Raw genomic sequence first — 72,089 nt, 5'->3', positions numbered from 1 at the left:
AATTTTCTTTGATGATACTTTGCCTCCTATTTATGATGATTATAATGATAGTAGTCTTTTAGTGCCGCCTACTATGGAGGATAAAGGTTATTATGATTACACTATGCCTCCTATATTTGATGATGATAGCTACTTCGTTGAATTTGCTCCCACTACAATTAATAAAAATGACTATGCTTATGTGGAGAGTAATAATTTTATGCATGAGACTCATGATAAGAATGCTTTATGTGATAGTTATATTGTTGAGTTTGCTCATGATGCTACTGGATATTATTATGAGAGAGGAAATTATGGTTGTAGAAATTTTCATGTTACTAAAACACCTCTCTATATGCTGAAATTTTTGAAGTTGCGCTTGTCTAGTTTTCTTTTCCTATGCTTGTTGCATTATGCCTACATGACTTATTTATTTACAAGATTCCTATGCATAGGAAGCATGTTAGGCTTAAATGTGTTTTGAATTTGCTTCTTGATGCTCTCTTTTTCTTCAACGCTTATTTCTTGCGAGTGCATCATTAAAATCATTGAGCCCATCTTAATGGCTATAAAGAAAGCACTTCTTGGGAGATAACCCATGTGTTTATTTTACTACAACACTTTTGTTTTATATTTGAGTCTTGGAAGTTGTTACTACTGTAGCAACCTCTCCTTATCTTTATTTTATTGCATTGTTGTGCCAAGTAAAGTCTTTGATAGTAAGGTTCATACTAGATTTGGATTACTGCGCAGAAACAGATTTCTTGCTGTCACGAATTTGAGCAGTAGCCTATGTAGGTAACTCAGAAAAATCTGCCAGTGATCCTCAGATATGTACGCAACTTTCATTCAATTTGAGCATTTTCATTTGAGCAAGTCTGGTGCACCTAAAAAATTCGTTTTTACGGACAGTTCTGTTTTGACAGATTCTGCCTTTTATTTCGCATTGCCTCTTTTGCTGTGTTGGATGGATTTCTTTGTTCCATTAACTTCCAGTAGCTTTGTGCAATGTCCAGAAGTGTTAAGAATGATTGTGTCACCTCTGAACATGTGAGTTTGTTGATTATGCACTAACCCTCTAATGAGTTTGTTTCGAGTTTGGTGTGGAGGAAGTTTTCAAGGGTCAAGGGAGGAGGATGATATAATAGGATCCAGAAGAGTGAAAAGTCTAAGCTTGGGGATGCCCCGGTGGATCATCCCTGCATACTTCAAGAAGACTCAAGCGTCTAAGCTTTGGGATGCCCAAGGCATCCCCTTCTTCATCGACAAATTATCAGGTTCCTTCTCTTGAAACTATATTTTTATTCGGCCACATCTTATGTACTTTACTTGGAGCGTCTGTTTGTTTTTATTTTTGTTTTGTTTGAATAAATTCATGCTTGTGTGGGAGAGAGACACGCTCCGCTGGTTCATATGAACACATGTGTTCTTAGCTTCTAATGTTCATGGCGAAGGTTGAAACTGCTTCGTTAATTGTTATATGGTTGGAAACGGAAAATGCTTCATGTGGTAATTGGTATAATGTCTTGAATAATGTGATACTTGGCAATTGTTGTGCTCATGTTTAAGCTCTTGCATCATATACTTTGCACCTATTAATGAAGAAATACATAGAGCTTGCTAAAATTTGGTTTGCATGATTGGTCTCTCTAGAGTCTAGATATTTTCTAGTAAGGGTTTGAACAACAAGGAAGACAGTGTAGAGTCTTATAATGCTTGCAATATGTTCTTATGTGAGTTTTGCTATACCGGTTCATACTTGTGTTTGCTTCAAACAACCTTTCTAGCCTAAGCCTTGTATTGAGAGGGAATACTTCTCGTGCATCCAAAATCCTTGAGCCAAACACTATGCCATTTGTGTCCACCATACCTACCTACTACATGGTATTTCTCCGCCATTCCAAAGTAAATTGCTTGAGTGCTATCTTTAAACCCTTCAAAAGTTATTACCTCTTATTTGTGTCAATGTTTTATAGCTCATGAGGAAGTATGTGGTGTTTATCTTTCAATCTTGTTGGGCAACTTTCACCAATGGACTAGTGGCTTCATCCGCTTATCCAATAATTTTGCAAAAAGTGCTGGCAATGGGGTTCCCAGCCCCAAATTAATTAACCTTAATAGACACTCCTCCATGGTATGTGATTGTTGGACAGCACCCGAGGATTCGGTTAGCCATGGCTTGAGAAAGCAAAGGTGGGGAGGAGTGTCATCTAAATAAAACTAAAATAAAAGGCACTCCTTCATGGTATGAGATTGTTGGCAGGCACCCGAGGATTCGGTTAGCCATGGTTTGTGAAAGTAAGGTTGGAAGGAGTGCCACCCAAAAATAAAAATCTTTCATGGGAGCCGCTCTTTGAAAGTCTGTCTGGCAAGGGGGTTACAGTGCCCACTACCATTCGTTGACAACAACAAACACCTCTCAAAACTTTACTTTTATGCTCTCTATGTTTTCAAAATAAAATCTCTAGCACAAATATAGCAATTCATGCTTCCCTCTGCGAAGGGCCATTCTTCTACTTTCATGTTGAGTCAGTTTACCTATTTCCTTCTATCTTAGAAGCAAACACTTGTGTTAATTGTGCATTGATTCCTACATACATATTGCACTTATTATATTACTTTATGTTGACAACTATCCATGAGATATACATGTTACAAGTTGAAAGCAACCGCTGAAACTTAATCTTCCTTTGTGTTGCTTCAATGCCTTTACTATGAATTTATTGCTTTATGAGTTAACACTTATGCAAGACTTATTGATGCTTGTCTTGAAAGTATTATTCATGAAAAGTTTTTGCTATATGATAAAGTTGTTTAATCATTGTCTTTACCATTGCTTTGAATCACTTCATTCATCTCATATGCTTTACAATAGTATGATCAAGATTATGTTGGTAGCATGTCACTTCAGAAATTATCATTTATCTTTTACCTACTCGAGGACGAGTAGGAACTAAGCTTGGGGATGCTGATACGTCTCCAACGTATCAATAATTTCTGATGTTCCATGCTTGTTTTATGACAATACCTACATGTTTTGTTCACACTTTATGATGATTTTATGCGTTTTCCGGAACTAACCTATTGACGAGATGCCGAAGTGCCAGTTCCTGTTTTCTGCTGTTTTTGGTTTTCAGAAATCCTAGTAAGGAAATATTCTCGGAATTGGACGAAATCAACGCCCAGCATCTTATAATTCCACGAAGCTTCCAGAACACCCGAGAGGGACCAGAGGAGGGCCACAGGGGGCCCACACGTGTGGCAGCGTGGCCAAGGAGCCAGGCGCGCCCCCTATTGTCTGGCGCCCCCGTCAGCCTTCCGACTCCGCCTCTTCGCCTATAAGAAGACCCCTGACCTAAATCTTCGAGACGAATAAGCCACGGTACGAGAAACCTTCGAGAGCCGCCGCCATCGCGAAGCCAAGATCTGGGGGACAGGAGTCTCTGTTCCGGCACGCCGCCGGGACGAGGAAGTGCCCCCGGAAGGCATCTCCATCGACACCACCGCCATCTTCATCACCGCTGCTGTCTCCCACGAGGAGGGAGTAGTTCTCCATCGAGGCTAAGGGTTGTACCGGTAGCTATGTGGTTAATCTCTCTCTCCATGTACTTCAATACAATGATCTCATGAGCTGCCTTACATGATTGAGATCCATATGATGAGCTTTGTAATCTAGATGTCGTTATGCTATTCAAGTGGATTTTACTTATGTGATCTCCGGAGACTCCATGTCCCACGTGTGTAAAGGTGACAGTGTGTGCACCGTGTGGGTCTCGTAGGCTATATTTCACAGAATACTTATTCACTGAGTTATGATTTGAGTTGGATGTTATCTTGCCAGAGAGTAATTCAGAATAGCATAGTGAAGTGCTTATTTATATTCCTTTATGATTGCAATGTGCTTTGTATCACTATTAATCTATGTGCTACTCTAGTGATGTTATTAAAGTACTCTATTCCTCCTCCATGATGTAATGTTGATAGTGTGTGCATCATGTAGTACTTGGCGTAGTTTATGATTGTGATCTCTTGTAGATTATGAAGTTAACTATTACTATGATAGTATTAATGTGATCTATTCCTCCTTTCATAGCTTGATGGTGACAGTGTGCATTCTATGTTAGTACTTGGTATAATTGCGTTGATCTATCATGCACTCTAAGGTTATTTAAATATGAACATCGAATGTTGTGGAACTTGTTAACTCCGGCATCGAGGTGCTCTTGTAGCCCTAAACAATTAATGGTGTTCATCATCCAACAATAGAGTGTAGAGTGGTTTTATTATGTGATCAATGTTGAGAGTGTCCACTAGTGAAAGTATGATCCCTAGGCCTTGTTTCCAAATACTGCAATCATCGCTTATTTACTGTTTTGTTGCATCTTTACTTCCTGCAATATTACTACCATCAACTGCACGCCAGTTGTAGACATCAAGTATTTTCTGGCGCCGTTACTACTGCTCATATACATTCATATCACTTGCATTTTACTATCTCTTCGCCGAACTAGTGCACCTATACATCTGATAAGTGTATTAGGTGTGTTGGGGACACAAGAGACTTCTTGCATTGTGATCGCAGGGTTGCTTGAGAGGGATATCTTTGACCTCTTCCTCCCTGAGTTCGATAAACCTTGGGTGATCCACTTAAGGGAAAACTTGCTGCTGTTCTACAAACCTTTGCTCTTGGAGGCCCAACACTGTCTACAGGAAAAGGAGTGTGCGTAGACATCAGGCATCTGTGAGCCCCTTTGCGAAAGCATCGGAAATTGGACTCACTAATGTCCCCTAGGACCCGAGTTCTTGCTATCTGCTCCGAGATTGAGCGCTCTACCCATGCGTGGGGACAATTATCGGGACCCCCCCTCACCCATTACATTTTCTCAAGTCAGTTGAAAAGGGGGCCACAACCTTGGTTTTATTTGCCTATGCCATGCTTTACTTACTGTTGCCTTCGGGTGTTTACTTCCTGTTGCCTTCGGGTGTTTATATTCTGTACTGTACCCCGCGGGACGTTTAGCGAAGCGTGTGGTTTGCACGCCTAGCCGCCGATGCAAACCCTGAGTCCGTCTCAGAGTACGGCCGAACTTCGTTACAGGTAGCTTAGTCGGGTGGCCCCCCTAGACTTTCTTGTTGAACTGGGAACGGTCTTGTTGTGAGACATCCACCTGTCGTAAGTGGGTCGAGCATGCGTATGGTTACATTTGGGCAACCCCTGCAGGGTGTACATCTTATCGATAAGCCATGTCCGCGGTTATGGACGACTTGGAGTTGTTTAACTCAATCATAGAACAACTTACACTGTTATATTGTTGCTAATAATCTGATAATAACTTGCGTAGTAATATAGCATTACTACAACCGATACCTAATAAAACTTGTCCACCATTGAGTGCCTTTTACATTGCCTCTTCGCTTTGTTGAAGGGGATATGTGTAATCGGCTGTGTTATGTTTGTGTAGTACTTATATGTTACCTTATGCGCTCTCTTACCTTCTCTGATTAGATAGATGTTGTAGCGTGTCTCTATTGGTTATAGTTTTACTGCCGCTAAATCTACCATATAGCCCCAGGCGATATATTTGTCCGGCGAGCATAGCCATTTCTAGTCTCGCTAAGTACGTGTCGGAGTTCGTTCCTTGGTACTTACTCTCGCATTTTCTTTTTTCTCTTCTGTTTCCTCCCTTTTGTCAACAACCGATGGCCCGACTTCGATAGTTACAAGATGACGACGTTAGCAAGGTTACCCTTCCGGTTTGGCCTAGGCAGGGTTATGGACGCCACTGGTTATCTTCAAGACTCTTAGTTCAATTTGTATCTTGTCCGTACTCGGACGTATTCGATCTTCTGTATGATTTGAATCTTTGTATTGTATATTTGTATCTTGACTCGTTGAGTCGTTCTTGTAATATATGTTTCTTGTGGGCTCTATTGTAATCCTGTTGTAATGTTACCGCTCGTGTTAATTCCTCTGGCATCACGTGTGTGACTTGTCGCGCACGTCGTGTCAGAGGGCGTCTCAGAATCGATATCGTGTGGATTTTGGCGGGATCGCTAGAATCCTCATGGTACCGGTTTTGGGGCGTCACACCTCCATTCACGAAAACTTCCGTCGCGGCTGCCATCACCGACCCTAGCTTGGGAGGATTCTGAAGCTCTTCCCGGCACCCTGCCGGAGAGGTATATCATCACTGGAGGCATCTACATTGCAATCCCCGCCTCCAAAGTGATGCGTGAGTAGTTCATCTCTAGACTACGAGCCCATAGCAGTAGCTAGATGGTTATCTTCTCCACTTTATGCTTCATGTTTAGATCTTGTGAGCTGCCTATCATGATGAAGATCATATTTATGTAATGCTACATGTTGTGTTTGCTGGGATCTGATGAAATATTGAATACTATGGTTGAGATTGATTTTATACTTATCATATGTTATTTATGATCTTGCATGCTCTACGTTGCTACTAGATGCTCTGGCCAAGTATGTGCTTGTGACTCCAAAAGGAAATATTTATGCTCGATAGTGGGTTCATGTCTCTAGTAATCTGGGAGAGTGAAAATAACTTCTAAGGTTGTAGATGTGTTGTTGCTACTAGGGAGAAAACAACAATGCTTTATCCAAGGATAATTCTATTGTTTACTTTACACACTTTAATTAATGCAATAATATGTTGCTTGCAACTTAATACCGAAAGGGATGTGAATGCTTGATACGTCTCCGACGTATCGATAATTTCTTATGTTCCATGCCACATTATTGATGATATCTACATGTTTTATGCATACTTTATGTCATATTTATGCGTTTTCCGGAACTAACCTATTGACGAGATGCCGAAGGGCCAGTTGTTGTTTTCTGCTGTTTTTGGTTTCAGAAATCCTAGTAAGGAAATATTCTCGGAATCGGACGAAATCAACGCCCAGCATCTTACAATCCCCGGAAGCATCCAGAACACCCGAGAGTCGCCAGAGGGGGGCTACAGGCCCACCAGGAGGTAGGCCGGCGCGGCCTGGGGGTGGCCCGCGCCCCCCTATCATCTCATCGCCTCTTCGACCCTCTGACGCCGCCTCTTCGCCTATTTAAGCCCCCTCGACCTAAAACCTCGATACAAAAAGCCACGGTATGAGAAACCTTCCAGAGCCACCGCCATCGCGAAGCCAAGATCTGGCGGACAGGAGTCTCTGTTCCGGCACGCCGCTGGGACGGGGAAGTGCCCCCGGAAGGCTCCTCCATCGACACCACCGCCATCTTCATCACCGCTGCTGTCTCCTATGAGGAGGGAGTAGTTCTCCATCAAGGCTAAGGGCTGTACCGGTAGCTATGTGGTTAATCTCTCTCCTATGTACTTCAATACAATAATCTCATGAGCTGCCTTACATGATTGAGATTCATATGATGATGCTTGTAATCTAGATGTCATTATGCTAGTCAAGTGGATTTTACTTATGTGATCTCCGGAGACTCCTTGTCCCACGTGTGTAAAGGTGACAGTGTGTGCACCGTGTGGGTCTCTTAGGCTATATTTCACAGAATACTTATTCACTGTTATGAATGGCATAGTGAAGTGCTTATTTATATCTCTTTATGATTGCAATGTGTTTTGTATCACAATATATCTGTGTGCTACTCTAGTGATGTTATTAAAGTAGTTTATTCCTCCTGCACGGTGTAATGGTGATAGTGTGTGCATCGTGTAGTACTTGGCATAGGCTATGATTGTGATCTCTTGTAGATTATGAAGTTAACTATTGCTATGATGGTATTGATGTGATCTATGCCTCCTTTCGTAGCGTGAAGGTGACAGTGTGCATGCTATGTTAGTACTTGGTTTGGTTATGTTGATCTGTCATGCACTCTAAGGTTATTTAAACATGAACATCGAATATTGTGGAGCTTGTTAACTCCGGCATTGAGGGTTCGTGTAATCCTACACAGTTATTGGTGTTCATCATCCAACAAGAGAGTGTAGCGTCTAGCATCTATCTATTTATTCTGTTATGTGATCAATGTTGAGAGTGTCCACTAGTGAAAGTATGATCCCTAGGCCTTGTTCCTAAATATTGCTATCGCTGCTTGTTTACTGTTCTACTGCATCTGTACTATATGCAATATCACCACCATCAACCACACGCCAGCAAGCATTTTTCTGGCGCCGTTGCTACTGCTCATATATATTCATACCACCTGTATTTCACTATCTCTTCGCCGATCTAGTGCATCTATTAGGTGTGTTGGGGACACAAGAGACTTCTTGCTTTGTGGTTGCAGGGTTGCATGAGAGGGATATCTTTGACCTCTTCCTCCCTGAGATCGATAAACCTTGGGTGATCCACTTAAGGGAAACTTGCTGCTGTTCTACAAACCTCTGCTCTTAGAGGCCCAACACTGTCTACAAGAATAGAAGCTCCCGTAGACATCAAGCACTTTCCTGGCGCCATTGCCGGGGAACGAAGGAAATCTACACCATTTCCTCCCTCGTCAACTACGCGCCAAGTACTTTTCTGGCACCGTTGCCGGGGAGGAAAGGTAAAAGGCACTCATACTCCGGTTCCAGGTAACAGTACTTTTCTGGCGCCATTGTGTTTGTGCTCGAAGCTATTTCCTTTAGATCCTGCAATTGCATCTTTTGTTTCTTGTTTACACTAGTTAGGCATAATGGAAAACAACAAAAATATGAGAGATCTTTATGAACTTTATCTTGAATTAGGACATGATGTGTTTGAAGAGAGAATTAAAAAACCCATGGAACTTTATATGCATGCTAATGGGAATGTTATTAATATGAATGCTTTGAACACTATTGTTGCTAATACTATGGAAAATTCTAAGCTTGGGGAAGCTGGCTTTGATGAGCATGATCTTTTTAGTCCCCCAAGCATTGAGGAGAAAATTTACTTTGATGATACTTTGCCTCCTATTTATGATGATTATAATGATAGTAGCCTTTTGGTGCCGCCTGTTATGGAGGATAAATTTGATTATGATTACAATATGCCTCCTATATTTGATGATGAAAATAATAATGATAGCTAATTTGTTGAATTTTCTCCCACTATTACTAATAAAATTGATTATGCTTATGTGGAGAGTAATAATTTTATGCATGAGACTCATGATAAGAATGCTTCATTTGATAGTTATATTGTTGAATTTGCTCATGATACTACTGAAAGTTATTATGAGAGAGGAAAATATGGTTGTAGAAATTTTCATTTTACTAAAACACCTCTCTATGTGCTGAAATTTTTTAAGCTACACTTGTTTTATCTTCCTATGCTTGTCACTTTGCTCTTCATGAACTTGTTTATTTACAAGATTCCTATGCATAGGAAGCATCTTAGACTTAAATGTGTTTCTAATTTGCTTCTTGATGCTCTCTTTTGCTTCAACTACTATTTCTTGCGAGTGCATCATTAAAACTGCTGAGCCCATCTTAATGGCTATAAAGAAAAAACTTTTTGGGAGATAACCCATGTGTTTATTTTGCTACAGTAATTTTGTTTTATATTTGTGTCTTGGAAGTTGTTACTACTGTAGCAACCTCTCCTTATCTTTATTTTGTTGCATTGTTGTGCCAAGTAAAGTATTTGATAGTAAGGTTCATACTAGATTTGGATTACTGCGCAGAAACAGATTTCTTGCTGTCACGAATCTGGGCTAAATTCTCTGTAGGTAACTCAGAAAATTATGCCAATTTACGTGAGTGATCCTCAGATATGTACGCAACTTTCATTCAATTTGAGCATTTTCATTTGAGCAAGTCTGGTGCCTCAATAAAATTCGTCTTTACGAACTGTTCTGTTTTGACAGATTCTGCCTTTTATTTCGCATTGCCTGTTTTGATATGCTCGATGGATTTTTCGATTACATTGACTTTCAGTAGCTTTGTGCAATGTCCAGAAGTGTTAAGAATGATTATGTCACCTCTGAACATGTATATTTTGATTGTGCACTAACTCTCTAATGAGTTGTTTTGAGTTTGGTGTGGAGGAAGTTTTCAAGGATCAAGAGAGGGAGATGATACAACATGATCAAGGAGAGTGAAAGCTCTAAGCTTGGGGATGCCCCGGTGGTTCACCCCTGCATATATCAAGAAGACTCAAGCGTCTAAGCTTGGGGATGCCCAAGGCATCCCCTTCTTCATCGACACATTATCAGGTTCCTCCCCTGAAACTATATTTTTATTCCATCACATCTTATGCACTTTGCTTGGAGCGTCGGTTTGTTTTTGTTTTTTGTTTTGTTTGAATAAAATCAATCCTAGCATTCTTTGTGTGGGAGAGAGACACGCTCCGCTGGTTCATATGAACACATGTGTTCTTAGCTTTTAATGTTCATGGCGAAGGTTGAAACTGCTTCGTTAATTGTTGTATGGTTGGAAACGGGAAATGCTACATGTAGTAATTGCTAAAATGTCTTGGATAATTTGATACTTGGCAATTGTTGTGCTCATGATTAAGCTCTTGCATCATATACTTTGCACCTATTAATGAAGAAATACATAGAGCTTGCTAAAATTTGGTTTGCATAATTGGTTTCTCTAAGGTTTAGATAATTTCTAGTATTGAGTTTGAACAACAAGGAAGACGGTGTAGAGTCTTATAATGTTTACAATATGTCTTTTATGTGAGTTTTGCTGCACCGGTTCATCCTTGTGTTTGTTTCAAATAACCTTGCTAGCCTAAGCCTTGTATCGAGAGGGAATACTTCTCATGCATCCAAAATCCTTGAGCCAACCACTATGCCATTTGTGTCCACCATACCTACCTACTACATGGTATTTCTCCGCCATTCCAAAGTAAATTGCTTGAGTGCTACCTTTAAACAATTCAAAATTTATTACCTCTGATTTGTGTCAATGTTTTATAGCTCATGAGGAAGTATGTGGTGTTTATCTTTCAATCTTGTTGGGCAACTTTCACCAATGGACTAGTGGCTTCATCCGCTTATCCAATAATTTTGCAAAAAGAGCTGGCAATGGGATTCCCAGTCCCAAATTAATTAACAAAAAAATAGACACTCCTCCATGGTATGTGATTGTTGGACGGCACCCGAAGGATTCGGTTAGCCATGGCTTGAGAAAGCAAAGGTGGGGAGGAGTGTCATCATAATAAAACTAAAATAAAAAGGCACTCCTTCATGGTCTGAGATTGTTGGCAGGCACCCGAAGGATTCGGTTAGCCATGGTTTGTGAAAGAAAGGTTGGAAGGAGTGCCACACAAAAATAAAATAAAATGGGAGCCGCTCTTTGATGGTTTGTCTGGCAAGGGGGTTAGAGTGCCCACTACCATTCGTTGACAACAACAAACACCTCTCAAAATTTTACTTTTACGATCTCTATATGTTTTCAAAATCAAGCTCTAGCACAAATATAGCAATCGATGCTTTCCTCTTTGAAGGACCATTCTTTTACTTTTATGTTGAGTCAGTTCACCTATCTCTCTCCACCTCAAGAAGCAAACACTTGTGTGAACTGTGCATTGATTCTTACATACTTGCATATTGCACTTGTTATATTACTTTGCATTGACAACTATCCATGAGATATACATGTTATAAGTTGAAAGCAACCGCTGAAACTTCATCTTCCTTTGTGTTGCTTCAATACCTCTACTTTGAATTATTGCTTTATGAGTTAACTCTTATGCAAGACTTATTGATGCTTGTCTTGAAAGTACTATTCATGAAAAGTCTTTGCTATATGATTCAATTGTTTACTCATGTCATTTACCATTGTTTGGATCGCTGCATTCATTACATATGCTTACAATAGTATGATCAAGTTTATGATGGCATGTCACTCCAGAAATTATCTTTGTTATCGTTTACCTGCTCGGGACGAGCAGAAACTAAGCTTGGGGATGCTGATACGTCTCCGACGTATCGATAATTTCTTATGTTCCATGCCACATTATTGATGATATCTACATGTTTTATGCATACTTTATGTCATATTTATGCGTTTTCCGGAACTAACCTATTGACGAGATGCCGAAGGGCCAGTTGCTATTTTCTGCTATTTTTGGTTTCAGAAATCCTAGTAAGGAAATATTCTCGGAATCGGACGAAATCAACGCCCAGCATCTTAGAATCCCCGGAAGCATCCAGAACACCCGAGAGTCGCCGGAGGGGGGCTACAGGCCCACCAGGAGGTAGGCCGGCGCGGCCTGGGGGTGGCCCGCGCCCCCCTATCATCTCACCACCTCTTCGACCCTCTGACGCCGCCTCTTCGCCTATTTAAGCCCCCTCGACCTAAAACCTCGATACGAAAAAGCCACGGTACGAGAAACCTTCCAGAGCCACCGCCATCGCGAAGCCAAGATCTGGGGGACAGGAGTCTCTGTTCCGGCACGCCGCCGGGACGGGGAAGTGCCCCCGGAAGGCTCCTCCATCGACACCACCGCCATCTTCATCACCGCTGCTGTCTCCCATGAGGAGGGAGTAGTTCTCCATCAAGGCTAAGGGCTGTACCGGTAGCTATGTGGTTAATCTCTCTCCTATGTACTTCAATACAATAATCTCATGAGCTGCCTTACATGATTGAGATTCATATGATGATGCTTGTAATCTAGATGTCATTATGCTAGTCAAGTGGATTTTACTTATGTGATCTCCGGAGACTCCTTGTCCCACGTGTGTAAAGGTGACAGTGTGTGCACCGTGTGGGTCTCTTAGGCTATATTTCACAGAATACTTATTCACTGTTATGAATGGCATAGTGAAGTGCTTATTTATATCTCTTTATGATTGCAATGTGTTTTGTATCACAATATATCTGTGTGCTACTCTAGTGATGTTATTAAAGTAGTTTATTCCTCCTGCACGGTGTAATGGTGACAGGGTGTGCATCGTGTAGTACTTGGCGTAGGCTATGATTGTGATCTCTTGTAGATTATGAAGTTAACTACTGCTATGATGGTATTGATGTGATCTATGCCTCCTTTCGTAGCGTGAAGGTGACAGTGTGCATGATATGTTAGTACTTGGTTTGGTTATGTTGATCTGTCATGCACTCTAAGGTTATTTAAACATGAACATCGAATATTGTGGAGCTTGTTAACTCCGGCACTGAGGGTTCGTGTAATCCTACACAGTTAGTGGTGTTCATCATCCAACAAGAGAGTGTAGAGTCTAGCATCTATCTATTTATTCTGTTATGTGATCAATGTTGAGAGTGTCCACTAGTGAAAGTATGATCCCTAGGCCTTGTTCCTAAATATTGCTATCGCTGCTTGTTTACTGTTCTACTGCATATGTACTATCTGCAATATCACCACCATCAACCACACGCCAGCAAGCACTTTTCTGGCGCCGTTGCTACTGCTCATATATATTCATACCACCTGTATTTCACTATCTCTTCGCCGAACTAGTGCACCTATTAGGTGTGTTGGGGACACAAGAGACTTCTTGCTTTGTGGTTGCAGGGTTGCATGAGAGGGATATCTTTGACCTCTTCCTCCCTGAGATCGATAAACCTTGGGTGATCCAATTAAGGGAAACTTGCTGCTGTTCTACAAACCTCTGCTCTTGGAGGCCCAACACTGTCTACAAGAATAGAAGCTCCCGTAGACATCAATGCTAACCGGAAGGTGTATTATTAGTCATAGATGCAGTTGAATTACGATCTATGTATCTTGTTGTAATGCCCAAATGAATCTCATAGTAATCATCTTGTCATGTATAGTCTTTATTTTGTCAATTTCCAGCTTTAATTTGTTCACCTAGCATGTTATTTATCTTTACGGAGAGACACCTCTTGCGAACTGTAATATCCCAGGTTTAGAGGCAATAAAATGAGAGAACACCAAAGTGTGCATAGCATTCATGCATAGAAAATCCGGGGAATTTTCGCGCTTTCAAATAAAACTTACCACAGTAACTGAAGTTTCACTTGACTTGCTGGAATTGAAGTAGATCATCAAGTCAAGCGCTATAAACTTCACTGTGATCTTTGTTAAAATCTTGTTTTGGGTAGAGATGATTTGATCTATGGATTAGATCAAATGGAATTATATTTACAACAACACATTCTTTATGAATCAAACCCTAACTTATTAAAACTTAAAAGTTAGCAACTACCTTTGTGTGTAAATTAATTCACTTCTAAACTTATTACCAAACAAGGTAAACCACATGGTCTAAAGTGCATAAAAGCCACACATTCTTATTTAAATCATAACTTATTAAGTATATGGAATATCATAAAACTAAATCCATTTACATTACGATTTATAGTTCAAACTATTTGAATCAAACTGATTATGAGTATTTTGAAACTCATATGATCATGCCTTGGTGAAATCAAACACCAACTATCCAAATCTGAGAAATAACCTTCAACCTTGATCTTTTGATCAATATTATAATATAAATCCAATCCAATATGATATAGTGACTCATCCACAATAATAAAACCATCCACAAGATATTTAGTAACAAATGCCACTTGGCTATCCAAAAATAAATCATATGAGAGGATAATGATCTTGCCACATAGGATGAAAATATCTACATGACTTGCTTTCCAAGCTATGCCACCTCATGCTCAAAGGATTGCTATGGATGAGGGCATGACACCCAAGCACCTTACTCATCAAACCAACACAAGAGTCACCACCTATGTGTCATGATACTAGAGCTTGCCCAAGCCTATAAATAGAGCCACACCCTTCATCCATATGATCACCTTGTAGCATGATGCAAGGAAACCAAACACTTGAGACCTTCCATATGAATTAGCTAGGATCAAGATGAAGAAGCTAGGAGGTGGAGGCATACCACAAGAAGAAGGTTTATCAGATTTCCTGAAGAACAAGCTACAGAAGATACCAAGGTAGAATTCCTAGGCAAACCATATATTTAGAGGATCATATCATCATCTCTTGAGTAGGACCTTAGGAAACCAATTCCATAATCATCACAATTTGGTATTAATTAGAAACCCTAAGAATCTAAGTGAGTGTGATGAGAGGAATGATAAAGAGTGATTAGTGAGGAATAAGTGGATATTGTCTAATGCATGATTATACCTTGTCGATATAGATGATCAGTTAAACCCATGTTATTAATAGATCTCATCTATCACATAAAATAATAAGTATATCACTAGTAATTAATCCCAAACCAATCCTCATGCCTTGTGTAGAGGAGTAATCCTAGTCAATTAAACATAACCTAACTATTGCTCACATCCTAAACCTAGTGGTGTATCACATTGGTGATCACTACTAAAACCCTAGACCAAGTCTGAAATCCAACCCATGGATTACTTTGGATTATAAGTAGAACCCTGCCATGCATGCCTATTTCCTACTTCAAATAGTGAAGTATTCCCAAAACCATAAACCTTGTCATATAGAACCAATCTACATAAAATAATATGTCTTAACTTGTGTATCATGGACCCCAAGTATAAACCAAACTAGTTATACTTAAGCTTAAATGATATATAAGTGAGTAGGGTGAAACCAATATCCAAATCTTCTTCTGAAATCTTAAGAACTATCATTCACATAAAATCATGAACCAATCACTACAAGAAAAGTTCTGATAGACAACGTCTCAAAATCGTCCGCTAAGGGGTATTTTTCGTCGCCTATGGGCCTAACCCGACGATATGGGTTCTGTTGTCGAAACTGCGTCAGGCAAAGTCCTACGACGATTTTTTCGGTCCGTCGCGCTTGGGCGCCCTTCCGCCACGGAAAATCGGACCGTTGCAGAAGTGTTTCCGGGAGCCCGTTGACTGCTGACGTCATGCAAACTGACACGTGGCTGACGCACTGGCAGTTAACGGCGTTAACCGCTGAAACCCCGTGGTAGATGGTAGGCCCACACGAGGCCTGCCACGTCTTAAGCGGGTCGGCCCATTAAGTTTGCGGGCCGGGCCAGCTGACTTAGTTTGACCGGTCAACTATATAGCTGGGCTGGTCCATTAGTTACGTGGGCCGGGCCTAACCTCTAAGGTTGACTGGTCAAAAGATTAATGGGCCTGCCCACTAAGCATGTGGGCCGGGCCGAATGCACTCGTTTGACCGGTCAACAGGCAAAAGGGCCGGCCCACAAAACATGTGGGACCCACTTTCATGTTATCGGGCCGGCCCATTTACCATGTGGGGTCCACCTTAAAGCAAGTGGGCCGGCCCAAGAAGTTTTTGGGCCGGCCCAATTAGCATGTGGGCACCACTTTCCTGCTATCGGGCCGGCCCATTTAGTACGTGGGGTCCACATTAGATCAAATGGGCCGGCCCACCAAGCCAGTGGGCCGGGCCAAAAGCACAGGTGGGTCCCACTTTCCTGTTAATGGGCCAGCCCATTTAGTATGTGGGGTCCACCATATAGCAAGTGGGCCGGCCCAACAAGATAGTGGGCCGGGCCAAAAACACAAGTGGGTCCCACTTTCCAGTTAAAGGGCCGACCCATTTAGTATGTGGGGTCCACCATGTAGCAAGTGGGCCGGCCCAACACGCTAGTGGGCCGGGCCAAAAACACAGGTGGGTCCCTCTTTCTTCTTAAAGGGCCGGCCCATTTAGTATGTGGGGTCCACCATGTAGCAAGTGGGCCGGCCCAATAAGATAGTGGGCCGGGCCAAAAGCACAGGTGGGTCCCACTTTCCTGTTAAAGGGCCGGCCCATTTAGTATGTAGGGTCCACCTTATAGCAAGTGGGCCGGCCCAACAAGATAGTGGGCCGGGCCAAAAACACAGGTGGGTCCCACTTTCCTCTTAAAGGGCCGGCCCATTTAGTATGTGGGATCCACCACAAAAGCAATTGGCTGGCCCAACTAGTTAGTGGGCCGGCCCAGTAGTGGGTGGGGTCCACCTTAAAGCAAGTGGGCCGGCCCAATTAGAGTGTGGGGTCCACCGTAAATCAAGTGGGCTGGCCCAATAAGTAAGTGGGCCAGCCCGTTTAGTTGCTGTTTATATGCCGGCATAATAGGCGCTTTAGGATTTTGCGGGCCGGCACATATGTGATTTCGGTTAATTGGGCCGTTTAAGGGATGGGAATTCGTGTTTTAGATACTGAGAATATTTACGCAGCAATGATTTCTGTCGGATAGCCTCACTTACCACAAGCAACAAAGAAAAAATGCGCGAAAGAACTATAAAAACTAGCTAAATACTACATCAGCTACACGGCTTTGAAAAAATATTATAGAACCCAGAGAAATTGAATGGTAATTAAACCTAGCAATACAATGAAGCGATCCGGCAATCTTTTAAGTTGTCCATGCAGCACCTATATCTGAAACAAAGACATTACAAGTTAAGACAGCAACAATGGAAAGGCAAAGACACTACAATATTGTTTGCCAAAGAATTTGGAACTCATCATTTCGTCGTTATAACAAGATCATTGTAATGCGCACAATAAGCAAACAAAGAGTGCATGCCGCATACCAACAGCCAATATAACAGAGCATGTTAGAATGAAACAGCAGACTTACTACTGTCGAGTCCCATGCAAACCAACATGTTCAGGGAGTACAAAATTGGCATGAACAACATAGTAGCAGGCTATAAATTTTGTAACAACGACTGAGCAAGATGAAGTTATGATGGCTACATCTACAGAGCAGGGAATGTAAACCAAAAATAGAAGTTACGATGGCAAAAGCTAAAGAGGAGGGAATGTGAACCAACATGTGCCAAGTGCAATTACTTCATTTTGGCCGTGAACTAAATAATACTCCTGAACTTATAGTGAAGGGGATGCAAATCAAGATGTTTCGGGATATAAACTTGTAATGAGTAACACATAGAGGAATAGTTAGTGCTGGAGCTTAGGATGGACCAGATACAGAATATAGTGGGATCACCTGTGAACTTGTATAAGAGGGAATGCAAACCAATATGTTCAGCATTCCATATGTGAGCGTCATGCCAAGTCAGAGAAACAAGTCAATAATGCAGCTTTTGAAGAACAAGATGGCACGCAAAATTATTATCTAGTAGTATGACAAGTTTATTTGTACTACATGCTAGATAGCAGAGTGATAGCATGTCAAACTAAGTCCTTACATTGTTAGCTTACAATGAACTAGATACAAAACAATGGCATCACCTGTAGTACAGGGAATGCAAGCCAACATGTTCATGGAGTAAAAAATTGGTGCAAACAACATAGTAGCAGGCCATAAGTTTTGTAACAACGACTGAGCAAGATAAAGTTATGATGGCTAGATCTACACAGCAGGGAATGTAAACCAAATATAGAAGTTACGATGCCAAAAGCTATAGAGCAGGGAATGCGAACCAACATGTGCAATTACTTAAAATTGGCCATGAACTAAATAATAGCAGGATGTTACTATAATACCTATAATTTTTGTAACAACGACTGAACAAGATAGAAGTTATGATGGCTACATCTACAGAGCAGGGAATGCAAACCAAAATGTTCAATCGCTTAAAGTTAGCAATGAACTAGAAAATAGCAAGGTGTTACGGTCATAGCTAGGAATGAACTAAAAGAGCTTCAGACAAACAAGCATCTGAACCCAGAACATGGCGCTAAAACAAGGGACTTACATTAGGAGAAGCACTCTGTGGGAGTCACAGCAGATCTTCCTGGGGTTGATAGATCCGGTGATGAAGTACGCTACATGTGCTACTTGGGGTTGGAGAGACGACCATTACACTTCATGGTTACTCATCTCATCTGCAAAAACGTAACGGCGCATCGTTAGCACAAACAGGTTCCCGCAAGATTAAACAAGAACTTGCAGGCAAGCAATAGAAAAGCGACAGTAGAAGAGTTTAGATCATGCACGGTGCCGGTGAAGCAGATCCGGTTCATGCACAACGGTGTCGGTGAGCAAGATCCGATGCGGTGCATGACGGATCCGGCGAAGCGGCTCCGGTGGGGTGGACGATACCGCAGCTGAAGCGACTGCGGTAGACTGCTGGATGAGCATATGGTTTCGAGGTTCGGTGGGGATGATCCGGTCCGGTTGATGACGGCATCGATGAAGCGGCTCCGGCAGGCAGCCGGATGACGAGGATCGCGAGGGCTCGGGTAGGCCAGGGAAGTCCGGCGGGGATGTTCCGGTGCGGTGGTCGTGGAGGTGGGAGAGAGGGACTTGGGAAGTTCCGGTGGGTGGTCTGAGGGAAATGAATTTTTTTGGGAGGGTTTCCGAGCTAGGGAGGTGGTGATCCAAAAAATGACGGTCATACACCCCCACCAACCGACTTTGCTGTCATCTCCACAGGGGTAGAATGGGAAATTTTTGTATTTTGTGGGCGGGAAGTTTTGCCGCTATGAGATTTTGAATTTGGCTAAGGTCCAACTATAATGATAAAAAATTGTGAGACCGTACTAGTACCTCTGTTCAAGGCCGAGTGCAAAATCAAATCATCATCACCTTGAATACCGGTTACTATCATCATGATCTATCTTCTTATCCCATTCAAAAACCCGTCTGAAATATTTCAGGATTGGCGGGAGATTTTACCGCCCGACTGAGATTTGATTTTGAATATGGCTATGGTCAAGTAATATAATATAATACTAATATAAAGACGGTACACCTGGTTAAGTACAGTACTAATTGCTCTGCTCCGGCAGTCAAGGCCAATAGCCACATCAAGCCATCATCATTACAAACAAAATCAGTCAAATCTAGAAGCTAGTATAGGAAAAATTCACAGCAGCATAATAAATCCAGAAAACTAAGTACGGAGTATAATACATAAACTGCATACAATAGCCAAAAGCAGCCAATAACAATGTTAATGTTCACGACAAACTAATCTGAAAACAATACAAGACGCAATGTATGGCCAACATGAAGATTAGGATACCCCAGGATGAATGAATCTGATCTTCATTCAGCATATATTTCTTCGTCACTCCATTCTCTGATCTGAAGGAAATATTCATTGAACTCCTTCCGTCTGCACTGTGCAGCCAATACATCCTCCAAACGGTATGGCCTTTGTTCATTTCTCATACCGTAGTTTCCTAATCTATCCACACATATTGGCCACTCATCCCAGGCCTTTATATCATCAAAGTACTCTCTGATATAACCTAAATCTGCGTAGTAGATGCAGCCAGGTCGAAGTGTCGGGTGCACTCTGGTGTCGACGGAGATACACCGGATATAATGGACGAAGAAGGCACGACTGCCAATGTTATTGATAGCATGGAGAGAGCGGCTCTCAGTGTCCACACGGTAGAACAATGATTGACCTTCCTCCAAATGCTTGTTGTCCAACAACACAAGCAGCAGAGCACCATCCGACTTCACAAGGTAGAACTTGTTATTTCCAAGTTATGGAAATGAAAATAGTGTATCCATGTTGACTGTGCTCGCGCGCTGCTCCAACTGGACATTGTTGGTGCACACTAATTTTCCGAACTCAAAATTGTTCACAGCTATTGCATACAATTCACCATTGAACGGGGTAATGCAACGCAGAGAATGGTGCTCGGTCGAAAATCTTCCTTCTCCCCAATCTTCATCTATACCCTTAGTTGGAGTGCTCTCATCGACCCAAGCAATTTCCGCCGGGTAATCTTTGGAAACGAAGACCATAGTCGGGGACTTCATTACAGCGACTGACTTCAGAATAACATATGGCATATGCGCCTCAAACCTAGTATTCAATGTCTTTGTGAGTGGGTTCAGAAGCCGTATCTTGTGCGGCTGGTTCTTCTGGGCAAGCACGATGACGCCACGGCAAAAGCCGACGAAGTAGTATCTAAAATATATTGATGAAGATAACATTCAGCACTAAGATGTTTACGATTGAAAATAAAAATAGATTAACTCTATAGATATGGAGGAATTTGAACCTTGCATGAACTTCCGTTAGATCGATGGTGACGTAGCGGGATGTGCGGAGGTGGAGGAAGGTGAAATCAGCAGCGCGTGGAAGGGCGTGTTCTACCATGATCCATTCGTGCAGAAGCACGTCGGGCTCAGGTAAACCTGAGCGCCAATTTCTACAAACTTGCCTCAAAGCAGAGTAGGTGTCCATGTACTCCTCGTTCGCCAGTAAGCAGTCCCCGATCTTGTGAAGTGGTCCGTCAGCCCTGAGAGAGGCCCAGTCCACGGAGGCGCGGCGCTTGGATGCGCCGCCCTCGGAGGCGACGGTCTCGGGGGCGACGGCCGCTGGCGCATTCTTCTTGTCCATCGCCGGCAGGGAACGCGCGTAGGGCGGTTGGTGTTTTTTCATTCGATTTGGAGAAGTTGATGGGACGTGAGAGGCGTGGTTGCGTGCGTGAGTGAGAATGAGACTGTGTGCAGAGGGAGGGACAGAGGGGCTCTGTACAGGCAACGTGACGGTTGGTCTCGGTAGTTTCTCAAAAAAGCTAGACGTTTGGTCTCAACACGCGCACCGTCTAACTGCTGCGCACCACGACACGCGTCCGTGGTACTGCACGTCTGCACCGTTACGTGTACTCAGTTCTACCGTCGAGCCTTACACTGGAAAAATATATGTACTCAGTTTTCCCCTCGAGTACTAATACTGGCTAGTGCAATATACTCAGTTTTACCCTCAAGTGGCTGGTCAACAGAGAGTCAACAAATGGGATTAAGCTAGTATCTAATTGAGTAATTTCATGCGCAAAAAAATAAAATCATAGTGCCTCCTACTCATGGAGTCTTGTTAACAAGAGGAGGTATAACACGTGGAAAACAGAATAGCACACCACAGGTCCGAAATGATGGAAAGGGCTAGGCAATCCACTTATAGATCTCAACAAAAACCACATGGAACTATATTAAACTTATGCAGTAGCCAACGCAACCAAAATTCAGAAGTGCAGGCTGAGTCCCAACACATTTGCTTCGGTGTCCCCCCCTTCGTTCAAACTGTAGTGAACTAAAACATATGAATGGTAAAGATCTCTTTTTAACTCTTCGTAACCAAGGGCGTAATGATTAAAAGTGAATAAAAAGACATAAGTGTAAGCTCTCAAGTAGCCAGTACGGTCCATTTGAGTCTATATTTTTCAGTAGTCAGACACGCAGACAACGTTGTACATTGAAAACCAAAACGTTCGTGGGTAAAATATTTCGCCAGCCACATTGGCTGTTAGGAACATTAAGTACACCTAGTATATCTATACGATGGTATATAGGGCTTGTTATGGGTTTTTACGGGCTAAAAAATGAAGGCACATGGCAAAAATTACCCCTTCAAGTTTTGGTGAGGGGGGGGGGGGGGGACACCGAAGCAAGCCTCGAGTCCCAAATTCACAACACAATACGGAAACTTGCAAACTTACATAAAAGGGGCTATGCAACCCACTTATACACACATTAACAGCCATCCTCGTGTGTGACAAGAGAAATTCAACACTGGATTCGGAGGTAGGCACATGAAGCTTTACAAGGGCCAATGGGGCACCAACAAATTATGGATGAATTGAACCACACCGTCAACAATTCAAACTCGAGACCTTGGCTCTAATACCATTTAAGTTCAAACTGATTGAAAAGGCTAGGCAACCAATTTTTAAAACATCCACAGGAACAACTACCAAGTTGATCCCAGCATGAATAAAATGCATCCACCAACAAAATAGGAACATTGCCTCAGTCTCAGGAAAAATTTCACAATACCAAGGTACTCACATGTCAATGTCAGTGTTCATCTCCAATTATCTATGCCATTATATTAGTCTTTGAGAGATTATAACAAACTTGATTGGCCTCCTGCAGTAGGGCATCACAAGCTTCTGATCTCGATCTCAACATGTCAACTTGGTTTCTTAACACATCTGCTGCAGCTCATTCTATTTGGAGTTGTTCCTCCAGAACTTGTGCAGAGAAAGACTTGGACTTGGACTTGGACTTGGACTGCAAAAACCAGCATTTCGCAGGAAAGTGTTTTTGGTGATATCTTTATTTTTAAGTACCATGGTAAATGTCTCCATACATTCTTCTAGAGTTTTTTCCATACCGTCTTTCCCGGGTTTTGCCATCTCCAATTTCATATTTGCCTGAAAAGTTTTCAGTCGTGTAAAAATTAAAGTTATTACAGAGAAACATGCAAACGGTAGATTTAATGTGTATGAACTACTTTTAATCCTACAAGTTGGTATGCCTGATTACACATCAAATGCATTTTCACAAAAACGTCTACAAGATCATATTGACATGCCCATTATTGCTCCTACAAATTAGCAAGTGTGTCGTTAAAAAAATTAAATCATAAAGAAGACTTACAATAACACTTTCTGTGAGTTCTCCTATCACATTATGTTTGTTCTTCTGGCATGCCTCGAACTACTCTGCCAGAGTCATCTCTTTGTCTGGTTGCATGTTGTTTGCATGATCTACTTTCTGCATTTTTGTACAATCATATAGAAATCAAATAACGTGGTTAAAATGGAGGATGCAAATATAACATGCACATGGAGTTCTACACAATTTACGAGTAACATATGTAGCAGTACAGACCAGCGGGGCATTACTTTTTGCCAGAGATGCCCAACCAAGTGACGAGATCATGTACGGCTTGGTAAACGTTGTTTCAAGCGGTTAGCCTGGTTCCTTTTAGACAACGTCTGCAAAAGGAGACTAGTGAGACACTGGCGCAAAATAAGCGGAATTTAATCTGGTTTCACGGTCCTCATAAGCCATACCACATTCTTTGGATTAGACCAGTGCTTGACAAGATCTCCCCACTGCTCGTCGATCATACAGTGCGAGAGACTTTGTTCGAACATTGGCGATGTACGGCCAGTGAAGTATGTCGCCTTAAGCTTATAGCGGTGCTGGCGCAACAATTCTTTGAATATGGAAGCGATGACAAACTTTACATCCTCATTATCCTCATCAAATTCAAACCTTAACTGCTCACAACGGTTGAATGATTGGTGAGTTATATAGCATAGAAACAACAGTAAGCTACAAGAAATGGGACAGATCAATGTGGAATAATTTATCATTACCAGGAGAAGCATGACTTACATGTAAATTATGCACTAAACTCTCGAACTGTGAAGGGGTGTCAACATGCTGCTTCCACAATGGGAAGGTAGGAAGTTCATTCCTGATAAAATAGCCAATATGTGATACAAGAAATGAAGATTCATGCGGATGAAGTGGCCTTCTGCCACCTACAATAGATGTGATGCGAAATCTTGAACCCATTCCGAAAATCTTAGCTGCAAGTTTTCTTCCTACCGTTGGCCCCCTCGTTTTTATTGATCGTGGTGAACCTACCAAGTTAAGCATTACATCAAGCTATCATGGTATATAGATACATAAGGGAGCATTAAACTACAAGTCTTGAAAAAAGTATTACCTTTTTTGGCGTGGGTCTCATCATCGGGAGAGGAGTTGTCTTTCGCAGGACTAAGGGTCGGAGGGAGATCATCACCAGTTTGCTGGTGTTGTGGCAGCACCGTTTGGACATTTGAGGCTGTATCATATGGGACTAGCATCATGTGTCCTTGGACATTATTACCTACCACCACTCCTGATGGTGCCAATTGTTGGCTCGAATTTGCTGTGGAAACTAGTTCTGTTGGCAATTGTTGCTGAGAAACAGTATTGGCAACTGGTGGTTGTGGAATGTGTGGGCTGGTACATGCTGGGGCTACTTCTATCTGATTCGATGGTTTGTGGTTTTACGAGACCTTTTACTGTTATCATTCTCGGCCTGTTCACCACCTCGTGTCAGTCTTTTGTTAGACCTTGTAATAGGAGGAGCAGCACAAGCATCAGGCTTAACCCTTTTTTTATTACGCACTGTCACCCATCCTCTGGTATCAGCCTGAGGTTCCTGTTGAGTGTTCTTCCTCCTGTTCGTTCTTGAAAAGTTCTTGCCCGAATCTGCAGATGCCTGTCACACATAAATGATATTTCAATGTACAATATTATATGATGATGATATGCAGATGGAATGGAAAAACAGTAAGGCAACATATGCCAAAACATATATGATGCGTTAACTAAGCAGGAAAAATTGTAGTAATGAGATTGAACATGGCATGGGTAACATATTTGGTAGGACTGGGATACAACAAATGGAAGTTGGGACAAATAATTAGATGACAGGACAGAGAAAACTCACCTTGTTGTGTTGCAGAGGATAGTCGACCAGGGCATCTTCCTGAGTCAGCTTGCCATCACAATCAGCAGGATCAAATTCTGAATCAGAGGAATGTTCCGTATCCTTTGTGATGGAGGTGGGTGGCGTTTTTGCACTAGACCTTGTAGAAGGATGTAGTGTTAGGCCCAACGAGGCTGCAACTCGGCTATTATGCAGGATAGTTTGCCTCCGTTGCTCTTCGAACTCATTCTCGAGTGGAAGACCTAACATGCATTGGCGAGAAATGCAGATGAGATTTATCATGGAACTGTGCATATAAGAACAAATTAATAGTAGCAGTGAGACTGCTCAAAAGGTGTAATGACAAACAAACTATGGCTCAAAAATAATTGATGTTCATATTGTCAAGCTTCATGCACTAGCCAACGCAACCGGAAGTCCGAACTGATGGAAAGGGCAAACAAATTATGGCTCAAAAAATAATTTATGTTGGGCAACAGAGGGCAGCAACAACAATTTTTAGGATAAGTATGAATGTCAAGCTTCATGCAGTAGCCAACGCAACCAAAAGTCCGAACTGATGGAAAGGGCTAAGCAATCCACATATAGACTCAAACACATAAGTGTCATTTCATGCCCATGGTTAACCATATGGAATGGCGTGTGCTTAATATAATTGCCTAGGGTCTTCCAAGTTCCAACAGATCGGTCTATTGGATGAACTTGCTAGAGCATGCAATTCGAAATGGTATCAGACCTACAAGGTCCTGAGTTCAAATCCTAGCGAGTAGCAACGCAGTATTCAAAATAAATACTTGCAGCCTTCCTAAAAAATATCTAATGATACATGCCTAAGGCTCGGTCTATTGAACGAGCGGTTTTATCACTTAGCACCACAAGTTGGGATTTTTTATCACAAAACACCAACATTTGGGGAAATTATTTCACATAACACATTATTTGTCATTAGTTGGCTTGACAAGAGCATCACCCTACAGCGTGACACCAATTTACAGTACGTGAGCATGTTTGCTACAAACAAATGAATTTTGGTGTGAAATTTTGTAGACACTCTGTGGAAATGAGAATATGAGTCACACTTGTTACATATGCTACACACAAAATGAATTACCATATGACAAATATCCATTGAAATTATAACCACACAAGAACATGAGATTTGGGTAATATATTCTGTACCAGCATAAGGTTTTGATAATGTGTACCAATACAACTACCCTGGACATAAGATTTTTTTGAACTGTATGGACATAAGATTTAACAACTAGTGTTGACAAACAGCTTTGTATTTAGCGTTTAACAGCAAATACCACAAAATAAAGTCTAATTGTCTTTCACCTGCTGTCACTCTTAAACTGACGGTGGCCTGAAGTCACTAATGGGCTATCAAACAGAGATCATGTATTCTGCGAAACAATTACCCCAAATGTTGGTGTTTTGTGATACAAATTTCTAGGGTTGTGGTTCTGTGATAAAATAAAATCCCGAACTTCTGGTGTTAAGTGATATAAAACCTCATTGGATGAACTGGCTAGAGCATGCAATTCCACATGGCGCACACAGAGTTGCAAATAGAAAAAAATACAGGCAGTTTAATACTATCAATAAATTGCTCTGCTAGCTTGACTGCTATCATAACCTTTGTAAAACGTACTACCACCATCCCGAAGTTTTTACCAAAAATCATTATTAACATGCAAAATACAAATTTAACATCATTAAATAGATAACGAATATATTTTAAATACGGTATCTACGAAATATTATATTTCTTGATAGATTGTTCTGAAAGTTTGGTCAAACTTTACTTGGTTTGACTTTTATAAATAAGCCTTCAGGTGCAGGTGTGTCTATGTCTCGATCAATCGAGAAATTCTTAAGTCTCAGTCACTTCAGAAAAGTGCAACTGCAGTTCAAAAAAATGTGCAACTCGGATCAGTTGCACTTTTCTAGTAGAAAAGTGCAATTGCACTTTTTTGACAGAAAAGTGCAGCTCAAGTGCATTTTTGTGAGTGACTGAGACTTTAGAAATTCTCAGTTGACTGAGACAAGTATTCAAACCCAAAAAAGTACCGCACAAAAGTGATATTTGGAAAAGAAAAGCGTAACAAAAGCGGACATAAGCTCTGCCTCTCCATCAGCAGATGTAAGGTTACGATCAGCAGAGTTCCGAGATAAAAAAAAATACAGGCAGTTTAATACGATCAACAAATTGCTCTGCTAGCTTGACTGCTATCATAACCTTTGTAAAATGCATACTTCAAACCCCCAAAACATATCACACAGAAGTGATTCTTGGTAAAGAAATGCATAGCGAAAGCGGACATAACCTCGATCTTCCTCTCGATCAGCAGATGTAAGGTTGAGATCTCATATAGCTACGCGGCAAACAACTATCTACACTGATCTAATATCAGCAAGAATGCATTGCAAGAAAGCAACAAAAACTAGTGTCAGAAATCAAATGCATATAACAAAAGCGGACATGTAAAGTATTCATCAACCTTCGTCTAAGGCCAGGGCGGATTTACTCTTTGGTTGGGGGTGGTCGACTTTGGGGCCGCGTTTTTTGCCCATCTCGATCTCCGGTGAGGTGGACTACAGAGTCGGGGAAGCAGATCCGGAGCAGATATGGCGCGGTCAACGTCGGCGTCGAGGAAGCTAATCCGGCTTGCTAGACAGCAAGGGAGGTCCGCCGGTAAAACGTGGTCGGTCACTACGGTGGCCGGTGAGGAGGCAGTGATGGTGAGGAGGGGCGGTGAGGCACGGCCGTCGTCGTGGGAGTGTGCCTAGTAGAAGCATGAGAAAGATGTGGTGTTAATATTGTGCTCTGCAGGGAAATATCCTCTGTTGACCGATGTTTTATAGGCCGACGGGCAAACCGCAGGTTTTGGGGTAGCTTGAAAATGGGACGCGCCAACAATTTCGGCGCGTGTTTTGCGGCAGAGATGAAAGTCACCCATAAGAAACTTTCCTCATGGAATACCTTTTGCTTGTTGGTTGGTCGTGTGGACAACATATATATGGGAGATGCCCATAGCTAGCTAGGCCATTCATATCAAACTCGAGTGATTATCACTAAGTTTACAATGAATATATTTCATGACACTTGCTATTGGCCGGATAGTAGAAAATATATTTCATGACTTCCCATATTAGTTAATTTATATTATTTCAATTGCTAAAATATTTGCATATTCTTTTAGAGTTCTAAAAAACACACTACACAATGACAATGGATATTACCACTACCTTCTAGGTCCCGGCCATCAGATTTAGGGCTCCTTTGATTCATAGGATTTGCATAGGAATTGTGTAGGATTTGGTTCCTATGGAAAAATTTCCTATACATGTTATTTGATTCATAGGAATATATCCTATAGGAAAAATACCTATGGAAATCTTGTAGTGTAATTCCTATAGGAAAAAAACATTAGCTCATACCTCATGAAAAATTCCTTTGCTTCAATCAAACACACTTCACCTTCCTATGGGATTCAAATAGACATGCCATTCTAATCCTATGACTTTCCTATTCCTATGCCTTTTCTATCCTTTGAATCAAAGGAGCCCTTAGAGAAAAGTAGCTTAGCCAGAGATTTAGACCTTTGTGCAACAAATACATGAGTTGGTGATATGTGCAAAAGAACAGGTTAAGTCAGTGTTCTGTGCAACAATGACAACAATAAGTGGAGTTTCGTGCAAAGGATAAAAGGTGCAAAAGGGATCACACGGAAGGAGAAATAGAAAGGGAGAGCAGTGCCTCACGGGGCCGCTGTTATTTATGGTGAAAAGAAATGCTTCACTTTTTTCGGTGAGTGATGTTGACTGGCACACAGGGTTTCAGTTCCGTAGACCTGCAGTGCAGGCTACGCGCCCGTCTAATATTCTTTTTTTTCAGCGACAAATGGGAGAGAGAGAGAGAGAGTCTTGACGATGCGTCTTTACTTGACAAAGAAGATTGCTGGGAGTTTGCCTACCTACCGCACGTGACTTGTGCTCACTGATGTGTGGGACCTACACGCATGGGAACCACACGTAAGTGACCGACCTACTTTATTCTAGGGTGCCCGTCAAGCTAATACATAGTCTGCAACATGAAACTCTATTCTCTTATAAAATCTGAGCTTTGAAATCCAATTTAATTTAAATCTATTATTGGTCATATCAAGTATAAAATTACATTCTGAAACTTGTTCAACGCTTTCTCATAAATTATTATGGTAGTTTCTGAAAATCAAATGCTAATTGATTTGAGAAAAAACATATATTATTGCACAACAATGGGATATTAAAATATCTATTTGTAAATAAAAATAAGAAGTCAATGTTGTGGTAAGTTAGGAGGTTCAAAGGGTAAACCAAATATAACGTTTTGTTCAATCTCATAGTTAGTATTACCAAGTTTGATTCTCCCTGGATAGCATTGTTTGTTATAGTGTTCCCTAATTGGGCATGGTGGTGCATCTTGCCATTTCTAACACTGTTGATGACTAGACTTTTCAAGTTTTCGGTATAAAAAATCGTTTTTCATTTTCTAGATGATAAAAAATTGTTTATTTTGTGCATCGGGTAGATAAGATATGGGTCAAAATGGCGCATCTACATTTTTAAAATAAATTAGGCCATATTTTAATGCCAATTACCAAATTTACGGTTTTTAGTGCTTTCTAGCTAGTCTCGCACATTTAAATGACTTTATGCTGATTTATTGAAAGTAATTCAAATTTGAATTGTAGGTGTGTTATAACTTGGTCCTACAAGTCCCCACAAATCATATTTAGATACATATTACTTACTATATATAGAAACCAGTGATAGTACTAAAATATTCAACCCCTTTGCAAAGATAATCATGTCGACCATTTTGACCTGGTTTTGAAATAAATAAATGAAAATGAAGAAAACCTCAAAAATGAAATCCTTCTACATGGAGTGTGCTTGTATGTGTTAGTTGACAGGGAAAATAATAAACATGTGATAGGGTAGTGAAAAACAAAATGTCTTCACAAAGCGGACTATCGTGTATGAAGATTCCTAGTTTGCAAGCCAAATGATATAGTTATGGCCATATTTGTGGCATCGTTTGTTACAATGTGCCCAAATTGGGAATGGTGGTGCATCTTGCCATTCCCAACAATGTTGCTGACTAGACTTTTCAACTTTTCGGTATATAAAACTCATTTTTCAATTTCTAGATGACAAAATAGGTTTATTTTGTGAATGGGGTACATAAGATACGGCTCAGAATGGCACCTCTATATTTTTAAGATAAATAAGGCCACATATTTGTGAAAATTCCCAACTCTTTACGTTTTTTAGTGCTTTCTAGCTAGTTTCACACATTTAAATGACTTTATGCTGATTTATTGAAAGTAATTCCAATTTGAAATGTAGGTGTGTTATAACTTCATCCTATAAATCCCCAAAAATCATTTTTGGATACATATTACTTACTATATACAGAAACATGTGATAGGGTAGTAAAAACAAAATGTCTTCACAAGACGGACTATCGTGTGTATGAAGATTCATGTGCTTTGGTTTTCATTTTTTGTTTTTTTCTGAATGTTTATGCCCATTTGAATCTTGGTCAAATCCTAGGTTTGACCAAGATTTAAGCAAGTTTAAAACACATGAAAATGAAAAGGTAAGCTTGGATCCTTATTAGTCATTATAGAATGAAGCTTTTTGGGGGGGGGGGGGTTCTTGAAATCTCAATGTTTGAAACCCAAAACCACTTCTCTTCATGGTTGACTTCATAAGACAGAGTTTAGGGTTAGGGGTAGATACATGATTTGTCAGGTTTGAATTTGTCTAGACCTTGTTTATCAACTTGAATGCTTACTATATATATGACGTAAGAATACTATGTGCTTTAGTTTTTCTTTTCTTTTTTTTTGATTTTTTCTGAATTTTTATGCTCATTTGAATCTTGTTGTTGGTCAAATCCTAGGTTTGACCATGATTTAAACAAACTTAAAACATGAAAATGAAAAGGTAAGCCTGGATCCTTCCTAGTCACTCTAAAATTAAGCTTTTGGGAAGTTTTTGAAATTTCCATGTTTGAAACCCAAAACCACTTTCTCTTCATGCTTGACTTCATACGACAGAGTTAAGGGTTAGGGGTAGATACATGTTTTTTTCTATTTTGAATATGTCTAGACCTTGTTTATCAACTTGAAGGCTTACTATATATGACATAAGAAGGCTATGTGCTTTGGGTTTTCATTTTTCTGGTTTTTTTTTGAATTTTATGCCCATTTGAACCTTGGTCAAATACTAGCTAGCTAGGTTTGACCAAGATTTAAACAATTTTAAAACGTGAAAATGAAAAGGCAAGCCTGGATCTTTTTTAGTCACTCTAAAATGAAGCTTTTGGGAGGTTCTTGAAATTTCAATGTTTGAAACCAATACGACTTCTCTTCATGCTAGACTTCATAAGATCGACCGAGTTTATGGTTAGGGGGTAGATACATGATTTGTCTGGTTTGAACACATGTCTAAACCTTGTTTACCAACTTGAATGCTTACTATATGACATAAGAAGACTATGTGCTTTTGTTTTTCATTCTTCTATTTTTTTGAATTTTATGCCCATTTGAATCTTGGTCAAATCCTAGGTTTGACCAGGATTTAAACAAGTATAAAATATGAAAACGAAAAGGTAAGCCTGGATCCTTCTTAGTCACCCTAATATGTACCATCTTTTGGGAAGTTTTTGAAATTTTCATGTTTGAAACCCAAAACCCCTTCTCTTCATGATTGACTTCATAATTAAGACAAAGTTTAAGGTTAGGGGCAGATATATACATGATTATCTGGTTTGAATATGTCTAGACCTTGTTTATCAACTTTAATGCTTACTATATACTTCTTAATTAAACAAGTTTAAAACATGACAATGAAAAGGTAATTAATCCTGGATCCTTCTTAATTAACCAGTCAGTCTAATTAAAATGAAGCTTTTGGGAGGTTTTTGAAATTTCCATGTTTGAAACCCAAAACCACACTTCTCTGCTTCAATTCATGCTTGACTTCGTATATAATTAAGACAGAGTTTAGGGTTAGGGGGTACATGATTTGCCTGGTTTGAATATGCCTAGACCTTGTTTATGAACTTGAATGCTTACTATATATATGACATGAGAAGACTATGTGCTTTGTTTTATTTTTTATTTTATGCCCATTTGAATATTGGTCAAATCCTAGGTTTGAGCAAGATTTAAACAAGTTTAAAACATGAAAATGAAAAGGTAAGCATGGATCCTTCTTAGTCACTCTAAAATGAAGCTTTTGGGCGGTTTTTGAAATTTCCATGTTTGAAACCAAAAACCACTTCTCTTCATGCTTGACTTCATAAGACGAAGTTTAGGGTCGATAGGGGGTAGATACATGATTTGTCTGGTTTGAATATGTCTAGACCTTGTTTATCAACTTGAATGCTTACTATATGACATAAGAAAACTATGTGCTTTGGTTTTTCATTTTTCTGATTTTTTTTGGAATTTTGATGCACATTTGAATCTTGGTTAAATCCTAGGTTTGACCAAGATTTAAACAAGTATAGAACATGAAAATGAAAAGGGAAGCCTGTATCCTTCTTAGTCACCCTAAATGAAGTTTTTGGAAGGTTTTTGAAATTTCCATGTTTTAAACCCAAAACCACTTATCTTCATGCTTGACTTCATAAGACAGAGTTTAGGGTCAATAGGGGGGTAGATACATGATTTGTCTGGTTTGAATATGTCTAGACCTTGTTTATCAACTTGAATGATTACTATATGACATAAGAGGACTATGTGCATTGGTATTTCATTTTTTGATTTCTATGCCCATTTGAATCTTGGTAAATCCTAGGTTTGAGCAAGATTTAAACAAGTTTAACATGTGAAAATGAAAAGGTAAGTCTGGATCCTTCTCTTAGAAACTCTAAAATGAAGCTTTTGGGAGGTTCTTGAAATTACCATGTTTGAAACCCAAAACCACTTATGTTCATGCTTGACTTCATAAGACAGAGTTTAGGGTTAGGGGTAGATACATGATATTTCTGGTTTGAATATTTCTAGACCATGTTTATCAATTTTAATAATTACTATATGACATGAGAAGGCTATGTGCTTTGGTTTTTCATTCTTTCGATTTTTTCTAAATTTTTATGCCCATTTGAATCTTGGTCAAATCCTAGGTTTGACCAAGAGTTCAATAAGTTTAAACATGACAATGAAAAGGTAATTAATCATGGATCCTTCTTAATTAACCAGTCAGTCTAATTAAAATGAAGCTTTTGGGAGGTTTTTGAAATTTCCATGTTTGAAACCCAAAACCACACTTCTCTGCTTCATGCTTGACTTCATATACAATTAAGACAGAGTTTAGGGTTAGGGGGTACATGATTTGTCTGGTTTGAATATGTCTAGATCTTGTTTATGAACTTGAATGTTTACTATATGACATAAGAAGACTATGTGCTTTGGTTTTTAATTTTATTAATTTTTTTTGAATTTTGATGCACATTTGAATCTTGGTCAAATCCTAGGTTTGACCAAGATTTAAACAAGTTTAAAACATGAAATTGAAAAGGTAAGGCTGGATCCTTCTTAGTCACTCTAAAATGAAGCTTTTGGGAGGTTTTTGAAATTTCCATGTTTGAAACCAAAAACCACTTCTCTTCATGCTTGACTTCATAAGACGAAGTTTAGGGTCGATAGGGGGTAGATACATGATTTGTCTGGTTTGAATATGTCTAGACCTTGTTTATCAACTTGAATGCTTACTATATGACATAAGAAAACTATGTGCTTTGGTTTTTCATTTTTCTGATTTTTTTTGGAATTTTGATGCACATTTGAATCTTGGTCAAATCCTAGGTTTGACCAAGATTTAAACAAGTATAGAACATGAAAATGAAAAGGGAAGCCTGTATCCTTCTTAGTCACCCTAAATGAAGTTTTTGGAAGGTTTTTGAAATTTCCATGTTTGAAACCCAAAACCACTTATCTTCATGCTTGACTTCATAAGACAGAGTTTAGGGTCGATAGGGGGGTAGATACATGATTTGTCTGGTTTGAATATGTCTAGACCTTGTTCATCAACTTGAATGCTTACTATATGACATAAGAGGACTATGTCCATTGGTATTTCATTTTTTGATTTCTATGCCCATTTGAATCTTTGTAAATCCTAGGTTTGAGCAAGATTTAAACAAGTTTAACATGTGAAAATGAAAAGGTAAGTCTGGATCCTTCTCTTAGAAACTCAAAAATGAAGCTTTTGGGAGGTTCTTGAAATTACCATGTTTGAAACCCAAAACCACTTATGTTCATGCTTGACTTCATAAGACAGAGTTTAGGGTTAGGGGTAGATACATGATTTTTCTGGTTTGAATATGTCTAGACCATGTTTATCAATTTGAATAATTACTATGTGACATGAGAAGGCTATGTGCTTTGGTTTTTCATTCTTTCGATTTTTTCTAAATTTTTATGCCCATTTGAATCTTGGTCAAATCCTAGGTTTGACCAAGATTTCAATAAGTTTAAACATGACAATGAAAAGGTAATTAATCATGGATCCTTCTTAATTAACCAGTCAGTCTAATTAAAATGAAGCTTTTGGGAGGTTTTTGAAATTTCCATGTTTTAAACCCAAAACCACACTTCTCTGCTTCATGCTTGACTTCATATACAATTAAGACAGAGTTTAGGGTTAGGGGGTACATGATTTGTCTGGTTTGAATATGTCTAGATCTTGTTTATGAACTTGAATGTTTACTATATGACATAAGAAGACTATGTGCTTTGGTTTTTAATTTTTTTTTTTTGAATTTTGATGCACATTTGAATCTTGGTCAAATCCTAGGTTTGACCAAGATTTAAACAAGTTTAAAACATGAAAATGAAAAGGTAAGGCTGGATCCTTCTTAGTCACTCTAAAATGAAGCTTTTGGGAGGTTTTTGAAATTTCCATGTTTGAAACAAAAAACCACTTCTCTTCATGCTTGACTTCATAAGACGAAGTTTAGGGTCGATAGGGGGTAGATACATGATTTTTCTGGTTTGAAAATGTCTAGACCTTGTTTATCAACTTGAATGCTTACTATATGACATAAGAAAACTATGTGCTTTGGTTTTTCATTTTTCTGATTTTTTTTGGAATTTTGATGCACATTTGAATCTTGGTCAAATCCTAGGTTTGACCAAGATTTAAACAAGTATAGAACATGAAAATGAAAAGGGAAGCCTGTATCCTTCTTAGTCACCCTAAAATGAAGTTTTTGGGAGGTTTTTGAAATTTCCATGTTTGAAACCCAAAACCACTTCTCTTCATGCTTGACTTCATAAGACAGAGTTTAGGGGTTAGGGGGTAGATACATGATTTGTCTAGTTTGAATATGTCTAGACCTTGTTTAATTCCCAACTTTAATGCTTACTATATATATGACATAAGAAGACTATGTGCGCTTTGGTTTTTCATTTTTCTTAATTTTTTTGAATTTTGATGCACATTTGAATCTTGGTCAAATCCTAGGTTTGACTAAGATTTAAACAAGTATAGAACATGAAAATGAAAAGGGAAGCCTATATCCTTCTTAGTCGCTCTAAAATGAAGCTTTTGGGATGTTCTTGAAATTTCCATGTTTGAAACCCAAAACGATCTTTCTTCATGCTAGACTTCATAAGATCGACAGGGGGGTAGATCGATACATGATTTGTCTGGTTTGGATATATCTAGACCTTGTTTATCAACTTGAATTCTTACGACATGACATAAGAAGACTATGTGCTTTTGTTTTTCTTTTTTTATTTTATTTTTTGTGCCCATTTGTATCTTGGTCAAATCCTAGGTTTGACCAAGATTTAAACAAGTTTAAAACAACAAAATGAAAAAGGAAGCATGTATACTTCTTAGTCACTCTAAAAGAAAGTTTTTGGGAGGTTTTTGAAATTTCCATGTTTGAAACCCAAAACCACTTCTCTTCATGCTTGACTTCATAAGACATAGTTTAGGGGTTAGGGGGTAGATACATGATTTGTATGGTTTGAATATGTCTAGACATTGTTTATCAACTTTAATGCTTACAATATGACATACAAGACTATGTGCTTTGGTTTTTGATTTTTTTTTTTGAATTTTCTGCCAATTTGGTTTGACCAAGATTTAGACAAGTTTTACACGTGAAAACGAATAAGTAAGCCTGGTTCTTTCTTAGTCACTCCAAAATGTACCAATTGATAGGTGTGTTAACTCTGCTTCATGGAAAAAATAATGTCATGTAAATGAGTTAACTTGGATTTCCTACCCTTGAATCCATAGGAAACTTTGTTCTAATGCACTATAATAATCAACCGAGTTTTTACACCAACGGGTCTGTCACTTACGTGTGGTGCCCATGCGTGAGGTCCGACACTTCAGTGAGCACAATTCACGTGCAATAGGTATGCAAACTCCCAGCCATTTTCTTTGTCAAGAGAAGACGCATCAGGATTCAGGATGCGTATTGGGAGTCTGTGGGTCCTTCTGGATCCTTCGGTTGTCCCTCTCACAAAAAAAACAAATCTCTCTCATTCTCGGCCTCGCTCGACTTGCTCGCTCGCACCTCCCTGCTCACTAACAAACCCTGCACAATAGTCAACATCGTCACCCGAAAAAGGGGAGACACCATAATGCTCTCCCTTCTTCTGTCCTTCCGAGTGATCCCTCTTCCTCCGAGTTTCACTAGCTAGACGGGCAAACACACATGTGCTGCATAGTAATAATAAAAAGGTGAGTAGAAAAATCGACCTACGAATCTATAATTAAATAGGTTAAACTAGGGTTTTGCCCAGTACTACAGATCAAGGTTCAAAAAAATCCAACTACGGGGTTCGAACAAGCCCATTTCTAATCCAAGAATTTTTTTCGACCTCAACCAATGGCCTCAAACTATAGGGTTAGCATCTAGTGCAGTATGTGTGAACATGTATGCACTATGTGTGCTATAACTTGTATGTCTTTCAAATTTGAACCAAATTTGAATAATTTTGAAATATTTGAAATGGGGCTTTTGCTTTAAACGTTTGAAACCCAAAACGACTTCTCTTCATGCTAGACTTCATAAGACCGAGTTTAGAGTTAGGGGGTAGTTACATGATTTGTCTGGTTAGAATATGTCTAAACCTTGTTTATCAACTTGAATGCTTACTATATGACATAAGAAGACTATGTGCGCTTTGGGTTTTCATTTTTCTATTTTTTTATTTTATGCAGATTTGAATCTTGGTCAAGTCCTAGATTCGACCAAGATTTAAACAAGTTTAAAACATGACAATGAAAAGGTAATTAATCCTGGATCCTTCTTAATTAACTAGTCAGTCTAATTAAAATGAAGCTTTTGGGAGGTTTTTGAAATTTCCATGTTTGAAACCCAAAACCACACTTCTCTGCTTCAATTCATGCTTGACTTCATATATAATTAAGACAGAGTTTAGGGTTAGGGGGTACATGATTTGCCTGGTTTGAATATGTCTAGACCTTGTTTATGAACTTGAATGCTTACTATATATATGACATGAGAAGACTATGTGCTTTGTTTTATTTTTTATTTTATGCCCATTTGAATATTGGTCAAATCCTAGGTTTGAGCAAGATTTAAAAAAGTTTAAAACATGAAAATGAAAAGGTAAGCATGGATCCTTCTTAGTCACTCTAAAATGAAGCTTTTGGGAGGTTTTTGAAATTTCCATGTTTGAAACCAAAAACCACTTCTCTTCATGCTTGACTTCATAAGACGAAGTTTAGGGTCGATAGGGGGTAGATACATGATTTGTCTGGTTTGAATATGTCTAGACCTTGTTTATCAACTTGAATGCTTACTATATGACATAAGAAAACTATGTGCTTTGGTTTTTCATTTTTCTGATTTTTTTTGGAATTTTGATGCACATTTGAATCTTCGTCAAATCCTAGTTTTGACCAAGATTTAAACAAGTATAGAACATGAAAATGAAAAGGGAAGCCTGTATCCTTCTTAGTCACCCTAAATGAAGTTTTTGGAAGGTTTTTGAAATTTCCATGTTTGAAACCCAAAACCACTTATCTTCATGCTTGACTTCATAAGACAGAGTTTAGGGTCGATAGGGGGTAGATACATGATTTGTCTGGTTTGAATATGTCTAGACCTTGTTTATCAACTTGAATGCTTACTATATGACATAAGAGGACTATGTGCATTGGTATTTCATTTTTTGATTTCTATGCCCATTTGAATCTTGGTAAATCCTAGGTTTGAGCAAGATTTAAACAAGTTTAACATGTGAAAATGAAAAGGTAAGTCTGGATCCTTCTCTTAGAAACTCTAAAATGAAGCTTTTGGGAGGTTCTTGAAATTACCATGTTTGAAACCCAAAACCACTTATGTTCATGCTTGACTTCATAAGAAAGAGTTTAGGGTTAGGGGTAGATACATGATTTTTCTGGTTTGAATATGTCTAGACCATGTTTATCAATTTGAATAATTACTATATGACATGAGAAGGCTATGTGCTTTGGTTTTTCATTCTTTCGATTTTTTCTAAAGTTTTATGCCCATTTGAATCTTGGTCAAATCCTAGGTTTGACCAAGATTTCAATAAGTTTAAACATGACAATGAAAAGGTAATTAATCATGGATCCTTCTTAATTAACCAGTCAGTCTAATTAAAATGAAGCTTTTGGGAGGTTTTTGAAATTTCCATGTTTGAAACCCAAAACCACACTTCTCTGCTTCATGCTTGACTTCATATACAATTAAGACAGAGTTTAGGGTTAGGGGGTACATGATTTGTCTGGTTTGAATATGTCTAGATCTTGTTTATGAACTTGAATGTTTACTATATGACATAAGAAGACTATGTGCTTTGGTTTTTAATTTTATTTTTTTTTTTTGAATTTTGATGCACATTTGAATCTTGGTCAAATCCTAGGTTTGACCAAGATTTAAACAAGTTTAAAACATGAAAATGAAAAGGTAAGGCTGGATCCTTCTTAGTCACTCTAAAATGAAGCTTTTGGGAGGTTTTTGAAATTTCCATGTTTGAAACCAAAAACTACTTCTCTTCATGCTTGACTTCATAAGACGAAGTTTAGGTTCGATAGGGGGTAGATACATGATTTGTCTGGTTTGAATATGTCTAGACCTTGTTTATCAACTTGAATGCTTACTATATGACATAAGAAAACTATGTGCTTTGGTTTTTCATTTTTCTGATTTTTTTTGGAATTTTGATGCACATTTGAATCTTGGTCAAATCCTAGGTTTGAAACCCAAAACCACTTCTCTTCATGCTTGACTTCATAAGACAGAGTTTAGGGGTTAGGGGGTAGATACATGATTTGTCTAGTTTGAATATGTCTAGACCTTGTTTAATTACCAACTTTAATGCTTACTATATATCTTTACTATTAAATCTGAATAGGTGGCTGCCTGGTGTCACAAACGGGTCAAAAAAAGTTTTTTTTCGTAGGCCCAATTTCTCCCTAAAATTCCTCGCTTAAGCACGAAACTGTTCGGAAGAGTTATTCTGCGGGCCAATAGAAGTTTTTTTCCATAGGCCCAACTTCTTCCTAAAATCCCTCGCTCAAGCACGAAACTGTTCGGAAGAGTTATTCGGCCATCGCCATGAAAACAAACAAAAGAAATCCATGAAAAGACATACGAGCGACCAGATTGGATCTCGTGAAAAAACCAGCGACCTAGCTAGCCATCAAATCTGTACCGAAACAGAATCCCTTAGCCTAAAATTGACAACCAAATTTTAACAGAGTTCGATCTCAGATCTATTTGCCAAATTTACATCTGAATGACAGAATCCAACATAGATAACATGCACGACGGCAGAAGGAATTGAAATGCTTGGATCAGATATGAAGATACGACCATAAGACCATACGAAGAGTTATTCTGCCCTCGCCTTGGAACCAAAAAAAAAAAATCCATGAAAACCGGCCGCGTTGGAACATCCAAACTACATCAAGCCTTATGATGTCCGTGAATCTGAGCCTCAATGAAAGCATGCGCCTTACTGTCCGCCTTACTGTCCATACCGAATTAGTATTCACAATCGATGTCTATGCCGACAATTTGTGTCTCCGGCAGCATTGTATGACGGCCACCCATGTAAATATATATATACACTGGAGTGATCTGCTTGAGTCTAGCCGTGCAGCTATCACTTGCACGGTGGTGTTGGCGCTCATTTTCTACATGAGTTTTCAAGCAACAAGTGCGGCACTCTGACTAAAAATAAGTACGTACGTGTACAAATACCATGTCTTACACTTCGGCATAAAATCAATTACCAATTAAGCTTGATGGCATGCTAATTAGAATCAACCATTTTGGTATAATTTTTTTCCAAAGCAGCAAAAGAACTAGGCGCTTATTTCATTCACAAAATACATAGGTCAATTTAAAAAAAAAATCACAAAACACAAATTTCTAACAGTTGGGACTATCAGGCAGGCACGGGCCGTGCTGCAATTCGAACAAAAACATTCAAAACTATCTACCTAATATTGAAAGCAGTGTCCGCTAGGTATGTAGAATGAATGCGAGTTTCTCGACCAAACACAGGCTCAATTGCAAGTCCCTTTGCTCTGCATGATGCATTGACGGATCGTGGTACCCATGCATGCAATTATATTTCTAATATTATTTAAATAATTTGTTATCTTCCGCAGCAACGCGGTTTGACCAAGATTTAAACAAGTATAGAACATGAAAATGAAAAGGGAAGCCTATATCCTTCTTAGTCGCTCTAAAATGAAGCTTTTGGGATGTTCTTGAAATTTCCATGTTTGAAACCCAACACGATCTTTCTTCATGCTAGACTTTATAAGATCGACAGGGGGTAGATCGATACATGATTTGTCTGGTTTGGATATATCTAGACCTTGTTTATCAACTTGAATGCTTACGACATGACATAAGAAGACTATGTGCTTTTGTTTTTCTTTTTTTATTTTATTTTTTGTGCCCATTTGTATCTTGGTCAAATCCTAGGTTTGACCAAGATTTAAACAAGTTTAAAACATCAAAATGAAAAAGGAAGAATGTATACTTCTTAGTCACTCTAAAATAAAGTTTTTGGGAGGTTTTTGAAATTTCCATGTTTGAAACCCAAAACCACTTCTCTTCATGCTTGACTTCATAAGACATAGTTTAGGGGTTAGGGGGTAGATACATGATTTGTATGGTTTGAAGATGTCTAGACATTGTTTATCAACTTTAATGCTTACTATATGACATACAAGACTATGTGCTTTGGTTTTTGATTTTTTTTTTTTGAATTTTCTGCCAATTTGGTTTGACAAAGATTTAGACAAGTTTTACACGTGAAAACGAATAAGTAAGCCTGGTTCTTTCTTAGTCACTCCAAAATGTACCAATTGATAGGTGTGTTAACTCTGCTTCATGGAAAAAATAATGTCATGTAAATGAGTTAACTTGGATTTCCTACCCTTGAATCCATAGGAAACTTTGTTCTAATGCACTATAATAATCAACCGAGTTTTTACACCAACGGGTCTGTCACTTACGTGTGGTGCCCATGCGTGAGGTCCCACACTTCAGTGAGCACAAGTCACGTGAAATAGGTACGCAAACTCCCAGCCATTTTCTTTGTCAAGAGAAGACGCATCAGGATTCAGGATGCGTATAGGGAGTCTGTGGGTCCTTCTGGATCCTTCGGTTGTCCCTCTCACAAAAAAACAAATCTCTCTTATTCTCGGCCTCGCTCGACTCGCTCGCTCGCTCGCTCGCACCTCCCTGCTCACTGACAAACCCTGCACAATAGTCAACATCGTCACCCGAAAAAGGGGAGACACCATAATGCTCTCCCTTCTTCTGTCCTTCCGAGTGATCCCTCTTCCTCCGAGTTTCACTAGCTAGACGGGCAAACACACATGTGCTGCATAGTAATAATAAAAAGGTGAGTAGAAAAATCGACCTACGAATCTATAATTAAATAGGTTAAACTAGGGTTTTGCCCAGTACTACAGATCAAGGTTCAAAAAAATCCAACTACGGGGTTCGAACAACCCCATTTCTAATCCAAGAATTTTTTTGGCCTCATCCAATGGCCTCAAACTATAGGGTTAGCATCTAGTGCAGTATGTGTGAACATGTATGCACTATGTGTGCTATAACTTGTATGTATTTCAAATTTGAACCAAATTTGAATAAGTTTGAAATATTTGAAATGGGGCTTTTGCTTTAAACGTTTGAAACCCAAAACGACTTCTCTTCATGCTAGACTTCATAAGACCGAGTTTAGGGTTAGGGGGTAGTTACATGATTTGTCTGGTTAGAATATGTCTAAACCTTGTTTATCAACTTGAATGCTTACTATATGACATAAGAAGACTATGTGCGCTTTGGGTTTTCATTTTTCTATTTTTTTATTTTATGCAGATTTGAATCTTGGTCAAGTCCTAGATTCGACCAAGATTTAAACAAGTTTAAAACATGACAATGAAAAGGTAATTAATCCTGGATCCTTGATACGTCCAAAACGTATCTACTTTCCCGAACACTTTTGCTATTGTTTTGTCTCTAATTTGTGTATTTTGGATGCAACTAACACGGACTAACGCTGTTTTCAGCAGAACTGCTCTGGTGTCTCGTTTTTGTGCAGAAATCCAACTTTCAGGAAAATCCTCGGAATTTATGCAGAAGGCCCTATTTTCACAGAATACTGACGGAGCCAGAAGGACAAGTCAGGTGGAGGCCCGAGGGCCCCACACCATAAGGCGGTGCGGCCCAGGGGGGCCCGCGCGGACCTGTGGTGTGGCCCCCTCGGCCGGCCTCCGACGCCCTCCTTCGGACTATATATTGCCTTCGACCTAAAAACGCACGAGGAGAAGTCGAAGTCGCCAGAAAGCCTCCAGAACGCCGCCACATCGCGAAACTCCGTCTCGGGAGCCAGAAGTCTCCGTTCTGGCACTCCGCCGGGACGGGGAATTGGAGGAGATCATCGCCATCATCACTGCCGACGCCTCTCCATCAACCAGCCATGCTTCCCCCATCCATGTGTGAGTAATTCCCCCGCTGTAGGCCGAAGGGGATGGTAGGGATTGGATGAGATTGGTCATGTAATAGCATAAGATTGTTAGGGCATAGTGCCTAGTGTCCGTAATTGGTACTTTGATGATATTGTTGCAACTTGCTATGCTTAATGCTTGTCACTAGGGCCTGAGTACCATGATCTCAGATCTGAACATGTTATTATTTCATCATGATATTCATTGTTTATGGTCTTACCTGCAAGTTGTATACACATGTCGCTGTCCGGAACCAATGGCCCCGAAGTGACAAGAATCGGGACAACCGGAGGGGATGGTAGTGATGTGAGGATCACATGTGTTCATGGAGTGTTAATGCTTTGCTCCGGTACTCTATTAAAAGGAGTACCTTAATATCCAGTAGATTCCCTTGAGGCCCGGCTGCCACCGGCTGGTAGGACAAAAGATGTTGTGCAAGTTTCTCATTGCGAGCACGTACGACTATAATTGGAACACATGCCTATTGATTGCTTTGTACTTGGACACCGTTTTATTATTATCTGCAAATGCCCTGCTATGATTGTTACATGAGTTTTTCTCATCCATGCAACGCCCGTCATCCGTCCCCGTGCCTACAGTATTTTAATCCTGCTGTTTACTATAATCACTACTGCTGTCTTTGTTACTCTGCTGCTGTTATTTCATTACTGCTATTGCTATAAAACTGTTACTACTAATAAACTTTTGCGAGCAAGTCTGTTTCCAGGTGCAGCTGAATTGACAACTCCGCTGTTAAGGCTTTCAAGTATTCTTTGTCTCCCCTTGTGTCGAATCAATAAATTGGGTTATACTACCCGCGAAGACTGCTGCGATCCCCTATACTTGTGAGTCATTAAGACTGTTTTCTGGTGCCGTTGCCCGGGAGCATAGCTTTATTTGGAAGTTCACTTGGATTGATATTGTTCGCTTCAAATTCTCCATCATGGGTAAAGCTCGCGATTCTAAAGTCGCCATATTACCATCCACTACAAGAAAAGGTACAACTCTGAGTACCTCTGATACACTTGATTCACCATCTGTGATAAGTCAACTTGTTTCACCGCCACAAGCTGGTACGTCTGCTGAATCTGAAAACTCTCATAATATTGATAATGTTTCTGATGTGCTTGATGATAGTGGTTCACTGGGATCCTTTCTAGATGATACAATTGCTAGGTCTAGACAAATTGAAAATGCTGAAACTCCTAATGAAAATGCCACTACACCTGTTAGTTCACCTGAACTTGATTATTCTAGTGATTATCCTGATGAAGATTATGTGGAGCTTAATGATGATCTTATTAATAGATGCAATGCTACTGCTGATGCAAGAAACATTAAAAAGTTTCTTACACAATATACTGTTAGACATAAGCTATCTCCTGATCCTGAATTTGCCACATCTCCTATATGCATTAAGGATAAAGATTATGATTTTTCTCTTGATCTATCTCATATAGCTATTGTAGAGAAAGCACCCTTTTGTGGTACTGAAAAAGAAAGTGCTGTAGAACATATGAATGAACTTTCTTCTATGAGTAGCTTGTTTTCTGATGATGACAAGATGCGTACTTACTTTGTCATTAAAAATTTTCCTTTCTCATTAAAGGATGATGCTAAAACTTGGTATAATAATTTGTCTCCTGGTTCTATTAAAAGTCCAGCTGATTTGCGTGATGTTTTCTTTCGAAAATACTTTCCTGCTAGTGCTCAACATGCTGCTTTACAGAGAATTTATAGGTTTGACCAGGGAGATGAAGAGAAATTGCCTGCGGCATGGGCAAGATTTTGTTCTCTTATCAGAGCTTGACTTGGACATGATTTAGAAAAGAATGATCTACTTGATATATTTTATAGTGGACTAACCATTGAATCTAGAGCATATTTGGATAGCTGTGCTGGTTGTGTTTTCAGGAAAAGAACTCCAGACGAAGCTGAAGAATTATTGGCTAGAATAAGCCGGAATCATGATGATTGGAATACACCTGAACCAACTCCAACGCCAATATTGAAGAAGAGGGGTTTAATTGAATTGAATGATGAAGATATGAGGGAAGCTAAGAAGTCTCTCAAGGAGAAAGGTATTAAATCCGAAGATGTGAAGAATCTACCTCCCATAGAAGAAATATGTGAGATAATTCCCCCTTCATCCATGATTGAGGTAAACTCCCTTCAACGCTTTACTAGGGAAGATATTCCGTATTCAAAACCTCCTGCGCAATGCTTAGATGAGTTTGATAATTATATTGTTAAGCAAGAAAATTTTAATATGAGAGTAGAGAATCATCTAATGGAAAATTCTCAAGCTATTAGCAAATTGCATGATATTGTGGAGAGAACCTCCAATGATGTTAAGATGCTTGTTAAACATTTTCAAATGATTCAAACTCAAATTGATCAACTCACTAAAGTGCAAAGTGACTTGCTAAAAAATAATTCTAAAGAGAAACATGCTTATGAAGTAACAACTAGAGGTGGTGTCTCTACCCAGGATCCTCTATATCCTGAAGGGCATCCCAAAAGAATTGAACAAGATTCTCAACGCATTGAACCTAGTGCTCTTTCTAAGAAGAAAAAGAAGAAGAAACATAAAAATGTTGTAGAATCCTCTGAACCTGTTAATGATCCTAACAGTATTTCTATTTCTGATGCTGAAACTGAAAGTGGTAATGAACATGATAATAATAATGATAATGATAAGAATGATGCTTCTGGTAAAGAAGAGGTTGAAGATGAACCTGAAAAACATGATAAAAATAAAAAGTATACTAAAGAAGATTTTATTGCTAAGAAACATGGTAATGAAAGGGAACCTTGGGTACAAAAGCAAATGCCTTTTCCTGCTAAGAAACTAAAATAAAAGGAAGAAGAACACTATAATAAATTTTGTGATTGGATGAAACCTTTATTCTTGCAAATCCCTTTGACTGATGCTATTAAATTGCCTCCTTATTCAAAGTATATGAAAGATATTGTTACTAACAAAAGGAAAATCCCCAATGAGGAAATTTCCACTATGCTTGCTAATTACTCTTTCAATGGCAAGGTTCCGAAGAAGTTGGGCGACCCAGGTATACCTACTATTCCTTGTTCTATTAAGAATAATTATGTTAAAACTGCTCTATGTGACTTGGGAGCCGGTGTTAGTGTTATGCCTTTTTCTCTTTATAAGAGGCTTTATTTAGATAAGTTGATACCTACTGATATATCTTTGCAAATGGCTGATAAGTCTACTGCTATTCCTGTTGGTATATGTGAGGATGTTCCTGTTCAAGTTACTAATAACTGCTTGATATTAACTGAATTTGTTGTGTTGGAAATGCCTGAAGATGATAATATGTCTATTATTCTTGGGAGACCTTTTCTTAACACCGCAGGGGCTGTTATTGATTGCAATAAAGGAAAGGTTACTTTCAATGTTGATGATAAGGAGCATACCGTCTATTTCCCCAAAAGGATTGATAAAGTATGTGGAGTCAATACTATTTCTAATGTGAGAACTATCAAAATTGGAACTATTGATTGTCCTATATATGAGCCTAAAGAAGGTTATCAAAGTCTTATGATTAGATCCATATCAATAGAATTCAAGGTAACATGATTGATTTGAGGTTTATTTCTTCATATGCTATGTAAAATTTATTTGGTGGCAAGACTTGATCAACCTTGTTAACAAATACCTTTTATATGCATAGGGGAGGTAAACAACATCTCTTTCTTCCTCCACTTGTTTTATTTGCTGTAGCACTTCTTGATTTGCAAAGTTCCTTAGTTAATTAGAGATTTCAAAAATTTTCCTGGCCAGTAATAATAAACTTAATACCCAGAAATGTGCATTTTTCAAAGTTTTCAAAAATTCACAAAAATTATACCGTTGGTCCTATTTTTCGAAAATGCACCTGGGAGCACCAGAGGATGACCTGTGGGGCACCCCAGGGTGCCACACCACCAGCCGGCGCGGCCAAGGAGGGGGGCGCGCCACCCTGTGGTGTGGGCCCCTCCTTGCCCCACTACTTCATCTCTTCCTCCCAGACTCTTCTCTCTCCCGAAAAAATCGACACCAGCTTTCTCTCACTCGCGTTTTTGCTCAAGAGCTCAGGATTTTTCGATCTCTTTGCTCAGCCCAGATTTCTGTCTGAAATTTGGCACATTTGCTCTCCGGTATGTGACTCCTCCGCCTATCCAAGTAGAATTTTGTTTGGTTGAGTATATCTTGAATATTTTGCTGCAGTAGGTAACATGTTTAGTGAGCTTGCATGCTTGTTCTAAGTTGTATAAACTAGTTTTGATGCATGATTAGCACTCTAGCAAGTTCCTATAGTAGTTCCCCTTGATTGTATGTCACCAAATCAAATTTTATATTGTTTGTTGAAAAATTTCAGAAAAGGAAGATGAAGAAGTTCAACTTTGGAGAATTGTTTCAGAAGGGAACGACCAGCACCGGGAGGCCTTCTAGGACTGCCACCCGACTTAGGCGATCGTACAATGAGGATATCATCGCGCCTAGCTTCGCGCCCGAAGAGGACAATGGGGCTCCTAATGCTTCGTCTTTCCCATGCTATGATTTTCTGAGAAATGCATGGATATTGGAGGATTTCTTCACCCTTGTTAATAGGGCGGGCTTAGCCGCCTATGTGGGAGATGAAAGGGAGCAATACTACATGCTCACAAAAATCTTCGTCGAGAGCTTCAAGTTCCACAACAAGCAATATGGGCCGACAGTTGCATTCAAGATTTATGGTAATCCTATTACTATGGAGTTGGAAGAATTTTGTCGTGCATTGGATATTGCCCCTGTAGGTACAGCAAGGAGGATTGATGACAACCCCCGGGACCTGTTGGAGCTCTATCGAGGGATCACCGATGATGATTGTCGCACCATTCAGCGTGGCAAGATAAGAAACATCCAACTCCCCGCCATTAAATATTTTGCCTATTACATTGCTACTAACATTCTTGGTAGGGAGAACACTAGCAATATTTCTAGCTACCATCTTGCTTTCTTGAATGCTGCACTTACTGGACAGACATCATATCATCTTGGTTCTCTTATTGCTCGCCGCCTGTCTAACAGGGGGCCTATTTTTGGAGGAACTATTGCATTGCGTATTTTAACACATTTGAGACTTCCTCTTGATTCTAATGATGTGCCATTAACCCCTAGGAGACTTGATATTGCTGCTATGAAAAGCCATCATTTTGTTACCACTGATTCTACTTTAGATAATATGGTCTATAGAATGTTGTTTGCTGACGGGGATGAGAAGGAAATTCCTTTTCCCCAGCCAGGTTTGTTCAGTATTGACAGGCAACCATGGTCGCGCACTAAGGAGGAGGTGGAGCAAAATATGAAGATACAAGACTTCCACCAGCAGCATGAGTCCGAGGACGCCGAGCCCTCCTACGACTACACCGTCACGTATCCGGGTGCTTCCTCTAGCACATACCCGGAATATGATCCATCTTCGTCGTACTACGGAGATGCTACCTCATGGCCTCGATGGGATTGAACTCCACTTAGGCCAAAAGCCTAAGCTTGGGGGGAGGTATACCGGCATCACTCATTCTTTGCATATTATGGTTGCTGGATACTTGTATATACTTGTTTAGTTTGTTTGAGTGGTTTTCTAATGAGAGGGAGATGATATTTGGGGAAGTGCTGCCTAAAAACAGATTCTGGACTGTTACCGAAAAAATTCTCAAAAATATCCAGAACAGTATTTTGCGAAGCCAATTTTTGTGCATGTTCCCCAGGTTGTTATATAACTTTCATTAGTTGAACACTTTTCGATTTGAGCAGTGGAAGAATTTCTTAAAAATCGGGTACTGTACTGCTGTCAAGTTTGACGAATTTCTGCTGCTTTGTGTTTATGTGACTCTTCTAGTTTGCCATTTCTTGTTTTTGCTTTGTTTCTTTCCTAAAACACAAAAATACCAAAAATATTTATGTTGTTTCTCTCCGTTATTTGCTTACTTTGGTTTCTTGTATTTATTTTGCTTTATTTGCTATCGTTGGTTTGCTATAAGGAAATCCAAAAAGATTTTGCCTTGTTTGCTTGTTTCCTTTCGTTCTTATTTCCAATTCGAAAACACCAAAAATATTTGCTGTTCTTCTTTGTTTTTTAAAGTTCATCATGAGTTCAATAGTCTTCGGTGGCTGGAGCGTGGTTTTCATTCCATATTATCCAAGCTACATAAGTGAAAGGCAATAATGACGATCTACGACAATTGGATTGTGGTGAGAGGCTGGTATGAACTCTATTTGTTTTCATTTTTGTACATATACTCATCCATGTGAGCATGCTTAGTTGGTTCATGTGAGGTATATGTCATTTGAGAAAGTCTAGTAGTTCATGATCTCTCATGTTTAGCTCCAATTTATTAATATGAGTAGCATGTCATGGATGTTTGCTTGCATTGTTTTATTCATAAGTAGGTATGGCATTGTGGTATCCTCCTCTGAATGATTCATTTATATCGACTTGGCACATGCTCACGCATGCATATGACTGAACAAAAGTCAATTAAGCCTCAATGATTTATATTGCTTCAGAGTTCTTGTATCATTTTTATGCCTCCGTTAATTTATTTTGCCGCAAGCATGATTATGACGATTCTTTGCTCTCTTGATTTGTCGCTCCCTAGTCTTTTGCTAGCCTTCACTTGTACTGAGCGGGAACGCTGCTCGTGCTTCCAAACACCTGAAAACCAAGTTGTTCCAAAGTGTCCACCATAAATACCTATGCATGGCATTTCAAACCATTCCAAGTAAATTCTCATGCGCTACCTTTAAAACCTCCAAAATGCTTCTCAATTTGTGTTAATGTTTCATAGCTCATGAGGAAGTATGTGGTGTTTAACTTTCAACCTTGTCATTTACTTTTGACGGACTTTCATTATGGACTAGTGGCACATCCGCTTATCCAATAATTTTGCAAAAAGAGCTGGCAATGGGGTTCCCAGTCCCAAACTAATTAACTTAAATAGACACTCCTCCATGGTATGTGATCGTTGGATGGCACCTGAAGGATTCGGTTAGCCATGGCTTGTGTAAGCAAAGGTTGGGGGGAGTGTCATCATAATAAAACTAAAATAAAAAGGCACTCCTTCATGGTATGTGATTGTTGGCAGGCACCCGAGGATTCGGTTAGCCATGGTTTGTGAAAGAAGGTTGGAAGGAGTGCCACATAAACATAAAAATAATTCATGGGAGCCGCTCTCGGGAGTCTGGTTGGCGAGGTAGTTGGTGTACCCATTACCATTCGTTGACAACAACAAACACCTCTCAAAATAATTTTACTCCTGTTTTAGTAATGAAAAGCTCTAGCGCATGTTAATCCCTGCTTCCCTCTGCGAAGGGTCAATCTTTTACTTTTGTGTTGTGTCTCCATTCTTTCTTTGAGCACTATCTTGAGAGCACAACTGTCATTCTTAGTATAATATGCTTGTCCCAAAATATGATTGATTGCGGTATAACTTTGATGCTTTTATCTTTGACAATCACTATTTCTAGTCTTTCTATGAACTTAGAGGTGCCTGGGCATTTATGTTTTACCGATCAAATACGGGCAAGCGAGATACCACTTTATCATACTCTCTTATGAACATTGCAATCCTGCTTATATACATGATTCATGATGCTTATTATTAATTGTTGGTACCTCTCCATGGTTGACATAGCTGTTAGATGATCTTATTTGTATGCATCTCATTATGAACTGCCTAAGTGTTAGCCATAGCATGAGAATATATACATCATATGAGCAAATGTGTTCGTGAAAGTTCTTTTATCGCTCAGTTGTTAACTGAATTGCTTGAGGACAAGCAATAAGCTAAGCTTGGGGGGAGTTGATACGTCCAAAACGTATCTACTTTCCCGAACACTTTTGCTATTGTTTTGTCTCTAATTTGTGTATTTTGGATGCAACTAACACGGACTAACGCTGTTTTCAGCAGAACTGCTCTGGTGTCTCGTTTTTGTGCAGAAATCCAACTTTCAGGAAAATCCTCGGAATTTATGCAGAAGGCCCTATTTTCACAGAATACTGACGGAGCCAGAAGGACAAGTCAGGTGGAGGCCCGAGGGCCCCACACCATAAGGCGGCGCGGCCCAGGGGGGCCCGCGCGGACCTGTGGTGTGGCCCCCTCGGCCGGCCTCCGACGCCCTCCTTCGGACTATATATTGCCTTCGACCTAAAAACGCACGAGGAGAAGTCGAAGTCGCCAGAAAGCCTCCAGAACGCCGCCACATCGCGAAACTCCGTCTCGGGAGCCAGAAGTCTCCGTTCTGGCACTCCGCCGGGACGGGGAATTGGAGGAGATCATCGCCATCATCACTGCCGACGCCTCTCCATCAACCAGCCATGCTTCCCCCATCCATGTGTGAGTAATTCCCCCGCTGTAGGCCGAAGGGGATGGTAGGGATTGGATGAGATTGGTCATGTAATAGCATAAGATTGTTAGGGCATAGTGCCTAGTGTCCGTAATTGGTACTTTGATGATATTGTTGCAACTTGCTATGCTTAATGCTTGTCAGTAGGGCCCGAGTGCCATGATCTCAGATCTGAACATGTTATTATTTCATCATGATATTCATTGTTTATGGTCTTACCTGCAAGTTGTATACACATGTCGCTGTCCGGAACCAATGGCCCCGAAGTGACAAGAATCGGGACAACCGGAGGGGATGGTAGTGATGTGAGGATCACATGTGTTCACGGAGTGTTAATGCTTTGCTCCGGTACTCTATTAAAAGGAGTACCTTAATATCCAGTAGATTCCCTTGAGGCCCGGCTGCCACCGGCTGGTAGGACAAAAGATGTTGTGCAAGTTTCTCATTGCGAGCACGTACGACTATAATTGGAACACATGCCTATTGATTGCTTTGTACTTGGACACCGTTTTATTATTATCTGCAATTGCCCTGCTATGATTGTTACATGAGTTTCTCTCATCCATGCAACGCCCGTCATCCGTCCCCGTGCCTACAGTATTTTAATCCTGTTGTTTACTATAATCACTACTGCTGTCTTTGTTACTCTGCTGCTGTTATTTCATTACTGCTATTGCTATAAAACTGTTACTACTGATAAACTCTTGCGAGCAAGTCTGTTTCCAGGTGCAGCTGAATTGACAACTCCGCTGTTAAGGCTTTCAAGTATTCTTTGTCTCCCCTTGTGTCGAATCAATAAATTGGGTTATACTACCCGCGAAGACTGCTGCGATCCCCTATACTTGTGGGTGATCAATCCTTCTTAATTAACCAGTCAGTCTAATTAAAATGAAGCTTTTGGGAGGTTTTTGAAATTTCCATGTTTGAAACCCAAAACCACACTTCTCTGCTTCAATTCATGCTTGACTTCATATATAATTAAGACAGAGTTTAGGGTTAGCGGGTACATGATTTGCCTGGTTTGAATATGTCTAGACCTTGTTTATAAACTTGAATGCTTACTATATATATGACATGAGAAGACTATGTGCTTTGTTTTATTTTTTATTTTATGCCCATTTGAATATTGGTCAAATCCTAGGTTTGAGCAAGATTTAAACAAGTTTAAAACATGAAAATGAAAAGGTAAGCATGGATCCTTCTTAGTCACTCTAAAATGAAGCTTTTGGGAGGTTTTTGAAATTTCCATGTTTGAAACCAAAAACCACTTCTCTTCATGCTTGACTTCATAAGACGAAGTTTAGGGTCGATAGGGGGTAGATACATGATTTGTATGGTTTGAATATGTCTAGACCTTGTTTATCAGCTTGAATGCTTACTCTATGACATAAGAAAACTATGAGCTTTGGTTTTTCATTTTTCTGATTTTTTTTGGAATTTTGATGCACATTTGAATCTTGGTCAAATCCTAGGTTTGACCAAGATTTAAACAAGTATAGAACATGAAAATGAAAAGGGAAGCCTGTATCCTTCTTAGTCAACCTAAATTAAGTTTTTGGAAGGTTTTTGAAATTTCCATGTTTGAAACCCAAAACCACTTATCTTCATGCTTGACTTCATAAGACAGAGTTTAGGGTCGATAGGGGGGTAGATACATGATTTGTGTGGTTTGAATATGTCTAGACCTTGTTTATCAACTTGAATGCTTACTATATGACATAAGAGGACTATGTGCATTGGTATTTCATTTTTTGATTTCTATGCCCATTTGAATCTTGGTAAATCCTAGGTTTGAGCAAGATTTAAACAAGTTTAACATGTGAAAATGAAAAGGTAAGTCTGGATCCTTCTCTTAGAAACTCTAAAATGAAGCTTTTGGTAGGTTCTTGAAATTACCATGTTTGAAACCCAAAACCACTTATGTTCATGCTTGACTTCATAAGACAGAGTTTAGGGTTAGGGGTAGATACATGATTTTTCTGGTTTGAATATGTCTAGACCATGTTTATCAATTTGAATAATTACTATATGACATGAGAAGGCTATGTGCTTTGGTTTTTCATTCTTTCAATTTTTTCTAAAATTTTATGCCCATTTGAATCTTGGTCAAATCCTAGGTTTGACCAAGATTTCAATAAGTTTAAACATGACAATGAAAAGGTAATTAATCATGGATCCTTCTTAATTAACCAGTCAGTCTAATTAAAATGAAGCTTTTGGGAGGTTTTTGAAATTTCCATGTTTGAAACCCAAAACCACACTTCTCTGCTTCATGCTTGACTTCATATACAATTAAGACAGAGTTTAGGGTTAGGGGGTACATGATTTGTCTGGTTTGAATATGTCTAGATCTTGTTTATGAACTTGAATGTTTACTATATGACATAAGAAGACTATGTGCTTTGGTTTTTAATTTTTTTTTTTTGAATTTTGATGCACATTTGAATCTTGGTCAAATCCTAGGTTTGACCAAGATTTAAACAAGTTTAAAACATGAAAATGAAAAGGTAAGGCTGGATCCTTCTTAGTCACTCTAAAATGAAGCTTTTGGGAGGTTTTTGAAATTTCCATGTTTGAAACCAAAAACCACTTCTCTTCATGCTTGACTTCATAAGACGAAGTTTAGGGTCGATAGGGGGTAGATACATGATTTGTCTGGTTTGAATATGTCTAGACCTTGTTTATCAACTTGAATGCTTACTATATGACATAAGAAAACTATGTGCTTTGGTTTTTCATATTTCTGATTTTTTTTGGAATTTTGATGCACATTTGAATCTTGGTCAAATCCTAGGTTTGACCAAGATTTAAACAAGTATAGAACATGAAAATGAAAAGGGAAGCCTGTATCCTTCTTAGTCACCCTAAAATGAAGTTTTTGGGAGGTTTTTGAAATTTCCATGTTTGAAACCCAAAACCACTTCTCTTCCTGCTTGACTTCATAAGACAGAGTTTAGGGGTTACGGGGTAGATACATGATTTGTCTAGTTTGAATATGTCTAGACCTTGTTTAATTACCAACTTTAATGCTTACTATATATATGACATAAGAAGACTATGTGCGCTTTGGTTTTTAATTTTTCTTATTTTTTTGAATTTTGATGCACATTTGAATCTTGGTCAAATCCTAGGTTTGACCAAGATTTAAACAAGTATAGAACATGAAAATGAAAAGGGAAGCCTATAACCTTCTTAGTCGCTCTAAAATGAAGCTTTTGGGATGTTCTTGAAATTTCCATGTTTGAAACCCAAAACGATCTTTCTTCATGCTAGACTTCATAAGATCGACAGGGGGTAGATCGATACATGATTTGTCTGGTTTGGATATATCTAGACCTTGTTTATCAACTTGAATGCTTACGACATGACATAAGAAGACTATGTGCTTTTCTTTTTCTTTTTTTATTTTATTTTTCGTGCCCATTTGTATCTTGGTCAAATCCTAGGTTTGACCAAGATTTAAACAAGTTTAAAACATCAAAATGAAAAAGGAAGCATGTATACTTCATAGTCACTCTAAAATAAAGTTTTTGGGAGGTTTTTGAAATTTCCATGTTTGAAACCCAAAACCACTTCTCTTCATGCTTGACTTCATAAGACATAGTTTAGGGGTTAGGGGGTAGATACATGATTTGTATGGTTTGAATATGTCTAGACATTGTTTATCAACTTTAATGCTTACTATATGACATACAAGACTATGTGCTTTGGTTTTTTTTTTTTTTGAATTTTCTGCCAATTTGGTTTGACCAAGATTTAGACAAGTTTTACACGTGAAAACGAATAAGTAAGCCTGGTTCCTTCTTAGTCACTCCAAAATGTACCAATTGATAGGTGTGTTAACTCTGCTTCATGGAAAAAATAATGTCATGTAAATGAGTTAACTTGGATTTCCTACCCTTGAATCCATAGGAAACTTTGTTCTAATGCACTATAATAATCAACCGAGTTTTTACACCAACGGGTCTGTCACTTACGTGTGGTGCCCATGCGTGAGGTCCCACACTTCAGTGAGCACAAGTCACGTGCAATAGGTACGCAAACTCCCAGCCATTTTCTTTGTCAAGAGAAGACGCATCAGGATTCAGGATGCGTATTGGGAGTCTGTGGGTCCTTCTGGATCCTTCAGTTGTCCCTCTCACAAAAAAAAATCTCTCTGATTCTCGGCCTCGCTCGACTCGCTCGCTCGCTCGCACCTCCCTGCTCACTGACAAACCCTGCACAATAGTCAACATCGTCACCCGAAAAAGGGGAGACACCATAATGCTCTCCCTTCTTCTATCCTTCCGAGTGATCCCTCTTCCTCCGAGTTTCACTAGCTAGACGGGCAAACACACATGTGCTGCATAGTAATAATAAAAAGGTTAGTAGAAAAATCGACCTACGAATCTATAATTAAATAGGTTAAACTAGGGTTTTGCCCAGTACTACAGATCAAGGTTCAAAAAAATCCAACTACGGGGTTCGAACAACCCCATTTCTAATCCAAGAATTTTTTCGACCTCATCCAATGGCCTCAAACTATAGGGTTAGCATCTAGTGCAGTATGTGTGAACATGTATGCACAATGTGTGCTATAGCTTGTATGTCTTTCAAATTTGAACCAAATTTGAATAAGTTTGAAATATTTGAAATGGGGCTTTTGCTTTAAACGTTCGAAACCCAAAACGACTTCTCTTCATGCTAGACTTCATAAGACCGAGTTTAGGGTTAGGGAGTAGATACATGATTTGCCTGGTTTGAATATGTCTAGACCTTCTTTATCATCTTGAATGCTTACTATATGACATAAGAAGACTATGTGCATTGGTATTTCATTTTTTCATTTTCATGCCCATTTGAATCTTGGTGAAATCCTAGGTTTGAGCAAGATTTATACAAGTTTAACATGTGAAAACGAATAAGTAAGCATGGATCGTTCTTAGTCACTCCAAAATGTACCAATTGATAGATGTGTTAACTTTGCTTCATGGAAAAATTAATGTCATGTAAATGAGTTAACTTGGATTTCCTACCGTTGAATCCATAGGAAACTTTGTTCTAATGAACTATAATAATCAACCGAGTTTTTACACCAAACAGGTCTGTCACTTACGTGTGGTGCCCATGCGTGAGGTCCCACACTTAAGTGAGCACATGTCACGTGCAGTAGGTACGCAAACTCCCAGCCATCTTCTTTGTCAAGAGAAGACGCATCAGGATGCGTATTGGAAGTCTGTGGGTCCTTCAGGATCCTTCGGTTGTCCCTCTCACAAAAAAAAATCTCTCTCATTCTCGGCCTCGCTTCGACTCGCTCGCTCGCACCTCCTGCTCACTGACAAAACCTGCACAACAGTCAACATCATCACCCGAAAAAGGGGAGACACCATAATGCACTCCCTTCTTCTCTCCTTCCGAGTGATCCCTCTTCCTCCGAGTTTCACGCGACGGGCAAACACACATGTGCTGCATAGTAATAATAAAAAAGTAGAAATATCGACCTACGAATCTATGATTAAATATAAGTTAATCTAGGGTTTTGCCCACTACTACAGATCAAGTTCAAAAATATCCACTTGAATGGTTCGATTTTGGGCTACTAATGTGCGTTGGTTTTTAATTTTTTCTGAATGTTTATGCCCATTTGAATCTTGGTCAAATCCTATGTTTGACCAAGATTTAAACAAGCATAAACATGAAAAGGAAAAGGTAAGCTTGGATCCTTTTTAGTCACTCTAAGATGACCAATCTAGTTTAGGGTTAGGGGGTAGATACATGATTTGTCGGGTTTGAATATGTCTAGACATGCTTGTTTATCAACTTGAATGCTTACTATATGACATAAGAAGACTATATGTGCGTTGGTTTCTTATTTTTAATTTTTTTCTGAATGTTTATGCCCATTTGAATCTTGGTCAAATCCTATGTTTGACCAAGATTTAAACAAGTTAATTTAAAATATGAAAATGAAAAGGTAAGCATGGAACCTTCTTAGTCACTCTAAGATGAAGTTTTTGGGAGGTTTTTGAAATTTCCATGTTTGAAACCCAAAACCACTTCTCTTCATGTTTGACTTCATAAGACAGATCGAGTTTAGGGTTAGGGCCAGGGTAGATACATGATTTTTCTTGTTTTAATATGTCTAGACCATGTTTATCAACTTGAATGCTCATTATATGACATAAAAAGGCTATGTGCTTTGTTTCTTTTTATTTTTTTGATTTTTTATGCCCATTTGATTCTTGGTCAAATCCTAGGTTTGACCAAGATTTAAACAAGTTTAAAACATGAAAATGAAAAGGTAAGCATGGATCCTTCTTAGTCATTCAAAAATGAAGCTTTTGGGGGGTTCTTGAAATCTCAATGTTTGAAACCCAAAACCACTTCTCTTCATATGGTTGACTTCATAAGACAGAGTTTAGGGTTAGGGGGTAGATCGATACATGATTTGTTAGGTTTGAGTATGTCTAGACATGCTTGTTTATCAACTTGAATGCTTACTATATGACATAAGAAGAATATATGTGCGTTGGTTTCTTATTTTTAATTTTTTTCTGAATGTTTATGCCCATTTGAATCTTATTGGTCAAATCCTATATTTGACCAAGATTTAAACAAGTTAATTTAAAACATGAAAATGAAAAGGTAAGCATGGAACCTTCTTAGTCACTCTAAGATGAAGTTTTTGGGAGGTTTTTGAAATTTCAATGTTTGAAACCCAAAACCACTTCTCTTCATGTTTGACTTCATAAGACGGATCGAGTTTAGGGTTAGGGCGAGGGTAGATACATGATTTTTCTTGTTTTAATATGTGTAGACCATGTTTATCAACTTGAATGCTCATTATATGACATAAAAAGGCTATGTGCTTTGGTTTTTTTGATTTTTTTGAATTTTTATGCCCATTTGAATCTTGGTCAAATCCTAGGTTTGACCAAGATTTAAACAAGTTTAAAGGTAAGCATGGATCCTTCTTAGTCATTCAAAAATGAAGCTTTTGGCGGGTTCTTGAAATCTCAATGTTTGAAATCCAAAACCACTTCTCTTCATATGGTTGACTTCATAAGACAGAGTTTAGGGTTAGGGGGTATAGTAGATCGATACATGATTTGTCGGGTTTGAATATGTCTAGACATGCTTATTTATCAACTTGAATGCTTACTATATGACATAAGAAGACTATATGTGCATTGATTTTTCATTTTTTTTTGTTTTTTCTGAATTAATGTTTATGCCCATTTGAATCTTGGTCAAATCCTAGGTTTGACCAAGATTTAAACAAGTTTAAAACATAAAATGAAAAGGTAAGCCTGGATCCTTCTTAGTCATTCTAAAATGAAGCTTTTGGGGGGTTCTTAGAAATCTCAATGTTTGAAACCCAAAACCACTTCTCTTCATGGTTAACTTCATAAGACAGAGTTTAGGGTTAGGGGTACATACATGATTTGTCGGGTTAATTTGAATATGTCTAGACATGCATGCTTGTTTATCAACTTGAATGCTTACTATATGACATAATAAGACTATATGTGTGTTGGTCAAATCCTATGTTTGACCAAGATTTAAACAAGCATAAATCCTGAAAATGAAAAGGTAAGCTTGGATCCTTCTTATTCACTCTAAAATTAAGCTTTTGGGAAGTTTTTGAAATTTCCATGTTTGAAACCCAAAATCACTTCTCTTCATGCTTGACTTCATAAGACATAGTTAAGGGCTAGGGGGTAGGTACATGCTTTTTCTGTTTTGAATATGTCTAGACCTTGTTCATATCGATCAACTTGAATGCTTAATATATATATATATATATATATATATATGACATAAAAAGGCTATGTGCTTTGTTTTTTTTTTGATTTTTTCTGAATGTTTAATGCCATTTGAATCTTGGTCAAGTCCTAGGTTTGACCAAGATTTTAGCAAGTTTAAAACACATCAAAATAAAAAGGCAAGCCTGGATCCTTCTTAGTCATTCTAAAATGAAGCTTTTGGGGGTTCTTGAAATCTCAATATAATGTTTGAAACCCAAAACCACTTCTCTTCATGCTTGACTTCATAAGACAGAGTTAAGGGTTAGGGGTAGATACATGCTTTTTCTATTTTGAATATGTCTAGACCTTGTTTATCAACTTGTTGAATTAATGCTTATTTTATATGACATAAGAAGGCTATATATGTGCTTTGGTTTTTCATTTTTATGTTTTTTTAATTTTATGCCCATTTGAATCTTGGTCAAATACTAGCTAGGTTTGACCAAGATTTAAACAATTTAAAAACATGTAAATGAAAAGGCAAGCCTGGATCTTTTTTAGTCACTCTAACATGAAGCTTTTGGGAGGTTCTTGAAATTTCAATGTTTGAAACCAATACGACTTCTCTTCATGCTATGCGCGCATGGCATACCTTGCATATCATTCGTGCATATATTTCAATATATATTTGAACATATTCTTGGGGATATATATATATATATTTCAATCTCTCTCTCTCGATCTATATATCGTTGGTGGCCAAGAAACACACTTATATATATACGCATGCACTTTATGCGCAAAGGCGCAGGTGCCTCCAATAATGTGTGTGTGCACTCGATCGATGATCCCTAAACCTTAAACCCTAAAACCCTAATCCCTAATCCCTAATTATACCCTAAACGTACACCCTAAAAGCCCTAAACACTAAAACCTAAACCCTAGACCCTGAACACTAAACACTACACCCTAAGCCCTAAACCCTAAACACTAAACCCTAAACCCTAACCCTAGACCCTAAACCCTAAACCCTAAACCCTAAACCCTAAATATATTTCAATCTCTCTCTAGATCTATATATCGTTGGTGGCCAAGAAACACACTTATATATATACGCATGCACTTTATGCGCAAAGGCGCAGGTGCCTCTAATAATTAATGTGTGTGTGCACTCGATCGATGATCCCTAAACCTTAAACCCTATGTTTGACCAAGATTTAAACAAGTTAATTTAAAACATGAAAATGAAAAGGTAAGCATGGAACCTTCTAAGTAACTCTAAGATGAAGTTTTTGGCAGGTTTTTGAAATTTCCATGTTTGAAACCCAAAACCACTTCTCTTCATGTTTGACTTCATAAGACAGATCGAGTTTAGGGTTAGGGCCAGGGTAGATACATGATTTTTCTTGTTTTAATATGTCTAGACCATGTTTATCAACTTGAATGCTCATTATATGACATAAAAAGGCTATGTGCATTGTTTTTTTATTTTTTATGCCCATTTGAATCTTGGTCAAATCCTAGGTTTGACCAAGATTTAAACAAGTTTAAAGGTAAGCATGGATCCTTCTTAGTCATTCAAAAATGAAGCTTTGGGGGGGGGGGGTTCTTGAAATCTCAATGTTTGAAACCAAAAACCACTTCTCTTCATATGGTTGACTTCATAAGATAGAGTTTATGGTTAGGGGGTATAGTAGATCGATACATGATTTGTTGGGTTTGAATATGTCTAGACATGCTTGTTTATCAACTTGAATGCTTACTATATGACATAAGAAGAATATATGCGCGTTGGTTTTTAATTTTTTGTTTTTTCAGAATTAATGTTTATGCCCATTTGAATCTTGGTCAAATCCTAGGTTTGACCAAGATTTAAACAAGTTTAAAACATAAAATGAAAAGGTAAGCCTGGATCCTTCTTAGTCATTCTAAAATGAAGCTTTTGGGGGGTTCTTGAATCTCAATATAATGTTTGAAACCCAAAACCACTTCTCTTCATGGTTGACTTCATAAGAAATAGTTTAGGGTTAGGGGGTATATACATGATTTGTCAGGTTTGAATTTGTCTATACATGCTTATTTATCAACTTGAATGCTTACTAGCTATATGACATAAGAAGACTATATGTGCATTGGTTTTTCATTTTTTGTTTTCCTGAATGTTTATGCCTATTTGAATCTTGGTCAAATCCTAGGTTTGACCTAGATTTAAACAAGTTTAAAACATGAAAATGAAAAGGTAAGCGTGTATCCTTCTTAGTCACTCTAAAATGAAGCTTTTGTTGGGAGGTTTTTGAAATTTCCATGTTTGAAACCCAAAACCATTTCTCTTCATGCTTGACTTCATAAGACAAAGTTTAGGGTTAGCTGTAGATACATGATTTGTTTGGTTTGAATATGTCTAGACCTTGTTTATTAACTTCAATTCCTACTATATGACATAAGAAGACTATGTGTGCGTTTGGTTTTTCATTGTTTTTTGATTTTTTCTGAATGTTTATGCCCATTTGAATCTAAAGGTGAGAGAACATGTTAATGGTTATTCTAACAAAGGTCATGCTTGGTATCTTACCTATGTATTATGCTACATCACAAATGTAAAATGAAAATATGTGCATCTCTATAAACCCTAAACCCTAACCCTAACTATATAGAAAAAGATGAACAATCCATGCTTTTCGATTGCCTTTTTTATTTGGCTTGATTTCAAATTTAGTGGGGAGGGGGGTAGGGGACGAGTGTGTTTCTTTTGATGCCTCTCTCGTATTTGCTAGTTTTTGGGGGTCACACAAATTCAGGGTAGCATACTGCCCACCCCCTCCCTTCACGCGCGAAAAAAGTGAGTTACTAACTTGGCTTTCCTACCCTTGAATCCATACGAAACTTTGTACGGAGTTCTAATACAGTATAATGATCACCCGAATTATTACACCAACAGGTATGTCACTTACGTGTGGTTCCCATGCGTGAGGTCCCACACTTCAGTGAGCACAAGTCACGGACAATTTTTTGCATATGTTGCAAAGGATAAAAGGTGGAAGAGGGATCACACGGAAGGAGAAGAGGAAGGGAGAGCAGTCACGGCCTCGAAATGCTTCAAGCTTTCCGGGAAGTGATGTTGACTGGCACGCAAGGTTTTTCAGTGCTGCAAACCTGCAATGCGGCGATTTTGATAGAAATAACCCTTTTGGCAAAGAAAAGCACGGACTGACCCTCTGAGCAATCTATTTCACTGGACTAACCTTTTTGTGTGGCTCAGTCTGTGTTTTTCTTCGCCAAAAGGGTTACTTTGTCAAAATCGCCCCCCTGCAGTGCAGGCTAGGCCCCCGTCTAATATTCTTTTTTTTTCAATGACAAAAGGGGGGAGATAGAGAGAGAGAGAGTCTTGACGACGTGTCTTCACTTGACACAGAAGATTGTTGGAAGTTTGCCTACCTACCGCACATGACTTGTGCTCACTAAAGTGTGGGACCTGCATGCATGGGACCCTTCAGCCCTCTTAGGGCAGACGTGTGAGACGCAAAATATGGTTTTTAGTTTAGTAAGGCAAAAAAATAAGCCTTGGAGGGCCGAGGCGGGCCGGCCGTCCGCCATTTTATACCTTTACGCCCCCCACACCTCGTTTCATTTGTCATGTCTACCAAGGAAGAGCTCGGAGGAGAAGATGCAATCCTAGCTTCTCGACCCCCTGGCGCCCCACGCATAAATACTACTACCAGAAGTACACTGTCTCTAACAATCCTGCCTGCGAAGGGAGATCTCGGAGGAGACGATGCGGGCTCAGCGTTCCCGCCGTTGATGAGCCAGGACACAAGGGTTACTATGCCTCTTTTAATTACCTTCATTTTGCTGGTAATACTCGGACTTATATCTATTATCTTCCGCAGGAGAGGGTCGATATCGCTGGAGAAGATGATGTGAGGCAGATGATCAAGCTCGCATGAGAAGATGATGTAAAGGAGATGGTCAATCTCGGAGCAGAAGATGATGTAAAGGAGATGGTCAAGCTCGGAGAAGATGATGTAAAGGAGTTAGTCAATCTCGGAGAAGATGTGGTGGCATTGGACCAACCGCGGTCGTTGGGCGAGATCCCGGAGATTCACTTACCTCGTTTGCACTGATAATGACATGCCTGATCTATAACATTTTGAACATTTTTTGTCGGCTTACACATGAGCTATCTCGGCTTAGGGTCAACAAGGCCCCGGGAGCGGAACTTCCGCATCTCGGCGCCGAGAACTCCGAGTTACGCCAGAAGCACCCTGGGGAATCGCACGCGCAGGCGCAGCACATCCGTTCGCAGGATCTCTCATCCTTCGACGTCAGGTTCCAGCGAGAGGTCGTAGAAGAAGATAAGTTACCAGCTTCCCCGCCGTTCAAGAGGATGAAGGAGCTGAAGACGGAGGTTAATATTAGCTGACTTTGGGTTGCTGGTTTTTGGTACTTCGAGTCACTGACATGTAGACACCACTTAAGTCTGTCCTACATGTTAGTGACCACATTCGTTAATCAGCTAATTTGTGCATTTCGTTTTCTGGTAACACTCGATATGTTTGTTGTTACCTTTGGCAGGATCACTCCCCTTGCTTATCCTGTCGGAGGATGAAGTTGGATCTTGCCAGCATGCGGGAGGAGAACAGAGAGTTAGGGATCAAGATATTTCGGTACAGGCAGGCGGTGTCTTTCCTAGAAGTGGATGAGATCACGGCCGGCGCTCGTAGGAGTTGTGACGAGGCCATTCATCTGGGAGAATGGATCAAAGCTCAGCTTGTCTCTTTGATGGAAGTCGCAGAACGCGTGATTTTCAATGCTAGAGAGGCGCGGGAACGACTTCTGGTGGCTGAAGATCTCGCATAGCAGTTTAATCATGTGCGCTTATTAGTTGCCTACTACTTTTGTAATTATTCACAATTAAGTATGAATAAATGGCTTGCCTTTTGTGTGACGGAGGAAATTGCACATACCACCACTTGTTGGTGCAGTTTTTACACATAACACAATTTGAGATTCTTTTTACACAAATAACCAGATTTTGACGTAAACTTTTGCACAAAAAACAACCTTACTCCATGTTTTCTTTTGTCTTCTAAAGACATGTAGGTGCTTCGAAAAATACCTCCGTTCCAATGCTTAAAGCTTAGTATATTTTTCTTGAAAAGTCAAACCAAGTAAAGTTCGACCAAACCTATCAGCACATATAATATTTTGTAGACACCATATGAAAATATAATTTATTTTCTATCTAATAATATTGATTTTGTATCTTGCATATTAATGCATTTGGTAAAAACTTAGTCAAACTTTCTATCTAATAATATTTTCGACTTTGTATTATTTTATTCATTTTCCCCCTGGTTGTCATGTTTTCTGTCCGGCTTCCCCAGCCCATCCATCTGTAACCCACATGCGCGCGTGATACGAGTAGTGGGAGACATGGTGCCAATGCTGGCGACGGTTCCCTAGGCCAATGCTGGCGATACGTCTCATCGTCGCTAGCTGTGCCTTCCCCATGCGGCCGTATTAATGCACACCACTGCTCCTTTGCGCCTCCGCGGCTGATCAAGTAAGTTTGATCATAAAAGATGATCACATAAGCTCGATGATCACCTATAACCTAAAAATTATCTTAATTTGTAAACGAAGACATAAAATAACTAGTTGTTTGATTCGGAAAGACAAAGGAAATTTCTATTGAGATTGAGTTCATTTCATAGTTGTTATAGACACATAGCAATATTACCAAGAGATAGGATTGTAGAGAAAGCAATCCATAGGTATTTTGGAGGGTTCTCAATCCTTTGAATCAAGCAAGCTCTATAGGAAAAATCCCTATGTGTAAAAATCCTACTCCGTACAAGATACCTTTAGAAATCCTTTGAACCAAACAAACTCCGATTCATATTAGTTGACTATAATATGGATATATCTAGACACATTTTAGTTCAAGATTCATCCATATCATTTGACAAGTAATATGAATTGGAGTGAGTATATTAAATGGAGTAGTATATATTGATCGAAAAAATTAAGTTATATTGTACTAATAAAGAAACCATTTCTGTGGTCAAATTGATTTGACGGGACAGTAACTGCACCAGGACGTATTGGCGTGCTATCCTAGCCGAAGTTTTACTCGGCGCCTCGATGCAGCTGCTGAAGAATAAAAAAAGTCATATCCACTCCTACTCTTCACCTCCATCGTTTCCATCCTTGGCTCTCCACTTCCATCATCGTTCTCCACTCGCCAAGCGCTGCTAGCAAATTTTTTCATCCTCTAGATCTCCCATTTGCATAGCTTTCTCTCCTCACCCCTCCGCAGAACCGCAGCACTCCTCCTTCCCGCTCGACTCTCCTACAAAACTCCAATCACACATACTTGCTTCCGCCCTCTTAAATCCTTCTCGTCTCCATGGCGGCATCGAACAACGACCAGCTGTATGGCGACTGGGGGAAGCTCCCCGCCGAGCTGTTCAATCTCATTGCCCAGAGTCTGGACGTTACAGTCGACGTCCGGCTGGCCGCATGCTCCAAAACGCTGTGCCGCCATGTCGCCGACAACATGAATCTACACCATTGGGATGGACCCTGCTTGCTGATGCCCGATTCTGCCCATTGGAACTATGATGATAGTAGTGCGCACCACACGGTGTACCACGTTGTGCCCCTCGACCATCCTCGGTGCACAGCCATCCTGCCGTTCATGGACAATAGATTCTGGGTTGGCATGAACGGCGACTGGATCGCCGGCGTGGACAGTGGTGGGAACTGGTTCCTCGCGAACATCTACACGCACCAAGAAATCTCCCTACCATCGTCGGAAACTTGCAACATTTTTCGGGAGGAATGGATTGGCTTCCCCGACTTGCCTCCTGAAAGGTACATGACGTATGTGCGTGCCATGTTTTTGTTGAAGATTGTAATTTGCGAAGTGCCCACAAAAGCTGGACATTACTCAGATTACAAGCTCATCGCTCTATTCAATTCTGGACTCACTTACCTGGCTAATGGTAGCCAGGAGTGGAGGTTATTCTCTCTTGCTAGTTGGGGTGTAGATTACAGTGACGCCATCGAGCACAACGGCTTCATTGTTGCGGTGGATGGGTGGACCGGCACCACATATTGCTAGGATCAATCACAGGCCGGTAATTCTTCAATCCATATGATATACTTCGCAATAAATTTTAATATCAAGCCCATTCATGATATATTGTAACTGAATTAACTAATTGGTCAATAAGATTTTTTTTTCACCTTTCAAATGACTGTGCACCATTTAATTATCCTAACCCGACTGAACCATTGCTACAAACGAATTACAGTAGTATATGCAGTGCACTAATCTGTCAACCCAAACCAGATTATTGCAGTATATGAATGCATTCCTGAATTAGTTACTGCATGCTCTTATCAGAATATGAATAAGGAGCTTAGCCCTGGCCTCTTCATCAATTGATGCTTGCAAACTTTCAATTTATTTGAATATTCGATGTACTCAAAGCATTACAATCATGGATCAGATAAGGTTGAGACATGTATCTACCATCAATGAATATGAGTGTAATTAACATACATCTCAAATGGGAACAATTTTATTTCTTCGAGTTTTTATACAAGTATAATGACTGCATCCTCCATTTGATCCTACAAATGTGAAGTTGCAGCTACTGGTATTTTTGTCTTCCTGAGCCATTCAAACACTATTTTTTGTCTCCGTTTACAATGCAGATGCCCACCTTGCCCTGCCATTCGTGATCCCATCACCGATGAAGGAACCGTCTGGCAGATGGTTTTTAGCTCGATCAGCCGATGGCAAGCGCTTGATGATCATCCATGAAGATCGGTATATACGTAGCAATGATCACCTTGAGCCTGCAGAAGTTCTGCATCATGGTAATGGCCTTATCCTGCGAGAGTATCCTGCCCCTATCATACATATTTTTGAGAAAGATCTATCCCTGATTGGACCCAATTGGAGTCGAGTTGACAGCCTTGGCACATACTCTCTGTTCATTGGACTGAATTATCCAATGAACCTGAAGATAAATGATGGCAATGCTCCTGATGGAACATTGACTCCGTTCATGAGGTCAAATTGTGTGTACATCGCGTACTATGCATTTCGGGAACCAGCATTTAGTTGTATTTGTCGTTGTAACCTGCAGCAAGGGGAAAATGAGCTCATGGGAGTTATCACCCTTCCAGAAGATGGTTGGGGATTTCCCCGACAGGCGACAATGTGGTTTAAGCCTAGTCTGAAAAATATCCGCATGTTGATGCAACCCTAAACTGAGCCATGAATCTTTCTGGAGAAAATAATCTTTTTTGTACGATATGTTTGAACAAGTCAGTAATCTGTTCCGTATCTTAAGATGCTCTTCCTTTTTTCTGAATCTTATATACCTGGACCCATTTCAGTGTGTCTGTTTACTCATTTTAGTGTGTATGTAGCCCACATTGAAGTAATCTAATCTTATAATTTAAAACGGATGGTGATGAACTCTGTATTTCCATCCTTCGTAAACCGTGCATGTCTGTTTATTTTTAGTTTCATTTCAGCAAGTGTTATTAGTATATGCACACCTTTTTTTAAATGTTGAGAGGAGTATAAGGGCATTACAATGCTATATACTATATGGCGCTAATAGAGAACAAATGAATGTCAAAAGATTTTAAAATCCTCCAGGTACTCTCCTTGCAGCGCTAATTGCTGATGGCAGACTGACTTCCTGTTGGTTCCGGTGCTTTAGCTAGGACAGGTGAAAAGAGTTTCACGCCGTGCTTTCTTTTGCGTCGACAGTAGGCCTACCGTAGGGATTCACCTCTCCAACCGCCAAACGACGAGGAAATAATTCCTAGCGCCCTTGCAGTAGCGCCTGTGTTGGACGTGCCCTAATGTTTTCCTGCTAAAAGGTGCAATCTTTTAAGCACTTGGGTACGGTATTTCCCCACCAGCCTGGATGCAGGCTGCCAAACGCGTCTTAAGTTTTAAAATAGCGTGCTAAATGAATTAGCGGCAGCCTCCTTCAAACGATATGAACGCTATATCGTAGTAATAGTGTGGTATATTTTAAATAGCATTTTCAAAATAATACTAAATATAGCCTAAAAATAAATAATTTTACTAGAGCGAATAGATATATATAGTCCAAAAGTGACTGAATCATACATACATAACCACATATAGAAATAGATCTCAAGTATTTTAGAAGGCTAACATCAACATTTCACAAGGCAACAACATAGTATAAATTATTTATTAAAACATATTAGCATTAGCGATATTATCTTCTGACTTAGAAGTGGAACCAACAGATTGTAGTTCATCACCACGAAAAAGTGAAAGCAACTTGCCTGAAAAAAATAGCGTGCTAACACTATGAAGTTTTAGGGCGATATAGCATGCTGTTTCGCAAATAGCGCCTCAGCGAGCAAAATTACTAAGCGTGGACCCTCTAGATATGCTATAGCGCGCTTTTAGCGGAGAAATAGTTAACTGGGCTTCATTGAGGCCCTGGTTTGACAAAGCAGCCTGAGTACGCATCTAAAAAAAAATCTGCCTGAGGACGCATGCTTGTAAAAAAGAGAGAGTAGACTACAATTACTTCAGTCCCGAACCCTCTATCTCTCCCACCTACTTCACCTCTTTTACACTAATGACTGCCATGAACGGCTCGCCTCCTCCCTCCACCGGCAGCTGCCTGGCGGTAACGGCCGCTGACACGGATGAACATCACCGATATTTCCTGAACTCAGCCGATTTGATCCACCGCATCCTCCAGCAGCTTGATGGACGTCCAGTCTCTTCTATCCAGATCGTGACTAGAGAAGGATCTTCGGGTACATCCGTTTCTTACCCTTTGGCAGTGTCGGTTCCATCTCTTGCGGTACTTTCTTCTCCGCTGGAAGCACCATCTGGCTCGGCACTGATTTCCCTGGCGGCGGCACCAGCTTCTCCGGTTGCGCCGACCCCAACCCCCGCGGCACGGTCTTCTCCGGTGGCGGCACCACCGAAAGTGGCTGTAAGTTGTCCTGAACTCACTAGGATGCAGGTGTAAGTAGTCAATGATAGTTGGGGTTTTAACAAGTTCTTTTTTCTTTAATGATGGGAAACCGTAGTAGTATTCTTCTGCAAATGTTTTTTTAATGATGGGAAACAGTAGATGTTAAGTACTAGTTCTAGCAAAAAAAGATGTTAAGTAATAGTATCCATCACAGAGCAGGGTTTCGCAGTCTGAACATACAAATATATGCTCCATGTTACCTGTTTCAGAAAGTCTGAAAGCTTGCTCAGTACATGTAAAATCAAATTGTCTTGCTGCTACTAGATTTTGTGCAAACTAATTAAAGAGATAGCTAGATGCATTTTCTCCATGTATGTTACATTCTGATTTATATGCTGTTGATTGATATATACCGTGCTTAACTAGAAGCAGAAGCAAACTTGCTCCAACGTCAATGAGCAACTACGTCTTAGGACTGTCGATTGTACATGTCCTCTGCACCCCCCCGAGTTCAGAATTCAAAGAAATTCACTAGCCAAAAAGCCAAAGGTGACGGGCAGGCGTGATGCAGCAATTCAACGTTGTATATTAAAAGGGCGAGGGAAAGGCCGCCCTAAACGGGTTGGTCACTCGGCGGACCCTCCTCAGCCCTCGCGCTTCTATGTGCAACTGGACGGCAACGATGACATGTATATGTTGGTCATCCCCAGAGAATTCAAGCAATGTCTGAAAGGGATTCTTCCTAGGCCTATCAAGCTCAAGACTAGCGTAGGCTGCGCCTGGTATGTGCACATCGATGAGTACCAGGGTGAACTAGTCTTGAAGGATGGTTGGTTCGGGTTTGCAGAGGCGCATGAACTGCAGCTCGATGACATTCTCGTCTTCGAGGTGAAAGACACTTCCTTGATGAATGTGTTGATCTACGACTGTAACACCTCCACCCAGAGGGTAATATTTTGTGCTGATCACCCTTAGTTGCATGCATGATCTGCAGTGCTTTTAGGAAGAGGGGATCAGAAACACCTCAATATTTTATTGAATTAACTAGATGCTGCTTTTGGACCTGGGGTAGTGCCCTGCTGATGTTCATGCTGAACTTGGTTTTTGTATTAAGCTGAACTGGGGATCAGATACAATGTGATGAGACTTTGTTAATTAGCTAATATAGTATATGTTAGACATGTTTTATTTTACTTTAATTTACTGTGATATGCTGCGGTAGTTTTAATGTGCGGTCTGATGATTTGTATTATACCTAGCTACATGGAGCTCAACATTTTATTTTAGAAAGTGTAAAAGTGACCAATTTTTTTGATCTGATTGTAGCGAACGATTGTAGCGAACACAAGTGCAGATGGTCAAACCCCCAAAACTTCTCATATTCATTGTTACATGGTCGAGATATAAAGGTATTTTACGCACTGGTTTAATACTCAACTGCTTACATCCATGTTTGTTTGCAGTTTTTTTTGACACCTCTTAATGCTCCCTCCGATCCATTTTTTTTGAGATACTGTTAGTTGTAGAGATATCCATTTTATCATCAAGTAATGAGGATCAGATGGAGTATCGTTTTCATTTTACCAAAATAAATGGATATACTGTATAGTACAACGTAGCCTGAGGCCCTTGGCTCTGAATGCAATTTCTGTGTGCACACTGATCGGATCATAACCCACACGACCTGTCTCACTGGTATGTAGATCCAGGCCCCACTAGATACTGATAAAGCCCAGTGACCCGCCGGGTGAAGTTTTCTGTGTGGATTCCTGCGTACCTGGCTTCGTTCCTCCAAGAAACGCGCATTTTTTTGACCGGGGGGACACGCGCATTTATTCCCTTGCTGATGTATCATTCTCAGTTTCTCACAGCCCCCTCATGTTCAGATCTCCCCAGATCCCTCGCCGTCCATCTCCCCTGAGTCCTCTCCCTACACCACCGGCGTCCACCACCGCTCGGATTACGCGGCTTGGACTCCGTCCTCTACGGATGCGGCGACGTCGCACCTAAAAACTCCACGAAGGCGGCGCGGCATCCCCGATTCTCTCGGTCCATGGCTGCAATGGCGGTATGTTTCCCCCGAATCACTAGCGTTGCCGGTCACATCTTTATTATATCTAAGCTGTATTGCCGGTTGCTTAGCATTGTTTGATATAGACTATTTCTCTCATCCAGTGTATATATTAATCCTCTGGTAAAGACTCGGGCTACACATGCACGCATGCTAGCTAGGTTGGGACTGGATCTAATGTGTGCAATAATAATCGTTCAAATATGATATTGGTCAATCCACGGCCGATAATAAAATATGAGGACACCGAGCATGCATGTCTGGCTTATGGACTCTTTAGGCCGACGCTGATTTTTTTTGTTTGCTTGGTCGATCTGTACTGGCGGATGATGAACTGCAGATGCATTACTCTGATGCTAGACCTAGCCAGCAAGCATGCATGGCTCATGCTAGCTTGATTTCTATTCTCATAGCTACTATTTATATCGATTTGGCTTCTGCGATACAATGATACACTATGCTGAATAATTTGATGATACAAGGTTGTACATATCATCCTAGCTAGATTCAGAAGCTTATTGTTCAGACTGTGTGTTTGATAAGAACAATGATCCGCTGACTTTGCTAGGTTCCTTTGATTATGCATTTGCTTGGAATTACGGTCAGAAGCTAGAGGCATTATCTAATTGAGGCCTCTTTTTTGCAGTGTTCAAACAAGAAGCTCAAGCTTGGAGAGAGCTTATCATGGAAGGAGACATCTGTAGAGCCAGCCCCAGTGTGCAAGGTGTTTAGGCGCATCGATGAGGGGAATACCGCTGATAGCTTCTGCAAGGTACTATGTACATCGGAGTTAGAGGTGATTACCATCCCCAGTCGTGTTCT

This window comes from Lolium perenne, chromosome 4 (genome assembly GCF_019359855.2).
Source record: "Lolium perenne isolate Kyuss_39 chromosome 4, Kyuss_2.0, whole genome shotgun sequence".
Taxonomy (NCBI): domain Eukaryota; kingdom Viridiplantae; phylum Streptophyta; class Magnoliopsida; order Poales; family Poaceae; genus Lolium; species Lolium perenne.
This window is presented reverse-complemented; position numbering follows the sequence as displayed.